At 36.1% G+C, this 72,089-nt stretch overlaps 1 pseudogene; it reads right to left on the bottom strand.

Annotated features, from left to right (window-relative positions):
* Window positions 1-43,176: 43,176 nt before the first annotated feature.
* On the bottom strand, window positions 43,177-65,486 carry LOC150094658 (splicing factor 3B subunit 3 pseudogene; annotated as a pseudogene).
* Between the last annotated feature and the right edge of the window lie 6,603 nt (window positions 65,487-72,089).

The raw sequence follows: 72,089 nt of genomic DNA, 5'->3' as shown, positions 1-72,089 counted from the left end.
AGACCCGTTAGCCAGTTTCATACGGTGATGACATGGACTTCTTCCTGGAAATGAGAATTTTCATCCTGCAAAGAGGAAACTTTGCCAGAAAAACACACACAATTAACAGAAACAATATGGCCTCGTAGCCTTAATTGCTTCGCCCATAATTCCAACCATCAAACCTGAAGGAAGATTTGAATTCTCTGGCATTGTGAGAGAAAGGATAATAGCTGCTAGTTCAGCGTTGCTAAGTGTTAAGTTTTGAAGAGATTACACGGTTTTTAATAAAATGATGGGATAGCACCGCGGGAAACTAATGAGACTAAAGAATAGGGTGAACAGCGGTTAGTAATCGTTAATAAAATTCAACATTGCTATAAACAGCATTAACAAAAACAAAAACTGCTTGTTACATCACTCAAAATTAAGTTAACAAAATATCTTGCACGATAGACATTCGAAACATAACTTTCTTTTGCATTCAATCCGAAATACATATTTCTGAATATAAAAATATATAGTCAACATAATTACCTCACATTGTGCATATGAAAGTGAAATACTCATTATTCCAAAAAAAAAAAAAAAAACACCAACAATTAAATTTTGGGATTAAAAAATAGATGTTGCTATCTGGAAATACGGCCGAAGCAACTAAGTCTATGAGTCCAGTGTATTATGTCACTTACGTTCGAATTCAGGAAAATTCCTTCTACTTCCGTATGAAACCGGTTAACTCCTCTCTAATTGAAAAGCTTATAAAAGAAGGGTTCTTCGAGTCTAACCCAAGTCTAACTGAGTTACTAAGATTCAATACAAATTTGGTCAAACAAAAAATAAATCACTAAATGTTGTCATCATTTTCTTTAGTATGAAGATTCATTTCAACTATAAAATCGTATGAAAAAAAAAAATCTTTACTGGCATGTGCTATCGCTAGCAGGGCAATGAAATTTTCTGTTGTTTTTATGCTTATTATCCATTTCTACTGTGTGAGACGTTTAACAGTTCTTTGCAGTATGATTATAATGCCTAATCACTAGCGTCTGCCTTTGTCTACATTTAGTTGTTTATAATCGTTTTGTAGTGAAAATCGAAGGCCAGTATCGAAGTTGTAGTCGTCTACTATACTAAGCTAATCCCAACTGAAGACAAACTGGGACAGGTTATCAGAGTATCTTGATCAAGATAGGAGATTCTGACAGAAAGTTAATAGGAAATAACATTGTAACCTTCATAGATATGGTGTTTATCCTGATGAAAGTTCACAATGAGAAGCCAGTGTACATGGATTCTGAAAAAAAAAAGGGGGGGGGTAACCTGTATTTTGTTTAGTTTTTTTTTTTTTTAAAGTTTGTGAGGTTTTTTTTGTTTTTTTGTTTTTTTTTTCTCTTTAAAATTAATTTTTTTTTATTAGTAAGATTTTGAGCTTTTTTTTTTTTAGACAAGTTTCTTTTTTTATTTTATGAGCACCGATACTATATCCATTTGAGGCTATTGTCATGCCATATATATACTCTTGACATACTGTCCATACTGGGAACGCCCAGTCTTCAAGCCATAACGTCACCTAGACATTCTTCCTCCGGTATACCACAACACTTCCATCTTCCAATGGTATTTCATTTGACAATGAAGGTAATTTCACTTTGTAGATCAATCTGGCATTTCCTTCAACTAGGAATGTATCGTTTGAGCTGGAACACTTGATGAAAAAAAACATCGGAATTCCTTTAGTGAAACGAGCATAGCTCGAGAAGGAATGGCTGACGTGACTTGACTGGGAAAAGTTGTGTCTTGCGATTTATAGGGCAATTAGCGTCCAGCATTATTATTATGGTTTATGTTTATGAAGGGAAACAGCAGTACCCAGCAGAAAACCAACCCTAAATTCCAGTCGTTGAGCGATATGCTTGCAAAAACTAATATGGCAACAACAACCGAAACACATGATTACTAATCCTCCTAAATTGTCAATCTAGATAATACTCCTAATAATATCAATTAACAATAACACCGTTAACAAGTAACTTACTAGTTAATTACTAATCTAATCATCACGAAAAAACAGGTATTAAAGTATTTACGGGACTAGTGGCATGAGGTGTGCTGGACATCCACAAGGTGATAGTTTTCATAATTTTAAATTAAAAATCTTTGGTCCATTCCATTCCATCTTCCTTATTCATGTTTTATTTTTGGATACTCAATGTAAGTATTTAAAATTATATAATTGAGCTTCATTCTCAACACCTTTCTCATATTGTATGTTTCGACTCATCAAGTTCGGTTCAAAATATCTTGACATCCCTGCTTTCTGAAATTGTGCTGCCGGGTATGTCTTTTAACTACCATTAATATAATTTAAATTTTATATCAAATGTAAATTTGCCTCTGGTAGGAAAGCGGGTCAGCTCCATCACACAATAAACTTTGCTATTTCCATTATTGTTAACTTTAATTAATTATACAAATATTTTGATTTAAGTTTCTTAAACTATTATCATTCTAACAAAACAGAATTGAGAAGTTTACACAACAATGATGTAGGCACATAGAATGGTGTATTTTTAGTGTGAAGTGGCTAACAAGCCAGATAAATATAATATTATTAGGATCCGAAATAGGTATATAAGTATTTGTATAACTATTGGAAAAAAAAATACTGATAGCAAATCTACAAATTTTGCGCACAAGTAATCTGTCACTGAGGTTGAGGCACGTTTAAAAAGGAGAGAAAATGAAAACACATTCAAATTCGTGGGGAAAAAATGTGCAATAATTTAGCATCATCCCAGAAGAATCTGTGGCTGTTATTAATAATTATCACACGATCAGCAAGGCCAGATTCACGATGGGTTTTTTCCTTGGGTTCAATAGGATTCTTTGAGTTCCTATTAACATCTGCATCACGAACAGTGTACAACATTTGTTACTACCTGGAGTCTATTCACTCCATATAATGGAATGAATAGACTTAATTTACTTCGGTCAAACAGACAAATCCATCACTAAACGCATTTCTGAACACCTTTCCTACTATACTGAATCAAAAAATGTCCTATCTTGAATATAATGCGTCAAAATATTGTTACTAATACTAGTTACGAGATCCTTTGGGATGATGGCAAATTATTACTCAGTTGCTCCCACCGATTTTAACGCCTTTTTAAAGAAAGTGTTGAGGTCATTCTACACCACCCAAACCTCAACCTCAGTGACGATTATTTGGGAAAAATGATTATTTGACGATTATTTGACGATTATGCCCAAAATTTGGGAAATTTTTATCAATATATTTTTAATACAGTTTTACATACACTCACACACTTATTTAAGATGCTAACAGGATTATATTTATCTGGCTTCTCCTTTGCATGTGCAGCAAGAGAGCCAGATAAATATAATTATACCATTCCTCTATACACCATGCGCTTACTTCGTTGTTCTTTGAATTTCCCAATGCCATTTTTGTTACACTGATAATGTTTTAAGAAACTTCAAGCGAAATATTTGTGTAATTAATTACAGTTACATAATGGAGATAATAAATATCCGTCATCTTTATTTTTTATATAGCCATGAAATTTGAAAAGTACTAGAGAATTTATGAGAATATAACCTTGGATGCAGGAGTTGCCCTTGGGTTGCACTACTTAAGAGACACTAACGCTGTCCAAGAGCCTGTATATTCGCTTTTCATTAGCACGTTGATTATGTTTCGCATATCTAACGGCTATTTCGAACTGTTGGTTATATTCTCATAAGCTATCTGGTAAAATTTCGTAACAATTCAAGTTTAATTTTATTTCGCTATATAAAAGAATGACGGATCTTTAATATACTCATTACGTATTATTTAATTTGTCAAAATGAGGTCTTTGTAGTTTTATATTTTAGAATTATAATTAATTACTTAATTAATCCCTATTTTTAAAAAATAGGGATTAATTAAGTAATTAATTATAATACTAAGATATAATCGTCATTCATACTAAACGTTACGAAAAGTAATTTTAGTTTCCGTTATTACTAATGGAAAATTTGCTACTAATAAACATGTGCAATACTGTTCAAACATTTTCCGCACATGTTAAATTCATAACAACTGCACCAAGAAAAAAAAAAAAAAATGCGAGGACATACTTTGTGCCAACTTAGAACTAGTGCTCTCCTCTAAGACTGTAAAATATTTGCTACCATATTACCCTTGAATATTTTCTACTCTATTGAATAAAAAGAGTAGAAACAGAAATTTAACTCAAAAACATTTCATATATCTTTGTAGGAGAGTCAGAAGCGATGATGCTGTTTATTAGAAAACGACACAGGTTCGAATCCTGTCTAGAACGCGACATTTATATTTGGATTTTAACTGAAGGTAAATAAACTATTCTTGTAGGGAGTGAGCAGTGTTTCCTTGGGAGGAGAGAGAGAGAGAGAGAGAGAGAGAGAAAGAGAGTGAAAACTGCAAAACAGGCAGAATGGCTTGAGAGCACACGGAGTCGAAAGGCATAGCCGTACCTAGCTATGGTTTTAACTGCTTTGATGTAATTAAAACAGCGAATTAATCGCACGTCAAAAATAAAAGATTGCACTCATTAGTGCAATTCTGCTTTATTATTATTTTCTTATTTTTCAAATTGCAGTGTTTTATGTTTACGTTATCTTTCGTTAAATAGTAAATCAGGTATCGTGAGATAAGCTTCAGAACTCCTATATTTTGTGCACAATTCTCAGAAATCTGCATCAGGAAAGTACGGGTGTTCATATTTAAACAGTAAATATAAAAGCGTGTTTCTCATATGAAAAATTCAATCATATCATTAACTGGAAAAGCATGAAAATTTGTGGAAAGAAACCAGTCTCTTGTATTTCTCTTTTCAAGTACTGATATTGCGTGCAGATCTGAAATGCACTTTTCAATGCAAGAACCGAATAAACACAGCTGTAGAGTTGCCCCGTTTTCATAAGGCAGGTGCATAGTTACGTGCTTTAAAGTAGCAAGCAGTATCAACTTTTTTTTTTTTTTTTTGAATTTAGTGGCACAGTGAATGTAGTCTGAAAAATTTTGGACAAACCAAAAGAGTAATTAAGTGGAACTAATATGGAACTAAGGAATATTATCCTAAACCAGAAGAAATTCTTCATGTTCATGTCGCAGAAGATCAAGACACAATACACTAAACATTAGTTAAACACTGGATGAGACCAAGTGCATTTGATATTGCTGAGTGCTTAAACATTACTTCACAATAATGTGTAAGGATCTCGTTTTCTTTCTGTATGTATTTCATAGAAAAGTTCTCTTTAATGATTTTGAAGTATTTTCCCAATTTAAAACCAAATTCGGTTTTAAATTGGGAAAATTGTGAGAATAAATAGCCAGTATGCAGCAATACTACACTGTTGCCCCGTTAAGTAGACCTGGATTTAATCCTGCTATTTTACTGGGGTAACTGGATTGTTAATCTCATTTAACCCAGTCAATTGGACTGTTACTCCAGTCCAGGTGACAGGATTAACAGAAACATGTGATTGCTCTGTGATTGTTACTAGAAACAGTCTGATAACAATCACAAGGTTTAAATAATCGTTGCGGTATGCATCCATGGTACTTGCGTTTCCTATCCAAGCTTAAATGAAAGCCGTACCAATTACTGCTTGTCCTTTGTAGATAAACATACCTGTGCGGTAGGTTAAAGGTTGAATGAATAAATAACAAGGTAATGAAATGCGATTTTTTTCAATTGCGAACTACAAGTTGGAAGCCACCCCTTTTACTAAAACTGTCCATTTTGGATGGTTTCTTATTATGATACGACTGTGAATACAGTATTTCTAAATACGATCTTTACACTTTCAAAAAATAAACATGGGCTCGACTCCTGTCGTGGTTATGGATGTTTGTGATTGTCTTTACGTGAGAGATGATACTCATCGTCCGGTGTGAGACCACATTCCGCTTTAAGTTCCATGTTTAGTTTCTAGAGCACGCTTTGTAAACAATCAATAAAAATGCAAAAAAAAAATCTAAAATTAATTTTTAAAAAGTATCCTTAGTTGGACTCACATAAAACAGATAAATGAAAAACGAAACGTTGAGAAAGCGGAACTTACACTATTATGGAAAATAACTCTCTCGATGTTTCTAATCCCTCCACTAGAAATGTTCTTCCGCAAACAGTCCGGAGAATTATACCATTCAGTAGCTTGAGAAACTCATTCGAATAATCTTGTTTAAAAGGCAAGAAGCCTGAAAAGCTAGTCAATTATATGGAGGCTAAGGTTATTCTCCAGTAAATTCTGTTTTACTCTAGAAAAGCAGAGTGAAATGTATGCAGGGCCGATCAGAGAGTATCTGATGTCCCTAGGCAAAGAAAATTTAGGCGCCCGTATATATTGTCTCTATTAAAGAGACAATGTATAAGGGCGCCTAAATTTTGAATGTCAGTTTGAGGGATATCCCGAAACTCCCCCACTCATTTTGGGACAGATGCCAGAAGGAGGAAAAGTTTCTGCACTTGAAGTTAAGTATACAAAGAACATGGGAGTGGAAGGAATAGAGAAAGGCGAAAATAATGTAGGATCATCAGCGAGCACCAGGACGGCTTGATTTTTATTATTAATCAAGGTTTTACTAATTTTTTTTCGAAGATTCTAATTTTTCCCCGAACTATATAGTAAAATTTGGCGTCCCTAGGCGATTGCCTAGGTTCGCCTAATGATAAAATCGGTCCTGGATGTACGCAGTTAACAAGTATAACAACTACTCCTCACAGCCTTCCTTGCTTTTAGCATAATCTTGATTAATATTAATGCAGCGTGAGTCGATGTAACTCCAAATTTAGTTACCACGTGCAAATGCTTACGTGTTAGTGTGATGGCGATTCAGCAAGAAAACATTATTTGGTGGTTTCATGAATATGTGACAGCCTATTGTTTTGATAGAGTTTCAAAGAAAATTTAATGTGAAACCATCTCTAGATATAAACAGTTCTTAATTAGTTTTGTTCGCGGGAAGCATTAGAAAACAAGTAATTTTTTGCGATCCAAATACCTTAGTAAGCGAAATTACCGAAATATAACATTCATATTATTTTTCGGCTAGTATTTCATTTCATTTTATTAAATATTACAAATTAATTACAGCCAACACTTTAGGCTACATTACGCTGTGAAATTATACATTTAACAAAAAAAATGGAACTCATTTTCTACTAGCCATCTTCATTACTTCCGTAATCCACCAATTACCCAAAATGACATTCACGCACACCAACAATAGTATTTTTCCTCCGTGAAAACTGCGTGTGTTCTCCTAGCCAATTCGCATCTAATGAGAGATGAAAAACTGAGTTTCCGAGAAGAAAAATCCATGCTGTTATTTTGAGGAACTGCTAAGTTAGTACTGCATGCACGATCAGATTTTTGATCGATCATATGATTACTGACTGGTTTACTAAAATCCGAACAAGCTTTATGAATGTCACAAGATAAAATAAAAAAATAAAAAACATGCAAGAAAGTAACGTGAAACCGTATTTAAATATGACTGAGTTTCTCGTGGTCTGTCAAAAATACTATGGCTAGAAATGGATTGCGGTCCGTCTTTCGAGGACCCAGGATATTTCATTTATTCCTGGTATACGCAGTTCAGAGAGAAAGACCACTTATGACAAGATAAACCGAACAGAAATCCGAAAAAAATATAAGCAACAGGCTGCTCTGAATTTTGCTGAGAATCTCCTAAAGATGGAGTTCCTCCCGGTTACTACTTGAGATCACGAACTTTTTCAATGAGAAGTTACCCAGAGTTACCCAGTCAGTGGACTGTCAGCAGACCGATGGAATATTTCGAGTATATATATATATATATATATATATATATACATACATACATTTATTATATATTTGGGGTTAGATACTACAAATTATTTTCTTAATTCCGCCCAGAAGACAACCAAGCTTGCTTTTTTTTTTTGTGGCTCTCACTCATGAAAGTAAATATAGTATACATAAGTACTATGTAATTATATATAATTAGATTTTAATTATTTTTTGGTATTTTTGTTAATTTTTATATCTGGAGACCAAACAGAACTGTTTCAAACCATTTCAAACCTCTCCCACCTCATGACATTAACAAACATCTATGCCTATAGCAGGATTCGAAACTGCAGCCTGCTGGAAGGAGAGCAGATACGCGAACTCAGTCAACCAGGCCACAGTGACTTAACATGGACAATTTGCGAACGACATTTGAAAGCCATTCATCTTAACCGCGTACGTTTCACAAATTTACGTATTGTATTGATGAAGGAGGAAATAAATCTGAATTTCCTGACAATTTAAGTTTCCAAGAAAATGTTTTCTTCCTTTCCTAAAATTACTTAGTCCTTGAAAAAAAAAAACATATAGATAATCCTGCTTCAGCTTGACTGAAAGAGACTACAGCAAGAATGCGTAAAACTACTGAACGTTGTGTGATGACTTTACTTGTAAAGTCATCACACAACGACATTAGCAAGGAAAAAGGATAATTAGGTATATAACATAACCTGTTTAATATGTTAATTGTGATCTTATCTGTGTGGATATTTTCTTATTTGTTATTATACATATGATTTCAATCCAGTTTAAATACTAGAAATGAAAAATCACAGAAACAACTTATTTGTGTGTTGATTAAAGATTATAACATTTGTGGAAGAAAAAAAAAAGCATTTAAAGGAATAGTTTATGGAATAGTATAAGTACCAGAGAGCTTCACATTTTTGCACGTCTAAGTGTAATCTGAAAAAAAAAAAAGCTTAGCATATACTGAAAGCGCAACATCAAGTCAACTGTAACATTTTTTTTTATTACAAATAATAACTGTTGCACAAGAGAGAGAGAGAGAGAGCTGTACAAGTGTTTCCCAATCGCATCTCTTCTTTGTAGATAAGTGTAACCATACGTCATGTGTCATGAGTGAATGAATCAATGACTATGGGTGACGAAATGCGAATCTTTCGCTTTCTTTTAAGAGGCACTTGCTTTCCAGAAGTGTATTTCTGATACTTGGGTTATGTTTCTCTTTCATTTTATGGGGCTATAGGGCACCTTACGAAGCTAATATTCTCGGATTTTAACTTTTCGAAGAAAAGAAGATAAAACTAAGATAATTCGTTTCCATTCCGATTAATAATGTAAAGTATCCGCAACTTAATTTCTCTTAGTTTCAAATGAATTTTGCGATGAGAAACTTTAATCAAAATAAATTAATATAGATTAAAATTTTCTCGACAAATCATTCTATTTAAAATCTTGCATATAATATTTTTACAGTAATGCCAAATAAAAAATAAACTTTAAGATAAAGAATGAAGAAAATATATAAAGGATAATTTCAAGTTTTGATCCAGTGACAAATTTCCAAGCTTTCTTTTGTCTCTCTCTCTCTCTCTCTCTCTCTCACACACACACACACACACAATCTATAGCTCTTTCACTTCTCTGATCATTAAAGTTCTTTTCACGTCCACTGTAGTCTCATTATCTTTTGAATTTTTTATTAAATCGTTCAAATATCACCTTGAAAGTTCAACAGCTACTGATTTGTCTGGAAAGAACATTACGTCATCAGTGTCGATGACGTAATCAAATTGGTAGCCTTTTAAAAAGAGTAGTTGCTTCGAAAAGATGAGTCGAGTTAAAAAATATGAGGAAGAGCGCTTGACACCAAAATGAACAAGCAAAACATGGGAGTAAAAAAGACACCCTTGTCCATAAAAAAATGAGAGTCGTCCTGCATTTCTTTTTTGTCAAAATAAATCCAGGACGAATGTAGAAAAACAGAACAGCAGCTTCCTAATTTTTTCCCCTTTTCTCTGTGTCCTTTCTCCCTAAACTTCGAAATAAATAAAGAAAGAAAAAGAAAATTACCCTATACCAATGCTTTCGCTAGATAAGCTATTGCAAGTGTAGTAATACTCTGTCACTATTTGTGTAAAAAATCATCAATACTGTAAAAAATATACAAAAACGGCCTTAAAATAATATTTGAAAAATTTTTCAAATATTAACTTTAATATTTGAAAAAGAATATGTGAACATTTTCAAATACGTTGTGTATTTTAAACTAAGCAAGTTACACACACACACACACACACACACACACACACACACACACACACACACACACACACACACACACACACACACACACACACACACACACACACACACACACACACACACACACACACACACACACAAAAAAAAAAAAGGTTGTGTGTACAGTGATACTGTGGATGGATCTCCACAACAAGCTTTCGATTATCCCTTGAACCACCTAATTTCCAATCGACGCCTAGGACGCAAGGGACTCTGATCAGAGTTTCAATCCAGAAGATGAAGTAGTCATTCTTGTACGAGATGGAAATCTCAAGTCATTCAACAACTCGTTGATAGCTTGTTCCGGTGTCCAAAAATCCCAATAAGAAGATTACTCTACACAATCTTGGTTTTCTATGTAACCTTATTGTCTTTTTATACGCAACCTATTTGAGAATGTTCATTATGGACATAAGGTTCAGTTAAGACTCATCTATAAGGCTAGTAAGTCTGTTTTAATGCGCGTGTTTCCGATTGGTTTATTACTCTGAACAGAAAACCATCTCTGTAATAACAAGAGGGTACTTCTATTGAAGTTGTTTACGATAAAGTGGTTTTCAAAAAGAAGAAAGAAACATGTAAGCGTACTTTCAAGGTCAGTCCATCGATTAAATACAGCTTACATGGCACAAAAGGAAACTGCTTCTGAGGGTACCTAATAAGATTGCCGATTATTTTTTTATTTTACTTTTTTTTTTTTTATGTGTGTGAGGGCGGGAGAAAGGATGGTCGCCACTATGCATTTTTGGGAACATTTCGTAAAATGCTAAAGAATAGCTCTTTTTTATTTACTTTGTAGCTTAATTATTATAACGTGGCTAAACGCATCCCTTCCTCTTTTGCTCAATCAACAAAATGAGCGCCTTGTTGGTATAATATGCAATTCTTCCATTTATATATGAAAAATGAGAAATACGATTACCGCTAACGTAATAGTTCTCACAGGTGAAGGTAGAAGGGAACTATCATCAAGTACATAATCTATGAAATGTATTTTGCGTTGTGAAATACAAAGGAAAAGAATGTAAATACTTTTTTCATTGTTCGAGATATAAGCTGCTTGATCGTGAAGAGATTTTAAGAGTAAACTTTTTTTACTTAGCTAGAGTAAACATGGATGGAAAAATAATATAATTTCGTGTCAAGTATCATATAATATATGCATTTTTTATGAATGTCTCAGATTAGATGCACACTTGATTTCTGCATGTACTGAAATACTTTCATTTGCTAAATTCAATATTACGCTTCAATGTTCACAAAGAATATTATGTATATCGTCTATATATGACGTTCTCCTATCGTCATCTATCGCCTATAGATGAAATTCTAGTTAAATAATTATCAACTTTGACGAAAATAATGACTGGACCTACCTACCTGTCCTCCTTCGCATCCAGTAGCATATAAGACTGAAATATATCTTCTCCAGTTATTCCCCACCATTTGAAACTAATTCTAGCTCTTTAAAGCTATTCATCGATCCATCTTTCTTTCTTTTTTTCTGTCATTCTTCGCCAACTTAGTTGAGGTCTTCCTCTTTTCTGCGCATGAATTTTCCTTCGATGCCATTGCTTCGAATGTCTCCTCTGTTCATTCTCAGTACGTGACCACACTAATCATCTGAGTCACTTTTTTTGCTTTGTTTATATAACTCGTCCAATGTTATATGCTGTGGCAAAAACTTATTAATATTTTTATGTAAATGCTTTGCTTGAAAACAATTTAATTTGCGTCTTGTTTCTTTTTCAGTTGAACCATATAATAACATTCCACATTGCTAGTGAATATCTTTATTTCATGTTATTATAATATTTAATGAGTTCCATATATCATTTAATGAAACAGGAAAACGTGCATATCCTGAGAAATATTGCATTTTTCTTGCTAAAGTCTGCACTCGAGGGTGTGATTGCTTCTTTTTTTGTTTTGTTTTGTTTCTCCTAGATTCATAAGAACTCTTTCGCTCGTTTCTGGCACAAGAGGATTCCTGTTTTAAATGTCGTAATGAATACTAGAGGAAGAAGAGGTTCTGCACAAGTAATAACTTTGTACCAAGTTGATTGGGCACTCACCAACAACAGGGTAAAGTGATAAGTTTTGCACAATCTCAGATGTGTGGTCCCAGCTAACCAAGATGGTTAGAGTGGTGAAGGACCATATTCTCCACGAGGTGTCCCTCACTTACAAAACGTCGCAGATCTAAACTGGGAGGTTGATAATTATCTCTGAAAGAAGTCAGCAGTAACCGTCAGTACTTCATATCAGCGGACTAGATGAGTGGAACGGTAGTAAAGATTATCATCAGAAGTGTCAGGATAAGGACAATTTTTGTAATGGTAGTGATGGAGAAAGCAACGGGAAACTACTGCATTATATTTCCCAAAATAAAAGTTGCAATGGAAACAATCGAAAGAAACTGACAAAAGCAGAGCTTCGATAAGAATGGGAAGGGAATGGAGATTTCTGGAATTAATAAGACATGAGGAAATAGAGAGTGAGCACTTTACATATAACGGGTATAATTATAGTTAAAATAACTGTAAGACAGCAGGCACTGTTATATCACAGATCTATATGCAACATCTGATACAGAAGAGGAAGAAGTTGACAGATTGTATGAGATAACAGAACTTAAGTGTGATGAAACAATGAGAACTTCATAATAAAGGTAGATTTTAACACAGTAGTGAGTGAGGAAAAAGATGACAAACCAGTTTGAAATTTTCGAATTGGTACATGAAATGAAAGAGGTGAAAAATTAGTAGAGTTTTGTAAATAAAGCATTAACCATTAGTAACACCTTCAGTCAAGTTCACAAAGAAGAAGAAAATATACAGAAATTCCGAGATCCTCCGTAGCTCAGTTGATATCGACAATGCCTTTTGGTTGAAAAGACCTAGCTTCGAATAGCCTTCTAGGACGAGAGGTACCTTTATGAAGGCTTTTCAAATTAATGCGAGTTAGTCGATTTCATATGAAAGCGGAGAGGTTTTTTTCCTTGCCTCGGGTTTTTCATCCTGCAAACAGGAAAACCGCAGATTTTATGAATTTAACAGACAATAACAGGAAAACCGCAGAAGGACAGAGACGAACACATTTTATGGATTTAACAGACAATGCAGATAGAATTAACCGACCTATCATAAGCATTAAGCGGGTTTCAGGAGATTTAAGAAGATAAAAATTGACAACAAAATAACAAATGAAAGATTCCGAAACCAAGTTAAATCTTGCAAAGAGCTTACCCAGGAGTAAATGCTTTTAGCTCGATCAAACTCTGATTTTAGCTCGAAGCTTAAATCAGAGTTTACACTAAGTGTAAACTCTGATTTAAGCATCGAGCTGTATTCCAAGAATATTCCAAGAGATTTCTAATCTCTTGGAAGATTTAATATTAAGGAAAGGAATATATAAGATTAAGCAATAAAATTACTTTAGAATACAGAAGGCTGAAGGAAAAGTGAATGCATGAAAGATTCCAAGAGATTAGAAATGGGATGAAAGAAGGAAAAATAGACATTGCATGCAGATAAATAGAAGAAATGCGATAATGTGAGAAAATCAGAAGTACCGTCATAGATTATCCAAATGATAAGATCTTAGCATCTCCGAAAGATATAAAAAAGATATGGAGATAGTATCTGGAGGAACTATACAATGGACGAGGATTTACATATAAATGTAGCAGTCCCTCCTTCTGCCCCCAATGGTTCAGGCAAAGACGACGGAACTGATATCAATGCTAAGAGAGAAATTTAAAAGCACACTTTGCCAGCTAAATAACTAAAAAGCACCAGGTCAAGATAGCAGAACTAATAAAGAAAGCAGATGATACAATAAAGCCTGAGTTTTGTAAACTTGTGAAGGAGAAACAGTAAACGACTTCAAACAAATCTCATGCTACACAATGCAAACATTATCGTATAATCAATCTCTTGACACATGTTTCAAAATTTCTTAAAATAATACAAAACTATATAAGAAATAAAATAAAAGAGAATCTAAGTGAAGACCAGTTTGTATTTAGGAAAAAATCTGGGAGAAGGGATCAATCCTTGTCCTAAGACAAATGATGCAAAAACGAGCAGAGGTGGGACACATATGTATATTACTTTTGTCGATTTAGAGATGGTATATGACCGTCAGACTGGGGAGAAATTTCAATAAGTATGAAAAGAGTTACTATGAACTGGAGAGATAGGAAGATAACATAAGATTTGTACTCAGAACAAACAGCTATTTTGGAAGAGATGACCATTCTGAAACTGATAAAATAAAATAAAATGGTCAGGCAGCGACGTTCCCTCTCCCCAAGTCTTCACGTATCCAATGAAGAAACTACTAATGAAATAAAAAATTATATAATAATACTAATTAGATAATTACATGAAAGTATCTAATATATTCATAAAGGCCATAGCGTACCATGGAATAGGTCTGCTGATGATATCGCGGTAATCGCTGATTCAGAAAAAGAAATGCAAAATGTTTTGGAAGTTAAGTAGAATTTTTTTTAAACAAAAATATTATTGTGAATATAAATATCAATAAAACCGAAGGCCTGGTTAAGAGTAAAAACTCACCACTCGATACTAAGTTCCCGTTCAAATGAAATACTTCAACTTTGATGTTTTAAATATCAAGGGAATGTAGAAACGAAAGAGACATAAGATCCAGAATTGCAATGGCCAAAGAAGTTTAACAAAGATGAGAAATTTATTTTGTTTCTCTCCCAAAATACATTTGGAAGTACACAAAAAATCTTAAAAGTGTATGTTTTGAATATTCATCTTATGCAATATGGGCTTTGTCAAAAATAAGACATTACTCAAAGATCATTTTTGAAGTTCATGTATAGATAAGAGACAACATGGAAGGTCAAGGCAAATGATTAAGAAATCACAATGCTACAGCTACACTTATGAAAAGAATGGCAATAGACAGAACCGAATGGCAACAGAAGCATTCTTTCTCAATGACTTCGGAGACAAAGAGGAGTCTTTTAATTATCCACACAATGAATACAACGCACTGTTTAGCTTTCGTGGCACAGTTAATCCACCACCTGCTTAGTAAAAGTCTCAAATGATTAGAAAAAGTTCCATGTTGTCCTAGATGTTCCCAGAAAATTAAAGCCTGTGAACATCCATGAAGCTACATGTAAAATAGGTTTACATATTTTACATATAGGTTTTCACACATATATACTGCTTGGAAGAAGTCAATGAACACGATAGTGCGAGGAACAAACAGCCATTGTACTCACATTATAAAGATGTAGAACCTCTTTTCGCTGTGATGACTGCAGCAACCCTATGGGACATACTTTCCACAAGCGTACGACAGCGATCAATGGGAATTCTTCCTGGACTGTATTGTGGGGAAGACGTCTCTTCACCTCACCCGACGCTCCAGTTCATCCCACAGGTGTTCAATAGGGTTTTCATCATGGCTCTGTGAATGCCAGTCAAGTGTGGTGACTTCATGTCCACAAACTACTCAGTTACAGCAGCAGCTTTATGACACCGTGCACTGTCTTGCTGAAAGAGACAAAATTAGTTCTGTAGAAATGCCACAAAGTAGGAAGCATTGCGTTACATTGTCCAGAATATTCAGATACCTCTCGGAGTTCGGTGTTTGTGATACCACAAACAGAAATCTAAGGCCACACCGGCGTCTCCAAATTTCATAGTTGAGGTTATACACTCTGATAAAAGACGTTCAACAGGCATTCGCCACACCGTCCATCTGCTCAGAAGAGGGTGTAGCGTGATTCGTCACTCCATGACAGTTTCTGTGGCGGCAGATGTCTCATAATCTCATCTCACCTTACTCATCCAACGCTCCAGTTCATCCCACCAGTGTTCAGTAGGGTTGTGATCAGGATTCTGTGAAGGCTACTCCAGTGCGGTGTGGTGACATTCATGTCAGAAAACCGCGGTTACAACAACAGCAGCAGCAGCAGCCTCATAATACGGCGCATTGTCTTGATGAAAGAACAATGATCAGTTCCGTAGAATCTCCACAAAGCAAAAAGCATTTCATTCTCTAGAAAGTTCAGATATCTCTCGGAGTTCAATGTTCATGACAGCACAAACAGAGGTCCGATACAACGTGTCGGCCGACAAATGACGTTTTTTACATATTATCCTTCCTAACACCCTATGGGTGTGCGTTCGGTGAGTGTGGTGAGTCGGCCACCGCGGACAGAACTTAAAGTTGACTTGTTGCGCATCCATCTGTACTCAGAACAAAGAAATAGCTCTATTTGTCAATAGGTTGCCGAAAAGACAGGCCTGCAAGATGGCATGGTATCACAATGCCTCTTTTAACCTCTGTCAGTCCTTTCTGGCAGCCATCTCCCCCCCCCCCCCCCCAACACAGTTGTACCGACTTGGAAGCATCATATTCCTGAAATTCATACCAGTTACAAACACATGACTGGTCCAAATACTTTGGTCAACACTGTGTGTGTGCGTGTGTGTGTGTGGGGGGGGGTGTAACATAAAGTATATATGCATATTTTTTCGATTTTTTGCACAGTCCGGAAACCCCTCTCAAGAGATCAAACATGGAACTTTTACAGGCTACTTCAAGCTTCCAATAAGTAGGACGGGTAGTTTCACACCGGGAGATGAAGTTCACTTCAACGATGTTGAAGTTTACCTGGCACGATGCACCGCTGGTGTCCAAAACCTAAAATCCTAATTGCCACAAGCTGATTTGTCGCAAATTCAGACAAATCAGCTTGTGGCAATTTGTATAACTGAAGATTTCGAGTTGAAAACGGGAACACATTCAAATTTTCTAATCGTTCACAAAGGGGTCACCTGGTAACATTTAAAAGGATAAAAGGAAAAAGGATGAGCTAATTGAAGTTGCAAACTTCAATATCTTTAATGTCTTAAGGACATCACCTAGAAGATTTCACGCTGGGAAGAATTATTGGAAAGCTAGAAGAATGCTGCGGAATTAACGATATTGCCAGATACTTTGGAAATCTGAAATAGCGTTGTATCCAGGCTCTGAGCAGTGTTTCGAACCAATGGAATGTGTTCCTGACGTTTGCTAAGAGGTCGCCTTCGCTCTGCTAAGAATCATGACAAATTTTTGGTTATAACAGTAAATGTAATCGAGCATTACGGCAGGTCAGCTTGTAAGCAAGCTCCATTCAAGCACAGATATCCGGATATGACGACAAACTGTGGTAAGATTTGTGACAAGTAGGCCTATACACCAAACGGTCTGTAGTCTGCGTCCTTTTTCCACAGCTCATCGTAGATCACGTTTTCAGTTTGTTTGTTTTTTCATAAAAATTGGAGAAGACACCAATGGGCTAATGCACACTTACAAGTAAGAATCGTTTGAGTCTTTCCTCCGATTCTAGACGACACTTGGTCTAGCGTCAAATAGGTACCGCTTACATCGCGAGAATGTTCTTGAAAGGGATATCGCAGTGCTGTGATATGACTGGTGAACGATATCACCGTCATATCACAGCACTGTCACATTCAACGTCATGTTCAATTGTTCCGTGGTACTGTAGGCTAAGAATTCATTTTTGTGATGAAAATGACACACCACATCGTATACAATTAGTGGAGATACTTCTGGAGACCAAGGATATTAATTGAATTGAGCGGCCAGCATGTTCCTCGGATCTCAATCCCATAGAACACATTTGAGATGCAATAGGAAATGCACCGTTCCTTGAAATTCATCTCCAGAAAACAAACAAGGTGTTATCCTTGTTCTGAAGGAAGAGTGGCCCGGTTTGTTTCAAGAAACTCCTGACTCACTTGGTGGTAAGCATTATATAACGTTGTGAGAGCTGCATCGCAGTTCGGGGTGGATATATTACATACGGAAATGTCTCTCCGCATAGTTTTCTCTAAGCACTGTACATTAATTCTTTAACTACGTCCTTAGGAAATTGGAAACTTTTGCCAAAAACGTATTGCAATTTAATTTGTACGAAATTTATAACTTTTTGTGTAATATAATTTATTACACAATGGAGGACCGACGAATTATGCTTCCAAATGTATCACTCTGATGGTCGTGTTTGGATCTGTTTGAACCGAGGAACGGTTTAGGCAGAGCTGCATCATTCCAACTGTCATGTTTGGTGGAAACTCGATAACTGTATGGAGGGGGGGATTTCAGTTGCATGCGGTTTAGTCCATTGGTGGACGTGCCCAAAACCACTACGTGTGATAGACCTGGGCATGCTGGACAACTTCATGCTTCCGACTCTGAGGAAGTACTTGGCAGTGACCTTGCATGTTTCAGCGTGACAATGGTCCACGCTATACTGCACTGTGTTTCCGAGACTTTTTCCACAAAACGATGTTTAAGTGTTGGACTTGCGTCTTAGGGTCCAGACTTCAACCCGATTAAACATATTTAAGATAAATTAGAAAACTGAATTCGCTCCATACCACAGCAGCCGTCATCACCATCAGAAATAGGGTATCTTAGCGATAGGAATGGAATATTCTTGCGACGTATATTATAAACTGGTTGAACGCATTCCCCGAAGGGTAGTTGCTATCATTTAGGCCAAAGGTTTTCTCACTAGGTACTAGAAATATAATTAAAACACATTTTTTAAGACAATTAGGTGTCCAAATACTTTTGTCAACACTGTGTGTGTGTGGGGGGGGGGGGGGGTAACATAAAGTATATATGCATATTTTTTCGATTTTTTACACAGTCCGGAAATCCCTCTCAAGAACCCAAACATGGAACTTTTACAGGCCACTTCAAGCTTCCAATAAGTAGGACGGTAGTTTCACACCGGGAGACGAAGTCACCTCATTCATGCTCAGGTCGTAAATCAGGGTTCAACGTATCGAGGTCTTGTAAAGAGGCAATGTTCAGATAACCGCAATGCTGATACAATGTTCTGTATTGCAACTCTCCTGTCAGTTGCATTCTTCGTTATGTGGTGACTCCAAACTTCAACTTCCTATCTACGGAAACCGCATGATCCCTAGCGTGAAGTACAGTTTCTTCTAGCATAATCCCACCAGTATAATACCTACAGACATTCTCTCACTGGATGAGCTATTCCCTTGGATATCTCATCATCCCAACTTTCATAGCTTTTCATTTATTAACAGTGAACTGATAACTTCACGTGCGCAATTCCACCTGATTCAAATCATTCTTGAAGTGCTTCATGTTAGTCGTCGCATTCCCGATAACCCAGCCTATCTATGCAACATCAGCAAACAGCAATATATCCTGTCAAATCTTTCCCAATATCATCATGTAAAGAATGAATAACAGTGGACCAAGTACTGATCCCTCGGGTACACGACTATCTACCTTAAATCTTACAGACTCACACTACTGCATGATCATTATCAGTATCTGATGGCAAGATAGTCATGTATTTAACTGAAATCCCATTTGTCCATTAAGTTTACCACACTCCGACTTCGAGTTCCTTCTGTCACATGCTGCTTGAGGAAGTTGCATAACAGATCAATAAATTCGGTTTCATTCTTCTTATGAGATTTCACCGCTATCCGATCAATATTCGGATAATTAAAGTAACCCATGGTGATTACTCGTTTAGCATCCCGATCCTCTAAGTCTGTAAGAACATCTCATCATGTATTTAATCTTTTTAGACTTCACCACACATCATATAGCTTCAAACTTGAAAAATTGTTATTACTAATATTGAAATCATGGCTTGCTACCCCAATTGGACTTAAATTCATATGAAATCATTAACAGCACACTCCCTCTGCTAATGTAATTGATACAATAATTTTGTACAGTTCATACTCGATGTCAGTTAGTAAACTACCTCCGAGATGTCGTAAATATTTTTGTTGCATTTTTATCTTATTTATCGAGCATATCGGGGCTTGCCAATCATTACAAATGCATTTCATTGATTATCACGAGTTTTATTCTAATGCAATTTGATCAAACAAACGGATATGATACGCACGCACTCTGAATTTTGTCTTAAGAGAACACATACTCAGCAACACCAAAATATGCTGAATTATATTATGATGATTTTCTTTCAATATTGATATTGCTTCCTCATGTTATTAGGTCAGTAACAAGATTATCATCATATTTTATCAATCTAATGAGCCTATTTATTTCTTATGCTCATGCATCATTGATTAAATGTAGACTTGTCACTTCATATCTCACAAGCTAATGAACAAACTCAAATATAAGTAGTTAACACGTTGCTTCAACACAGGCTGTCACACAGAGTAATAATTAACTATGAATTAACTATGACATTAACAGAAGTTTATAAATTCAACAGGTTCAGGATTACAAGCAACTACGATAATGAGGTGACTACTCACAGTGGCCAGTCATACAATTATCTCACAGGTCATATATATTGACACCTAACCAGTGAGACATTTCCCCGACTGGTGAGTTAGTGCAAAAATTTTTAGCCCTACATGTTATATGGGCTATTTTATTTTATAATATTACTCTATTTTTTAATATTACTTCAATATTACTCCCACGTATGAAAGGCAGAAGGGCCCCTATATCAAATAAATGCCATGAGTCAGCGGGGAAATATTCATTTCTCTAGTCAGCGATATTTACAACCTCCAATAGTCCTTTGGAAAGGCTTCGTGGGGAAGGATGTTTCACAGAATTGGGGTGGATGGAATGAAAGATGACTGGGAGTAGCAGGTTCGGTGAGTATGCAGTTCGATTGTGAAGGGATGTTGCATAGCTGTTGCTACAGTTCCTGTAGACCCGGAAAAAATGGAAGGCGTAATAGATGTTAGTTCTGCTGAAGGCGCCATGGAAAGATCAGTAACACAATGCAGAAACTGATCTTCTATGGGAAAGTGGCTGAAGAGAGAGTCTGTAAGAGATGCAATGTTAACAGCCAAACTGCCCTTTTCTGAACAGCATCAAGAATTTTTAGGGAGGGCATAGGTGCACTATTCTAAACATCACAGCAGTATTCTAAGTTTGTTAGGATTTGTAATGTAGAGTAACTTTTCAGAAGAGAAGTACCGTCTTGAGCAGAAGAGATGCCAAGTTTTTTGGAAGCTGATGATCCTAAAGAAGTTATATGATACCAGGAAAGGTTTGGATTAAGAATCAGTTCCGAGAGAGATTTAGTTTAACTGTTGCGCTGAGTATTATCAAAAGTAAGTGGGAAAGATACGACGTCTTTTATTATTATTATTATTTTTTTTTGAAAGAAAACAAGCAAAACTCTGTTTTGGAAGCACTGAAACTTACTAGGTTGTTTTCATCCTAAGCAAGGATTCTATGGAGATTAGTGTTCAGGGCACTTATTACAGATGATCTTGAAGCTTGAGATGTTTGAGTACTGCCGTTTGAGACTAAGTTATATTTAATAGTTAGCTTATTGATGTCGTTTTTAATAGTTAGCTTATTGATGTCGTTTTTAATAGTTAGCTTATTGGTGTACACTATTACACGTAGGGATTGATCTGAGAGAAAATTGGCAATCTAATTACACAAGGACGAAGACAGTCAATATGATGCTAATTTGTTAAGATTAGTGTTCAGGGCCCTTATTACAGATGATCTTGAAGCTTGAGATGTTTGAGTACTGCCGTATGAGTAGGAAGAGTGGAGAGTGCTGTCATTAGCAAAACTATGAACAGGGTTTGTAGTTAATGAGAGCAGACCATTTATAAAAATCAGGACGGAATGAGTGAAATAACAGAGCGCTGAGGGACATCGGTATTTACATGAAAATCTGAAGAGAGGACACCACCCACTATTACACATAGGGACTGATCTGAGAGAAAACTGGCAATCTAATTACACAAGGACGAAGACAGTCAATATGATGCTAATTTGTTGAGAAGTATTCGAATGCCAGACCCGATCAAAAGCCTTGGAAATGTCAAGTGCAAACACAGATTTCTCCAAACTTTTCCATGGAATGAATACTGAGGTGCGCCATGTAGATCAGGAGATCATCCGTATATCTAAATTGGCGACATCCACGCCGTTGGTCACCAATTAGATGGCAGTTCTCCAGTTCCTCAAAAAATGTGTTAGTTCGGGACATCTGTTGAATAGGATGGGAGGGATTTGGATTCCATCAGGACGGCTGCTTTTTGCTATCCAAGTTATTCAAGATTATTTTGATAGCTTTCTGGCGGAAGGTCACAGGAAGCATGAGATGTGATGTTCTAGGCAAAGAAGGAGATAATTTGCCATTGCATGGTCATCTATGGAGGCGTTATAAGAGAAGAATGAAGCCATGACGTCAACCCTGTCATTAGGTGATGACACAATGTTAGGGTGAGATATTGGGAGTAGAACAAATGGATATAAGTTGCGCTCAACAGTTTTGGTAAGAGACCGGAAGGCGCGACTGCCAACAGCACAAGCTGGGAGTTTTTTACATGTATCCTTATACTTCCAAAACAGAAGGGCAGTTGTTTTTCGATTTTCTAAATACTGCTTTTCATATTCTTCTACTTTTTCCATAATTTAACAGGGCCATTGAGACAGATGTCAGAAGACAGCCCTAGAAAAATCATCCAGTCATTTCTTGATCTACACTTTACTTTCAGCTTAGTCAATGAAGTGCCTGTCCATTTTTATATTATTTATCCATCGAGGCTTCACTACATCTCTTTAACCTTAACCAGCCTTTCTTCTGTCCTCTGTAATCCTTCAGTTAAACAGTCCTAAAATCTTAAATTCCGCTACAAAAAACAAACAAAATGCTAAAGAACGACATCAGTAAGATAACTATTAAATATAACTTAGTCTCCAGAAAAAAATTGTCAGGTGACACCCCCATGGGCCCACGAACAAAAAGATGGAGCAAACCTATAGTGCATGGTAAAAGTGGAAATGTCTTAATAGCGGCAATGAACAACAAATTTGACGTTACCACTACCCTATCTTGCTTCCGAACGTGGCCAACGTTTACTTCACTCAGCAGAAACAAAGTTATCGACTACACCAGCAACCGAAAAAAAATATAAAAAAAAACCTCCGAAGAAGTAGTCACGAAGCGTGGAACATTAACTATAAAATGCTAGCGCGGTAATTAAACGCTTCGAATAGCCAATGTGAAACCCAGAATACAAACACAACACAGGGAATGGACCTGCCCCATGCTTCAACAGCACACATCACATAGCCTTCCAAATCTGCTTCACAAATATATGTGATCTCAGTTCCAACCTCAGCATACTCATTTCTCAAGTCAGCGAAACCACATGAACTTTTCCTGACAAAATCTCAAATTTCAACCTCCTAAACTCATCTCGACTCTCCCCTTTATTCACTGTTTGGCTCCTTTCGTTTCAAAGATGGACTTTGTGCATATACTTTGCTGTAATATACCATGCTGGAGAGTATCCGACTTAGAAGAATTTTCTTATGTTGACCTTCTTTGTCTGAAAATCTCTCTGTCCCGTCCTACCATATTCATTTGCTGTTTCTATCTCTTTCTCTCCTAACGCCACCAATCATTTTGAGCTTTTTACTTCCTTTTCTTAAATATTGATTTTCTTTAGTTTATTCTAACAATGAATTTATCTTCCTCGGAGATTCCAATGCTCATAACTCCAGTTGTCCCTCCCCTATCTCCAGCTAAAAAGACCAAGCAGGAATATGCTGAGACATTTGTTATTGCTGGTGCCGAACTCCTCTCCAACGGGATAACACTCGCATACACCAGTAGTCTAGTACTATAAGAATGCCAAGTGCGGGAGAAAGGAGTGATCTCGTGACTTCTATCCATCATGCCGTTGGTTCGATTATTATTTTCATCCTTCCAACTCAAACTATGCACTTAATGTATTACTAAAGTCATTATTGCTAGTATGGAAACATTAGTTTTCTTATTCCTCTAAATTTCCGCCTAAGCATTATTTCTCTAAAATGTGTACCAAGGGTGTACAAGAGAAAAATCAGGCTTACTGTAATGGGCTTTGATCCCAATCTCCATCTTCCATCACTACTTATGCCAAGGACCGAAATAGCTGCAAGAAAACTACTTACATATTCATCACCCAATTTCGACAGAGCTAAGAGCTGGAAATTTGCATCATATCCAAATGCTAATCAGCTCTTCCAGTCTCTTGCCAAAGCAATCTTCCATAACTTTAGTCTAAAACTGCTCCCACACCAGTTGGTTTTATTGCATTATCACCCACTGAAAAAACAAATCTACTGTATTCATTATTACCATCAAATGCGTGCAGTTGATCTAGGTAAATGTCTCACATCCACCATAAAACATATCCCTTTTGCTCTAATACGATCAGAAAACTTTGATTAAAAAGATATCATAACATCTCCTGGTCTTGACGGCATTTCTTCAATTCCACCGAATGGAAAAAGCTGTTGACATTCTTACTCTACCTCGAATCGCGCAAACTAATAAAATCAACAGTATAGATTCCATCACTGTTGAGATCTGATTACCCATGTCACACATCTCTGGACAAGTACCGTGGAAAAGTTGCGAATTACAAGTGGTTGTCCTTAATATCTCCAAGGCTTTCTGACCTGTCACCTGACTTTTGCAGCTGAACCGCTAGACTGGACGATCAGCGCATGTGATGTGATGGCAGACAGTTCCCTATGCAACAAATGCTACAGTGCAACACAACAATGTTTTTTGATTTATCTTCCGTCTCCTATATATCAACGTCCTTCTTCAGCTGACTGCCAACCCAATACACAATTTTTGTCGATGATAGCATATTGCATTCCTCCTTTTCATTCTTCAAGCCTTGCACTATACAAACTGTCTCAACTTCCAGAACATCAAATTCTGCCAATCTAAATTCTTTCCTCCAAGCAATTCTTCAATGGGATCCAGCTAACTTTATTATTCTCAGTGTTAGCAAACACAGTCCTGCTTTAATTCTCACATAAAGAACCCTTCTCTTCAGCCTTACTTTAGACAACACGAGGGAAGATGAAATTTCTCTTCTTGGTATTAAGCTAATATAAAATCTCTCTTGGAATAAACACATAACCTTGAACCTCAACATCCAAAAATCTAGGATTTATCTTTCGTTCTTCCTTTATCTTCGAAATTTATACATATCACAAATCGCGTCAACACCATGAAATACTGCTTTCACATTTGGGATGTGTCCCTGAGAGCTCCCTAAAGGTACTTGATTCAGCGCAGAAAAGAGCAATTAGATTGCTCAGTGATCCATCTCTCACCAACTCACTCCACTCATTCACATGCGTCTTGTCTCTGCTGCCACGCTCTAAAAATCCTTCCCTGGTCGCTGATCATTTGAACTCGCATCAATAATCCCCCCCCCCCCTCTGTATTAAACCGTTCATACGGTGCAGATGTCATTCAACAGCCCTTCAGAGTTCCACTTAAAAGTCAACAAATTTCTATTCCTTTTCATTCATTTCTTCTACTGCTGTCCTCTGCTTCTCGTCTGATATGTTTCCCAAGGAATACAACATATAAGCCTTCAAATCAAATGTGAAACGAGTTTCTTCTTGTCCGCAGTACTAACGTACTAGAAATTGACTATTCAACCTCTCGTGTATGGAATCAACATAAAAAAAAAGTTCCTCGAGTTTCTGCATAAGAAGGCTCTTAGTTCTGATGATCTTACCAAGTTAAGCTAGATACGATGTTTCCTTCGAATCCTTATTATAACGTTATCCATTCAACCAGCAAAAGCATCTATTCTTTGCCTCACTCAAACGTCTCCCAGGACTGGTTGAGCCCTTCTAATGAGGGATTAAGTATTTTATGACTGCAGATTCGTGTGTGTGTGTGTGTGTGTGTGTGTGTGTGTTCACTGGACGATTGCCTGTTCTGAGAGACGAAAAACCTTAGTTTCCGGGTGAAAAACCCTCTACCTCCGTATGAGACCGGCTAACCCACCTTAGTCGAAAGAGACTAAACAGATAAAAGTTCCTTACGTCATAGACTGGAATCGAACCCAGGTCTTTCCGACCTAAGGGATTCGTCTATATAACGACTGAGCTACGGAAGTTCATCAGTATATGATCATACCACATCTGCTTTTCATGTGTGGGAGCAATATAAAAAATATATTTTGAAGGCCGTCCATAGCACCAGATTTAAAATGCAAGCATCGTTTTCATCTTCATTTAAAAGAGACCAAGTTACACTTCCGTAGAGGAATACTGAATTAATAAGTAGCAATAAGATGTACTTTTGTTGTAATTGTAATTATAACTGCGCTTTTGTTATATCTTCATAGGTACACATTACTATCGAATATTAATTTATATTTTTCAACAATAAATAATGCTTTATTTTTTCTCTGCCTATGCTTTTATTTTTGTTCACATTTGACCATGATCTCTTGTCTTCCCTCTAAATAGGAAAGAACAAACTGGGGCTGGCGAGGAGGGGAGGGGAATCAAACCATTCCTTGACTCTATGAATCTACATGAATAGTTTTACATAACGTTTTTTTAAGTATTTTGTCAAAAATTTGCAAAATGTTATTTTCATTCTATATATCTAGATTCTGGCGAAAAATGGTACAAATTATAATGAACTTATTTTTTTTTTATGAGCCCAATATTTTTATTCCCTTAAAGTGCCAAATTTCATGCCATTTTCCTGTAAGTGACACTAATTTTGATGTGATTGATGATGCATTCAACTAACTACAGAAAATTCTTATTCATTCAGTAACGATGAAAAATAATTTAATAACATAATAAAAAGCGAATTACTGTCAATAGCCCACTTAAGCTATTATCTAGGCAGCAGTGACGTAGATAAGTGGTATGACTAATCCATGACACACTACTTATAATAAAAGAAAATCTCTTAACTGTGAAGAGCACAAAGAAGCAAAAAAAAAACGTCTAGATTGAAATACGAATAGGAAAGAGGATGCTGATCATAGAAGAGAATAATTGTTGATGAAATTAAAGGCATAGTATACATGAATAAAATAAATTATACTTAAAACTTCGAATCAGTTTAGTACAAATTAGTTACTAGATGTTATTTTGAATAAATCTTCGTTTTATATTCAAAACCTACTGTTGCAAACGGTACATAAATTTAAATTTAAAATGTAAATCATATTCCGATGTCGCTGTTTGTATTTGAGCATGACTAAAATAAGAGATGATAAAATTAGTATTTCAAACTTATGAGCATCAGAATCTTTCATAATTACGAAGCATAAATGGAATCAAAATCCATTTTACGGTTTCTGCAGGAAGAAAGAAATATTTAGCTATCAAAGCGTATATTTAATTCAGTCGCTAGGATGATTTAACATCTGTCCGTCGGTTAAGAAGATCCTAGGTTCGAATTCTGTCTACAAGTTTTTTGTTTTTTTTTTACAAACTTTTTAACTGAAAGTTGAAAAGTGAAACCGTGAGTTACACAGTCTCATACAGACATGGCATCGTCCTACCAGAGGTTGAGGTTTTTAACCCCTCCCCCCCGCCCACAAAACAAACCCCAGAACACATAATACATACAGCTGAATAGACAATGTATTGTCCATCGCTATAGACAATAAACTTACTATAAACTATCAAAACACTGACATTTTTCGATATTTCATACTGAATTTAAATTCAGAATACGCTTTTCTCTATTTAATTCGTTATCTCATAGATATAACGAATTAAATCGAGAATGAATAAAACATATTCATTTAAACTGAAAGTATATACTAAAGTTACAAGTGACCGTCTCTGAGACAGTGGTTAGAGTGCGACAGGGAATTGTGTACCAAAAACCTCTTTAAATATTTTTGATGCTGGACAGCATCAAAAATATTTAAAGAGGTTTTTGGTACACAATTCCAAATGTGAGAGTAGTATTCCAGAATTGGATGAATTTCGAATTTTATATTGAGTTTCTAGCTGGATAGATGAAAAGTAACGTTTTGGACGAAAAAGGATGCCAAGAATTTTGGAACCGAGGATATTTTTTTTCTTTTTTGCAGAAAAAAGACGAATTGTGTTTTGGAAACCGTTAAAAATGACTAGGTTGTTATAGCCCATTGAAGGATAACATGGCGATCAATAATAAACATTTTCTACTACAAGTGCCTTAAAGACACTCGTAGTAGAAAATTATGAAACTTGAGATGTTTGTGTACAGCAAGGTTAGTCGTAGGACTAGGAGGAATGGAGAGTTTCTTCAGCAAAACTGCGAATAGGATTTGAGTTAATAGAAGAAAATCGTTATATACATATATGAGAAAGAGGTGGGGCAAAAAAAGCACTGAATTGATAGGAAAATAGGAAGAGAGAGAGAGAGAGAGAGAGAGCACCCTTTATCATTACATGCAGAGAACGACATGAAGGGAAACTGGCGATCGAATTACGGACAGTGAAAAGAAAATCACAAGAGTAATTTGCTGAGAGGACTTTGAGCAACAGTCCTGGAGATCATCCCACTTGTTCTTCTAATGCCAAAGAATAAAACATTGGGAATGACTCAGGGAGAACTTTCCATACAGATGAAATTTGTGTGAAATTATTATCTGAATTACCAACAGGTTAGGTCAGTTCAACAATCAACAACAATGGGTTCAACGCCAGTAAGTGGCTGATGCTATTTTGATACGATTCTTCCACTGCATTCTATTTTGTACAAGATGATTTAGTTTGTGTATAGAGTTTCCGCACCATTTGACAATATCATTGCCCCATTCTCTGTTTGGTCTTTCTCTTTTGTTCTTTCCTTCAATCATCTCAAACAGCAGCGTTTTTAATTTTCTCTCATCGTTCATTCTACATATATGGCCAAATAGACGTAGTTTCCTTTTGATTATTTTCTGGATCAGGTTTTCTTTTGGTTGTATTCGTTTATAGATTTCCTCATTATTCACTTTCTGAATCAAGCTTATTCTCAAGATCTTCCTCTCGAATGCTAATATCCTCCTTTCAGATTCTCTCAGGAGTACCCAGGCCTCATATCCATAGAGCATGCTGCTGAAGATACAGATTTCTATAATACGCAGTTTAGTATGTATCTTTATAGCTCGGCTCTTCCATATTTTGTCCATGGCGTTTAAGATAGTTGTTGCTCTGGCTATTCTAATTTTTACCTCTTTTTTTGGGTCCAAGTCATGCGTCATGTGGCATACAATATATGTGAAGTGTTCCACATTTTCCAGTTGAACCCATCTATGGTAACTTTGTTCAGTAACTCCTGTTGTCCGAATATCATTGTTTTAGTTTTTTCGAAATTGACATTTAGTCCATATCTTTTTCCTTCTGCGTATAGTGTTTGCAATGTCCGTTCCAGCCTTGGTGCGTCTTCTTCAATCAGGAAGATGTCATCTGGAAAGCAGAGGTAGTTTATTCTCATGTCATTTATTGAAATTCCTCCACCTTCTTCTTCAATCTTATCTAGTGTTCTTCCCAGATGTGTGATGAAGATGACTGGTGATATTCGGTCCCCTTGTCTTGTGCCTTAACTAGTGGCAAACCAATCTCCAGTCACGCCTGCCATCCTGACTGTTGCTTGTGCTTGGCCGGAAGGAGAGCTGATTAATAAAATGTCTACAGTACTGGATGAGTGGAGAGGATTGCCGCGTATGCTGGTTTGTAGATGAACAGTTGGCTTCAGGTCATAGCTTACAGCAAATACTTTACTTCTATTTCAATTTGCTTAGTGCAGTTAGAAAAAGGGATCCAGATGAAATTTTTGACATTAAAGTCACCACATTTATCAAAAGTAAGATTGCTGGAAATCAAGCTTCAAAATCAGAGCGACTTTCAGAACTGTGGGAGCGATAGCTACAGCGGAATGAATGACATATTTCAGATAGGAAATCTTAAGCCACAGTAGGTTAAAAAGAGGATATTTAAGATTAGGCATCCTCTGGCACGGAATTACAGATCACACAAAATCATATTCGCTGCCCTTGCGGAAGAAGGAGAATCATACAGAATAAAGTTTCCACAGTTAATGTGGGCGGTGTTTTTGTCACTGTAATTTTGCATTGCTTCAGAAAGACGATCAGATTTGGATGCTTATAATTGATGGTATGCGTAAGTCATATTCGTGTTTATGTCGGTAAAGAGGCGTGGAAGAGATTTTTGTAATTTGTTTTAATTTCTGCCCGAGTTTTTGAGCGAGGTTTGTTTTCTTTATTATGTCCTCAGTGACACCATATCTATTTTAGTCTACTGTCATAGTGATGATTCAGAGGTGAAATAAAGAACAGTGAGACCCTTGGTAAGTGGAGATAAAATCTTAGTTATGTTTCTCATTACAGAGAACATCCAGTTTCCATAGGGAACATAACTAAGATTTTATTTACGTGGAGATAAAATCTTAGTTATCTAAAATCTATACAGAGAACATCCAGTCCCCCTCCCTCACAATTAGTACTAATAGCTGCGGAATTATGCTCCAGTTGCCAGAAACAGCACTGTTGCTGATATTTATTCACGGAATTAATAAATTCATAGAATTCACGGAATAAAGTATTTTTGAAATTTATGAAAAACCAGTCGCTTTATTCAGTTTATAAAGCAGAACTACTGGCATTTTAAAGTGAAGGAAATGCTTCTTGAGAAAGGGATTGAGAAAAACTGAAAAGTGTAACAGGTGGCATTTAATTGTGCAAGTTAGCGCTCAATCATCCAATCCCTAGCCTAGATTTTTTTCTTTCTTTTTTTTCTATATATATTTTTTGCATGTCTCATGAAGAGAATCTGTGCTACATCATATCAGCAAGAGTCTCTGTAACTAGCTCAGTCGGTACGCAAGACCAAGGTTTGAATCACGTTCATTATCTGAAGAATGTGTATCATTTTTAAAACGAAGGCAAGTTAACCAGTCTCATACGAAAATGACAGATTTTTTTTTCCGGGATAGGGGGAGTGTGGAAACTTTTTTTTCACCTCACAAAGCAGGCAAGCAAGCTAGAGAATAATGAAGCACACACATAGAAGAGATAGGTGTGTGCGTGCGTGCGTGTGTGTGTGTGTGTGTGTGTGTGTGTGTGTGTGTGTGGCGGGGGGGGGTTATACCATGGATGGGGACCTCATCCATGGTATAACATTATTTAGGTTTGCATGAAGTCAAATTATTGAGTCATTACAAAAAGATTTTTTTAAGATCTGCAATAATTTTTCTTGAGTTATTGTTTGGTTTGAGATGTTAACAAAAATATAAATTACTGATATATTTCTGATATTTAAATCTTTGAAGTGACACTATAATTACTGAATAGAATATGGTATTTATGTACTATCCTTTGCTTTGAACGGAACGCTTATCTGTTTATTCTTTTCTCGGAAGAACATGGGAATTTGCAAAACGAGTGTAGCTGTCTTCAGCGACACAGAAAAATTTTTCTGTCTGGTTACTGCGAGCTTCAGAATCGTGCGTGTGTGTGTGTGTGTGTGGCGGGGGGGGGTTATACCATGGATGGGGACCTCATCCATGGTATAACATTATTTAGGTTTGCATGAAGTCAAATTATTGAGTCATTACAAAAAGATTTTTTTAAGATCTGCAATAATTTTTCTTGAGTTATTGTTTGGTTTGAGATGTTAACAAAAATATAAATTACTGATATATTTCTGATATTTAAATCTTTGAAGTGACACTATAATTACTGAATAGAATATGGTATTTATGTACTATCCTTTGCTTTGAACGGAACGCTTATCTGTTTATTCTTTTCTCGGAAGAACATGGGAATTTGCAAAACGAGTGTAGCTGTCTTCAGCGACACAGAAAAATTTTTCTGTCTGGTTACTGCGAGCTTCAGAATATTAAACTATCGCTTGTTTTCATGCACCTCGACCTCGTGAATGAATCAGACACAATCATATCAATATGGGGTGTTCAACTCTTTGATAAGTGTTAACAGCAGAATAACTGCCACGGTCAATGTTCAAGTGATCTGACTCATTCAGTAATGTCTTACTATATTCTACATCAGTTCTAAGTTATCTCTCACAGGAAATGATAAATGCAATAGTTGTGAATTGCTTTTCGTATTTACGCGATAATGCATCGCCCATGATAGTGAAGATTCTATCAGAGATGTGCTAATTTTTTACGCTACAAAACTAGTTAAGCAATCAAATAATTAAAATAGTGCAATTTAAAAGTAATAGAAAATATTACTTTTAAATTGCTTTATCTGTTTTTACCATTAATTCAGATAATCATGGCTAATAATATGCAGATATATGGAGTGGGATAAAGAAGTAATTTTCTTCTGAACATGTATATACTAGGAATATTTTCTACTTTTTGAAAGTCATGTAATCCCTCTAAATATCCTTGAAGTCACACGATTTCGATTATCGTGACTCATGTATAACTGATATTCATAAACAAAGATATCGATAAGATGACTCTTCTGAATCAACAGTTTTAATTTTTATTTTTATACTACAAGCATAGATTCGCTAACGGACACAATGAATGCTATTAAAAGTTAACCGAATTACGTGTTTGTACATAAAAACTGAAGTCAATGAAAATGAAAAAAAAGTAAAAAAAAATTAACAGAACTGAAAATAAATAAAATACATTAGTATACGAAACCAAAGGTGTTTAAAATGAACATCAAAAGGCAATGCAAGAAGAATTAGAAACATTCCAGGATGGTAAGGGTATTGCAGAACGCCGTTTGCCTTTAAAAAGAGTTCCACAAAGAGACTTTGGAGAGTGAGAAACTGCCGTTTGTTGATATTCCGCAATTGTTGAATGACAGAAACAGCGATGCCGAATCATAGCTGACGTTATTCAGCTGGGAAACAGTCAGTACTGTTTCAAATTTCTTTTGATGTGGTAAAGGTGATTATTATTATTAAAAATCGAATACCTGCATGATTGTTTTAGAATTAATGTTTACCTCTATCAGAAAAAAATACTGCATGCGTATCTTACTCTTTTTATTTTCTTCGTATCTCATGACACATAAGGTCAAGATTCGTTCTGCATCATTACCTTTGTTTTATCAAATAATTTTGCGGCGGCTGCTGCTCTCAGGCAGCCATTGTTCTTTCTTTTTCTGTCATTCTCTGCAGTTAGTTTAGGCTTTCCTTTTTCCTTCCGAGATTCATGTCAAAGTTACCATTGGAATCCCTCCCCTGTCCATTCTCATTTTCCCCTGTACATGTCCAATCCATTTCCAATCAGTCTTTTTTTTTATTATTTCACTGGTGATATACTTTTTTATTTTTATTTTTATTTTCGCTAAGTCCGTTTATAGTTTATATAATTCTCAATTTGTTATACGTAGGGACAAAATGTTTTTAATATTCTGAACCCCCCCCCCCCACACACATTTTTGTTTGAAAACTATTAACTTAGCTTCCTTTTTCTTCTTTCTTGATCAATTTCCATTCTCTGATCCATATAATAATACACCCTTAACAATGCTATTGAATATCTGGTTTTATTATACTATTTCGATGATTTCCGTATATTATTCTATCTTCTGAAAGTAGATAGAATAGTACAGCAATCCCTCGATTAATGCGTGCGTCTCCGATTAGTGCGTCATTTTTTTTTTTTTTTTTTGCTTTACACAAATTCGATTAGTGAGCCTATATACATCTTAAAAATAAATGTTACAAAGTTAAAAATTTTTCTGTCTATACATTTTTTATGGCTAACTATTTAAAAAAAATCACTCACCAGGGATGAATAATTTAGTTACCGATTTAAAACGTTTTACAAAGTTATTTTTTTAATAGCATCGTATGTTCCAAATCGCCAAAATTCATGTCGTCTGCTAATTACATAGCATTTTGCTGATAATATCTCGTGTTGGTCATATCTTCCTTGTATTTTTCATTTTAAAGTATTTTCCTAACCTTTCATCATGAGTAAAGGAATTAGTGAGCAAAAAAGTGGAAGTGTGAAAATGATTCGAAAAGTAATCTCATTGGAAAACAAACTTGTAATAATAAAGAAAATTGAACAAGGCGAATCCAGAGCAAAGATAATACAAGAACACAAAAATGGGTGAATCAACTATAAGAGCAATTTTAAGCAAAGCTGCTGAATACAAAGAGAAAGGTAATGCTGCTTCAAGCTCATCATGCATGCACTCGAAATCAAAGTATTATAATGATTGAATTAGAGAGACTTCTTTCTACATGGATCGAATATTGTAACCAAAAACGGATCCCGCTAAGCGCTGACCTTATTAAATCAAAAGCATTAAATCTCTTTACAACCTCGGAAGAAATGACTAACAGTGATGGAAAAGAAGAAGAATTCCATGCTAGTGCTGGTGGTTGGAGCGTTTCAAAAAGAGAAATAGCCTATATTGTTCTAATCACAGGCGAAGCTGCAAGTGCAGATAAGGAGGTGGCCGCAAATTATCCAGAGATTTGAAGAAAATTGTGGAAGAACGGGACTATTGTGACCAACAAATATTTAATGTCGATGAAATCGGTCTTTTTTGGAAGCGAATGCCTTCCGAGACTTTTCTGGCCAAATCAGAGAAATCTCAGCCTGGTTATAAAGCCGCAAAGTCGAATGAAATTACTGCTAGCAATATGCGAGCCGTTTGGAAGCACATTTTTCCATATTGTGCAATTGTGCAAATGACTTTAGAGGCTTTTCAAATGAATTTAAGTTAATTAAATCTCATTCTGAGAAATTGGATAATTCGGACCTGCTAAATTTAGATGCACAGCGGGAAGATCCTGAAGAATATAAAGAAGATTTAATCATTGATAGTCAGCACAAAGAGATTTCACACAAACAATTTTAAAATATTTTTCGTACAATCGAAGTTTTTAAGCAGCAATGCGTAGAGGCTGACCCTGATGAAGAGAGAAGCAGTAAAATTTGTAGAAGTAGTAGAAGAGGCAAATAGGGGTCATACCGTCAGTTGTATGAAAAGAAGAAACAGAATGCCCGCCAAATTCCTCAGCTCAATTCTTTGTTAAGAAGTAGAATAATAAATTTGTATTCTGAATATGTTTTATTGCCTTTAAGCTTCATGGTTTCCTTTAACTAGGCCCTGAGATATAGTCTAATTCAAAGATTCGATTAATGCGCTTATTTTAAAGAACGCATTAGGCGCACTAATCGAGGGATTGCTGTATTTTCTTTTGCCAATCTTTGTATTATATTCTTGCCAGTCCTCCTTCAGTATTAACATTAGTTCCCAAGTATGTAAAATTCTTAACTTCTACTGCATGTTGGTTTAAATTTCTTTCTAGCACTATTTAAGAATTTGTTTTATTCATATGTTGTTGGTTCAACATTTTTAGCACTTTTATACAAGGCTTCTTATTTGCTTGTATATCACTGTATTTTGATTATATTAAAACTCTCTCTCTCTCTCTCTCTCTCTCTCTCATTTTAATTTTAAAATTAAAAAGAATTTTAATTTCATGATATTCTTTTACGAGATTCTAGGTTTTTGTCGATAACCAATATTTGTTTACTTTTCTTCCTTTCTTAGTAAACAGTTTCTTGCTGACTCATTATACGCTATCCTAATTTTTCCTATTTCCTATGATCTGGATTTTCTTCTTTCTCGTTTCCTAGTTTCCCATTCTCCAAAATTTGAAATCGATTCTAAATCATAACAGTATATAATATAATCTGCCTGTTATAAAATCTAGAATGCGCACGATTCAAATAAAAAAAAAGGCTTTTATTTATTTTATTAGATATAAATCAGATCCTTTCTACCTGAATCTTGAGAATTTTAGATTTTATGACAGACAGATTATGAAAAACAACTACGAATATAACTCGTATGAAGCCGAGTTAGCCAGTGTCCAAAGAAGATGATATCTTCCACATCCTTAAAAACCGCAGTTTCTCCTCACAAAACAGACAAATCGGCAGATGAATATACCCAGTTGTAACATATTTATTATCGCCTAATGGCTTGAACTGAGCTGTTTGTTTAATTCTACATAACTGCAATCCAAGTGTAATCACTCTTCCTTTTTTATTCTAAAATAATTCCTGAGTAAACGAACGAAGTGGGAGCAAGAATTAAAAATTGAGTGCAGGCTCGGATACATTTTAGGTTGAGATGATTTAAAGGAGAATGCTGTCAAAAAATCAGCTTTATCTTTAGATGAAGCTACATAGCTACGCCAGCAAGAAGTGGAGAACAATGAGACTAGAGACAAGCACGATTATCGTTTAAACAGAAAAAAAACGATGATTATTCTGCGAGAGAAGTTTCATACCAGAATTACTCAAAAAGCGATGTAAAATAATATAGTACAAAGTCCAGTTTTTCAAAAGAATGTTTTCTATTTTTCTCACAGTGGATTACTCTTCCTTTTTTTCTTTTAAAATAATTCCTAAGTAGACGAATTAAGTGACAGCAAGAAGAAAAAAAAGCTAATTTCCGAAATGATTTTAAAAAATAAAAATAAAAAATAAGAGTTTTTGGCTGGACCTCTTCCCGATGGCTGACCAGCTTTTAAAAATGTCAAAAGGGGGAGCATCTTAACACCTTTCTGCTCCCTACGAGCAAGAAACAGAGATTAAGTGTATTTTTCTTTTGCTATATGTTTGTGATATGATATTTCAACTGTAGGTAACAGCAAGCTTTAACAAGACAGTTATCGATTACAATACGTTAATTATTTCGTTCTCTTCTGAAAAGGAAATTGTCGCCCACGTAGCTGGTCGAGTGGACAGTGTATCAGCCAAAAAAACAAGCTAGATTCCAAGCTCGCCGTGGATCTTTTGTGAGTTTTAGGAGAAAGGTGAATTTCATCATCCGAATCACGACCACCAGCCTGCTAATTAGAGGTGTATGAAGTGCATGAAAAAGTTCCATGTACAATTTTAGCCTAGAGAGCAAAATTTCAACAACAAAAAAAAAAATAACTATTAGCACCCAGATACTAATGTATTATATCATTTAAAAAAATCCAAATTTTCATTAAGCTACATTGAGCTGATCCCCACGGGTTTATTTTCCATTTTTCAGAATAAAGGGAATGAATTTAGTTTAAAATTCAAATATATAATATTATATATAGAAGCGTAACTTTGTTAATATACAGTGATCCACGAAATCATAGTACAGGTATCCCTTGATTAACACGATTAATTAATCCCTCGATGTTACCGCGTCTATCAAAATCACGTTAATCAAATATAATAATCAATGGTAAAAATTATAATTCGTCCATGATCGATTACTGTATTAATAATTTTTTTATGAGGTACTCCTTTAGGAAAGATAAAAAACGAATGCAAATTAAATGTTTCATAAATGCTTGTACCTACATTAGTTATTGCAATTTTTTATCATAAAAGTTATCAAGTGTCGTTTGAACAGTTTTAGTTTTTTCTTATCGGCATAAATTCTATGATAACAAGCAAAATGACTCGGCAAACAAGCATTCTTTGATTGAAATCTGAAGCCATATCCATTACTTGCTGCTTAAGCGATTCTAAACTGCGAAATATTCCATCCGGTTCTTCGATTGTTATCTCCTTTGGAACCTCACCTTCATATACCATTTTTTCGTTGTCTTCATATGCGAGTTGTTCAATTTCAAGAAGATCGTTGTCACTGAAATCTTTTGAGTTTGAATCCAATAATTCTTCAACATCTTCTGCATCAACACCATCAAAACCAAAGTCTTCACCAATTGCAACGATTTCTTCAACCACGTTGTTCACAGGATTTTGAAAAGTCATTATCACATTCTGGAAGAATGTTTTTCCAAAGAGATCTCATGCAGCTAAAAAAGACTTACTCCCACGACTCATGAATGTTTTCAATTGCATGTTTAATGTTAAAATTTTTGGAAAATTCTTATAGCGTAATTCGCATTTTCTCCAGTTGTTTCTGCTGCTTTGAGAATGTCTTTTTTAAGAAAGTAGGCTTTGAAAGTTGCAATGAAGCCTATGTCAATGGGTTGTAGCAATGATGTCATATTTGGTAGAAAAAATAAAATTTTCACATCACACAAATCATTAACAGAATTTGGATGACCAGGATTTGCGTTATCTAAACACAAAGTTCTGCTGTATATTTTAAATACACCCAAACAATTGATGCTTGTAATATACCCACTCTTATGCTTAATGGGAGGAATGATGTCATCTGCTTACGACTTTCCTTCTCTCGGCGAGGAAACACTCCTCGATGCTTGCATGTTTTTGCGTGCTAAATTTAAAGGCGCGTTAATCAAAATCTTGACACGTATATCAAGGGATTGTCGCAATTAATTTCGCTGCGTTAATCAAATCCCGCGTTAAGCAAAACCGCGTTAAGCAAGGGATACCTGTACAAGTAATGGGAGAGCGTCTCTTATTACATAAAAAAAAAAAAAAAAACAGAAATGGCGTACGTCTTGTTATGTCGAAAGCATGCAACTCCTCAAGTAATGGTCAATGATAAGCCTTTGAGTTATTCACACTAATTAACTTTCTTAGAAATTAAAAAAAAAAATGGTAATATATGACTAGTATCTGTCAATAGCTGCTTTTAATGCTATACTACCTCACTTCGATAGTGGACAAGGCCAGTTACTTCAGATCGATGTGTGAAGCAAACAAATCTAATATATAATTAATTATCAATATTAAGCAGAATGTAAAATTAGCTAGAACTAAATTATTTACTATTAGCTTCTAAATCTAAAACAAATCTCACGAAATGGCATTATGGATAAGGAACCAATTTATTTATAAAACACTGCTTAATCTAAGCAACTGATACTCTACGCCAAAATTATTTTCCTGCAAAGATTTTCAGTTTACCCTCGACATCTACAGGAAATCGATATAGATGTTGCTCAATCATATGATAGCGACTTCCTGTATTCCTAGATTTGCTACAGTGTTGTTATTGCCCGAGGCAGTTATTGAAGCAGACGTTGGCCTTCCCATGGCTAGCATTCTTACCTAACAATACAGGAAATCAGTCTATGTAGCAATTTACTGCCTATGTGTAAACGGATAATTAAGCTAGAGAATTTTAGCACACTATCCTACTTCCTTTTAAAACTGAATAGGATAATCAAAAGAAGAAGAATCACACAATTCATGAAAAAGCAGTTATTTTTTATGAATATCTAAGATTTCAGTAATGCTTTCTGCACTGTATATATTACCAACGATAAACTGCTATGCTTGATCTCAATATTGCTGATTAACCGAAAGCCTAGATTTAAAATTTTATTGTAATACTAGGGAGCACTCATATAACTTATTTTTGTTCATTATTGTTGAAATACTTTCTTATGTATTTCATTTATCTATATTTAATAAATTAAATCATTTTATCAGCAGGATTTATAAAGATCAGGTACTATACAAAAAGAACCCGTAAGTAGGGTTTACGTCTGGCAGTATGCTCCGGTATGCTGTATTGGTTCTTTATGAGTTGCTAAGTGCCATGAGGATTTTTCTAGTCAATGCAATTTAAGTGAAAACATTGTTTACATGAAACTGAGATTGTTGTTCAGTTTTTAATTCTACCGACAATGAACTTAATAAGCCTATTTACGTGGAAAGAAATTTCAAAAACATAGGTCTCCAGGTTTAAAAAAAATTTAAGTAAATTTTGTATGCTAAATAAATATTTGCTAATTTACTTTTGTTCTTCAAGTGTATTATTTTCCGAGAACTTTCAAACTATTTCTTACGATTTCCTAACTTCAGCAGCTTACTCAATAAATGTTTTCATTGATTGCGTAAAGAAAAAAGCACATATATCGTTATCGTATATTAGCACGAGAGGTTGCAAAACCTATAGCATATCAGTGCCGTGTGTGGGAAGAAGTATCACTAGTATACCGATCAAATATCTGTTAGTTATCTAAGTCAGTCAACAACCAAAATTCCACAACCTCCTCCTCTTACAGATAAGCCATTCTGCAAACAATGATAGGCACTTTATTTATTTAGTATTTCATACTATAATTAGCCGATCAACGTCCTTGTCTTATCATGAAACATGTGAATGTAAACTGAAGCCACAAAGTTCGAAATACAGTCAACTGTTGCAACTGTAGAAGCGAAGAAAAACAATTCATTCCCCGATTAAAAAAAAAAAAAAAAAATATATATATATATATATATATATATTTGTAGTATCCCTTGCTGAACGCGGTACTTATACAACGCGGTTTCGATATAAGACGGTCTACAAACTATAGACCTCTATCTTTTCATATATTTTTCAACGCGCGACTTAAAAATCAAATTTTATCGTTAAATTTGTGTCTACCCGTATCGCGCATGTAGATAACTAACTTGATACCAAGCTATTTTAAACCTGGTTTTATATATATATATACACAGGTAACCCACGTATAACGCGATATTTATACAACACGGTTTCGATATAACGCGGTCTACAAATTGTAGTATCCCTTGCTGAACGCGGTACTTATACAACGCGGTTTCGATATAAGACGGTCTACAAACTGTAGACCTCTATCTTTTCATATATTTTTCAACGCGCGACTTAAAAATCAAATTTTATCGTTAAATTTGTGTCTGCCCGTATCGCGCATGTAGTTATAAGTAGCGAATTTATATTAGGGGAAATACCCTTTAGCACACATGTACGTCAATTGTTTACCCTATAAAGTGCTTATTGTTGAAAATTGTCTTCGTTTTCTGCCGAAAAAGCGCGTTAAAAATCATAAGTGTGTTCATTTCAAGCTGAGCACTTTATTATTTGGTGAGTTACATACAATATGTAATGCACGCCTTAGAGAGCTTTTGCGATATGGTTGACAACGAAATTAGTGAATTAATTGATGGGGGGGAATAGATTTAAATGAGGAGGAACAATTAATAGATGACGTCGAAATGAGGAGTGTTCTGCCGAAGATTCTGATTGCGATGAATCCGTTAAAGAATTCAGTTTAAAGAAATTAGCAGAAGGATTGAACTTGGCAAGAAAGTTATTTTATGGATAATGATCACTCAATGGAGCGCTCCGGAAAATTCACGAGACAATTGGATATTTGTTTAGCTCCGTATTATGAACTTAATAAAAAACTGCAGCAGAGTGGGAAGCAAGGTCTTATTACTGACTTCTTGATAACTAAGCCAGCCGAAGTATGCAATGAGAATTATGCAAATGATGTTCAAGAGATTTCAAGTGATGATGATAAGGTCACTCGTAAATAAAGATCTACGAAATGTTAGTTTTGAAAACAGTGATGACGATTAAATTATGTACTTTATTTTATTTTGCCTAAAGCATTTTATGCATTATAAGCAATGAAGTTTACGTACAATTTACATTTTAATAAGTGTACACTATGTATTTTGTTTCATAGTTTATGTTTTCTTAACTTACATAAATTACCTGAATTAAATAAAAATATTTTTTTGTTGGATATGCCATTGTTTATATAATCTTTAAAAAAAAAACGATTTCGGAACCTAACCCTACTTTTTCTATGTGATCTGAGTCTCGCATAACGCGATTTATATAACGCAGCCTTTCTATGTAACCTAACATCCGCGTTATACGAGGGTTATCCCTGTGTGTGTGTGTGTGTGTGTGTGTTTAGAAAGATATTTAATGACTAAAAAACCGAGAATTAATTAAAAGCTTTAATGATAAAAAACACAACTAGTTTCGGCTTTTTACAGCCTTCATCAGGTATCTTTTTAGGAAGAGGACAATAATAAAAACTGAAGATTCTTAAAAACTGTGAAGCACAGATAAATTGCAGTACATAATTGAAATAAAAAAACGTTGTATTAACATTTAAGTTGTTCTATTTTACGTGCCATTGTTTGTTGTATGCGTGGTAGTGAATAACAGTACTGAATAACAGCAGGGATGGATTCCTCTATCTTTCTTTGAAATTCATCATGGCAGCGGAAAATGTTTTCGGATTTATCCCAGGAAATTGAGTGACCTTGAAAATCGTCATGAGGATTGTTAGAGAAGAGAATGTGGTTGGATAAGGCACTGGCATGTGATCTTTTATAGGAGATGTCTCTTTTATGTTCCTCCATACGAAGTTCAATAGACTTATTAGTTTGACCATAATTAGGAACATTACAGTCACACCATAGTTTATATAAGCCAGGATATTTCAGAATGTGATGCTTAGGCTTAGGATGGCTTATAAGAGATCGGATGTTTGGAAGTGTAGTGAATAACGTCCTGATGTTGTACTTCTTAAGGACTTTAGCCAATTTTTTGGAGACCGAACTGATGTATGGGATTGAGATACTACCTTTAAAATTGGCAGTTTCTGTATTGCGGTGCCTAAGAGGATCTATAAGAAATTTCTTAATGTTTTTTTTCTATAATATTCATTTTGTTCAAAGACATGTGAGAGGTGATTAATTTATTTTTGAAGTTCATCTGGATCGTTTAAAAGAGAGCGTGCTCTGTGTCCCAAGGTGGAAATAGTTCCGCATTTTTATGGTGGAAATGATGAGAAAGATTGTGAAGATATCTAATAGTATGCGTTGGTTTTCTGTACATAGAGATTCTAAATTTTCCAGAGCAGCGTGAAAGTTTTATATCCAGGAATGGTAGGGAGTTTTCATGTTCTAGTTCGGCTGTGAATTTTATTGGATGTTGGTTATTGAGATGATGAAGAAAATCCATGAGAGAGTTTTTGCCGTGACTCCATATAATAAAAATGTCATCTACATAACGCTTCCAAACTTTTGGTTTAAACGAAAAGGACGATATAGCTCTTGTTTCGAAGTCCTCAAGGTAAGTATTCGCCAGAATAGGGGATAAAGGGTTCCCCATCGCCAAGCCCTGGTTCTGTTTATGGATGGTGTCTTGATATCGGAAGTAGCCAGATTGAACGCAATGCTTTAATAAAGCAAACATTTTTTTGGATAATTTATCCTTTAGTAATATTAATACTTCTTCAGTTGGTACATTTGTAAATAATGAAATAATATCTAAACTGGCTATAATATCATTCTCGTTAATGGATATATCTTTTGTATGTGATACAAAGTCTATGGTGTTGTTGATGAACGATGAATACTTATTAGAGAAAGACTTGAGGTATTTTGCAAGATGTTTTGATAGCTTGTAGGTTGGAGAGTCAATACCTTCCACAATTGGACGAAGAAGAATGTTTTCTTTATGTATTTTCGGGACTCCATAAATACGTGGTATAAGTGGCTAGGGAGCGTAGAGAAAAACGTACATTGCGAGGAAGTTCACTTGTATATGCATTGTGATCTGTTTCAATCATTATAAGATGCCCAGTTTCAGGATGAATAATAAATTTACGAGGAGTATATTCTAGGGTTGTAGCAACTTGATTAAATACTGCGCCGAGTTTTTCTAAAGCCAAAATCCTCAGTGTGTTTGTAGAAATAGCTACAATCCCTTCAGGACACTGTTCTGATGAAAATCCAGAAGCATATTCTAATGTTTCATAAGACAGCGGTGTAAGATGAAATCTATTCTGATAATAGTAACTTAGCCAAGAGCGACTTGACATAGCAAGAACTGCATCATTACCCTGCATTCTAACTTTAAAAAGTTTAACAGGACGGGAATCTAAATATCTTGTTCGGGTATCTGACAAATCTCCAGTCACCTGATCTAGCACAGTTCGTAGCAATACACCATTCTGAAGTCCTATGTTAAGATAGAGAGTGTCTTGGCCTGTACTGTCTCTTCCAGTGCCTTCTCCACCTCCCATTTCAACAATGGATAATGACTCTGGAGTAGCAGGAAGAGCCTGCATACTTAGAGGTGATAAACAATCTGATGGATCTAGAGAAATTATCCTAACAGTATTATCCAGGAGACCAACAGCTAGAAATCGTGACCTCTGCTCACCACTGGGAACACTAGCTAATGCCATACATATAACATCTGAGGACATTTCCTTCCTGTCTGTATATTCGTTCAACTGCCCTGATGGATCCATTTCAAAATAAACAAGTTCTTCTCCTGTTAAGGCTATAACAACTTGTCTCTGATTTACAGCACACTTCACTATTGTTTTTTTTTTCCAGGAGTTCTCCATTCATTAACTCTTTTATCTGCTCGGATATGCCTGATACCATCAGGATATATCTGAACAAGCGCATCATCACCAATCTGAGCACAAGACAGTGTTGGAGTCGTTCCCAAAAATCCAGAGTCTGTAACTTCTTCCACAGTTTCCCCAATTGAAAGTACAAGAGTGGCATTTACGAAAGACACTATGATATACGCATCATATTCCTCATCAGATTTTCTTTTAACTGTCCATACAGCATTTGGATTACCAGGCAATTCTGATACTGATACTTATGAAGTTCACTTGTATTCTGTAGTAGATTGTTAGGAGGGTTTTGTAGTTGACGTGTTGGATCTTCCTGTAATATTGAATATGTGTCATTTTCAAGTAGTTGAAGCATCTTACTATGGTATTCTTCAGAAATGAGGATAACTGTGGCATTTCCTTTATCTGCCGGTAAAATTATTATATTTCTGTTCTTTTTTAGATTTCTAACAGCTGAAGAAATGTTATCTGTTGGAGGTTTTGCATTATTAATAATAAAATTGGATTCACTAAGAAGAAGTTTAGCCAAATGAGTAGGAAGAAGTGAAGTAGCTTTTTCTATTTTAGTAAGAAGAGATTCTTTGGGAATAAATCTTGGTGTATACATTATGTATTTTAACTTGGGTATATATTATGTATTCAAGATACCAAGTAATTTTATATGAACTTGGTTTTTAATCCTATTTCCCAAGAAGAAAACAGACAAGAAAGTAAAGTTTGCGCCTGCAAGTACTGCAAGTCTAAGGCAACTGATCCCTAAGGTAGTACCAGTCGAGGCAACTCGTGGTAAAAGCGGATAAAGCTCTGATCACTGTTATTATTTTTCTTCTAATGTGAAACACATCCCTTTGCGGAGATGTATAATGCTAAATATTAAAAGCAATGGTCACTACCCATACCGGAAAAATACTCAGAATAGTGATCACAGCTTTATCCAACTTTACCACGAGTTGCCTCGACTGGCACTACCTTAGGGATCAGTTGCCTTAGACTTGCAGTACTTGCAGGCGCAAACTTTACTTTCTTGTCTGTTTGCTCCTTGGGAAACAGGATTAAAAGCCAACTTCGTATAAAATTACTTGGTATCTTGAATACATAATATATACCCAAGTTAAAATTTTCTACATCTATCTCTCATCCTGAGATTTTATTTATAAGCTTAAAACACCTTTTGCCAACTTGTTTTGGTAATATACATAATGAGCTCTGCATTACTTCACTTTTAGCATGAAGTTGTCGAATGAATTGAAAAAACTTTATCAGGTGCATTCGATACAAAGGAGTGAATTTTGATTGAGATTCGCTCAGCGAAAGGTAAGGTTTCACTATTTTAATTGACCAACCCCCACCATAACTTATTAGACGTAATTATGACCGAAACAGACACCGACGCTATGATGGAAACACTAGACAAAGGTCTGGCGCTAAGCCTACTCAAAAAATTACTAAAAACATTTGAAGTGGAATGGCCAGGCTACTTGAACCGGTACTCCACAAACGAGGAACGATGAGGAAAGCGAGGATATTGCTAATACAGAGGAAAAACTGGATTTGGTGGTCTCCAACCCCCCCCCCCACCACCAGGAACAAGGAGAGACCCACCCGCGGAATAAACGCAAAACGACGGCAGAACCACCCACAGATGAAGGTAAGGAGGAAGACGGACACAACTCTGACCCTCCTGCCTCCACTAAAGAGAAATTGCCTCCAATTATCTTAAGAGAAAAGAACAGGTGGACGGAACTAAGAGCCACTATGACTAGTCTGCAGATAGCATACACAACAGCAAAGAATTTAGACGATGGCATCAAAATCCAGCCTGCCACTATAATGGACTACCGCAGACTCACAAAGGAGCTAGACAATAAAGGTGTACAATACCACACCTTCACCCTCGACTCCGAGAGGAGCCTGAAGGTGGTTCTCCGTGGAGTATCAGAGCACATACATACAGAAGACATAGCCGCCGATCTCTGCTACCAAGACCTACCACCCATCAAGGTCAGCAGAATGACCAGAGCAGACAAAAGTCCGATGCCACTCGTCTTAGTAGAGATCCACCAGGTATACAAAAACATATATGACCTAACATCACTTTTCGGCCTAAAAATCAGCCCAGAACCACTAAGAAAAAGGACCTCATCAGGACAGTGCCACAGGTGCCAAAAGTATGGTCATGCCCAGAGATTATGTAAAGCCGAATACAAGTGCTTAAAATGCGGTGAGAGCCATCCCACAAGCACCAAGCCAAAATCCACCCCGGCTAAATGTGCAAATTGCGGGGGCCCCCATCCAGCAAACTACAAAGGATGTATACAACACCCAAAAAAAACAGACGATCTGCTCCCTCTACTAATCTACAAAAACCAGTAACAGTAGCCCCAGCTCCTCAACCCACCAGAGGTCGACAAAACACGATACAGAACCAACTGCCGCAACTAGAAGCCCCGATCGAAGCAAACCTCAAACGGCAGACGAAGACCTACGCAGATGTAGTCCGCTCAACAAAGGTCACTCAGGAACAATACCACCCAAATTTAGCAGCCGTCATCACAAACTCCCTCGCAAATATGCTGCAAGACTTCAGTAAATCTAACCCCACATTGGACTCCAGAAAAAGATTTCTACAGGAAACTCAATCCATCCTAGCAGCTCTCATAAATGCATAAATACAAAAGCACCCCAGTTTCCCTGCAGATCATCGCTTGGAACGCGAACGGACTTAGAAACAAGATTCTGGAACTCCAAGAATTCGCAGTGAGATACAACCCAGATATCCTAATAAATGAATCTCACTTAAGACCAGCAGACAACCCTAAAGTTAGAGGATACCTCCTCCACAGAAACGACAGAATAAACTACAGAGGAGGTGGCACCGCCATTTTCATAAAAAGCCACATCGATCACACTCTGTAACCAGCGCCTCAACCAGAAATCTAGAGCTCACAGGAATAGTAGCCACTACCTCAGCTGTGAAACTAACTTTATGCAGCTTACAACCCTCCATCAAAGAATGTACTACATTCAAATCTGGATGCCGTCCTGGGCAATAAAGAACAAGTCATCATTGCCGATGACCCAAATACGAAACACCCTGCATGGAACAGCAAAACCACCAACAGAAACAGCTACACACTCTTCTGCTATTCCAGTTCAAACTATGCGGTGGTGGCAGGCCCCGCAGAACCAACACATCATAGTACGTATCGCACAGCCGACATACTTGACATTGGTATCCTACAAAATATTAAGCTGCAGTATAGCTTAGACTCTTTAAACGAGCTGACATCCGATCACAATCCAATCCTGTTCCAGCTGGGAAAGCAAGAACAACTGCTGCCTCCCCCCACTCCTTCATCTCATGGAAAAAACTACCAGAAGTACTGTCGGAACACACTGGACCTGTCCCTCACATCAGATCCATAAAAGAAATTGAAAATGCTGTCAAAAGCCTGACTCAGCAAATCAACACAGCCATAAAGGTTGTCACCTCTACCAAAACTACTCTTAAGCCAAACCGACTACCCGAAGACATCATGGATTTAATTAGGGACAAAAATAAAGCAAGGAAAAGGTACCACAACACCTGTGCACCTCATGATAAAAAGATCCTCAAGAAACTGAACATTGAAGTTAGAGAAGCACTTAAAGCTCACAGGAACGAAACATGGGAAGCCAAACTAGCCTCTATATCACCCGGCGAACACTCCATCTGGAACATATTAAGAAGCCTCGGAAACAAAAACAAATCTCTACCCCACTGAAGTCAGACAGGGGCCTAGTACACACGGACGCAGAAAAAGCTGAAGAGATAGCAAAGAACCTAGAAAAACAGTGTAGCCCTACATACGACAACTTAGACATCAAGCATCTCTATAAAATCCACCTCCATGTCAGACATGCATTAAAACTCACCGACACCTGCAAACACCTCACCAGCGGAAATCTATGAAGTTCTAAAGAAGCTAAAAAATAAAAAAGCCCCTGGCCCAGATGGCATAACAAATAGAATAATTAAACAGCTGCCCCGAAGAGCTGTCGTACATCTCACCACTCTAATCAACGCCATGTTCCGATTTAACTATTTCCCCAGTTATTGAAAAGTCGCAGATGTGGTCCCAGTGCATAAACCAGGTAAAGATCCACACCTGCCTGATAGCTATTGACCCATCAGCCTAATCTCAAACTTAGGAAAAATTGCAGAAAAAATCATCCTCTCCAAACTTCAAGCCTCAGTAAACGAGTTAAAAATCCTTCCAAAGTAACAATCTTTAGACAACATCACAGTACTACTCAACAAATTCATAGAATAATTGAGTACATCACCACCAGCTACAATTGGCACCAGCACACTGGAGCAGTGTGCTCCAGTGTGCTGGTGCCAATTGTACACACACTGGAGCAGTTTTCCTCGACATAGCGAGAGCTTTTGATAAGATATGGCACTTCGGATTACTACACAAACTCATCTCAGCAGGCATACCATCAAGAATCGTCCACCTAATTAAATCTTACCTCCAGGACAGACACATACAAGTCAAAATAAACGGTACAGTTTCCAGTCAGCGACGGATCTCTGCGGGAGTTCCCCAAGGTTCCCTACTAGCACCGATCTTATTCTTGATATATATGGCAGACATCCCACACAACCCAATGTCATCCATCTTAGCACTCTATGCGGATGACACAGCAGTACTTGCCAGATCTCTACAACCACATCTCGTCACTAAAAAACTGCAAGAAAACATACTAAAACTAGAACAATGGTTCTCCAAATGGAGATTACAAGTGAATCCCCAAAAGAGTATAGCGATACTTTTCACCAGAAGATTGGCAACTCCCAAGGGGACCTTTATCTATTCAACACAAAATCCCCTGGCAAACATAAACAAAATATCTTGGGGTAATTCTAGACAAAAGATTAACGTTCAACCCACACATCAAAGCCTAATGCGCGAAAGCATCTAAAACCATAGCACAACTTTACCCTCTAATAAATAGAAAAAGCAAGCTAAATACCAGAATCAAAGTACTCCTCTACCTGCTGACGATCCGTCCCATAGTGACATATGCATCTCCAGCCTGGAGCCACACACCCAACACCAACATCCTCAGGCTACAGAGAGTGCAAAATAAGTGTTTGCGCATAATCTTGGATGCACCGTGGTTTGTAAGGAACGTCCAACTGCATAGATACAAACATCCCTTACATCTACTCCTTCCTGCTAACTACAGCGGAAAAATTCTTCTCAAAGATCTCTACACAACCCAACTATCTAGTTAAACAGGCAGCAAACTATGACGAAACTGACCTCTTCAAATACAAGAGGCCAAAAGCCATCCTAAATACTAGCAACAATGACTAATCTCCGTGCCCCCTCCCCCAGGGCGAGCTCACAGCTCATAAATCTTTCCTTCAATTCAATTCGTTCTCTCTATCAGACAACGGGAATAAAAGCAGCTTGCTTCACCCTTCTGGCCAATGATGTTATGTTATGTCACTCTTAGCATTTTCTGGTGTGGCTCCCACTGACGAGACCTCAACAAAGGTTGAAACCGGTATGAGTAGTGACTATTGACTTTAATGTTTAGCATTATACATCTCCGCAAGGGGATGTGTTTTACATTAGAGGAAAAATAATAATAGTGATCAGAGCTTTACCACGAGTTGCCTCGACTGGTACTACCTTAGGGATCAGATGCCTTAGACCTGCAGTACTTACAGGCGCAAACTTCACTTTCTTGTCTGTTTGCTTCTTGGGAAATAGGATTAAAAACCAAGTTCATATAAAATTACTCGGTATCTTGAATACACACACACACACACATATATATATATATAATAATAAAAAAGGTTTAATGACTGTTACCGAGAGAAAAGATGACAAGATATATTTAAAAAAGATACTACTAGTTTACTAGTTTCGTTACATGAACATCCTCAGGTATCACAATCGAAGAAGTATATAAAAAATTACAGAGACTTAAAATTGTACTAACAGAACAAGTATAAAAAACAGTAGCGTGTTTGAAAAAAATGCAAGTATGAGTTCCAAACAAACGAATACTACGCGCTGTCGCGAGTGCGCCAGTACTGAACAGAAGCAACGAGTGCGTCAGAGAGATTGTAACTCAGGCTGTTGTTGATATGAGAGGAATCTAGAGAAATTTCCCTAGATTCAACAATCTTTCTTTCAAGTTCATCGTAGCACACATGGATGTTAGCAGTTTGAGTCCAGTTTACAATGTGCTGGCGGCCTTCGTCTGAGTTAGCTGAAAAGAGAACGTGGCTAGAGAGAGCGCTAGCTCTAGTCCTGTTATAGGAGATATCTCTACGGTGTTCATCCAAACGTAGAAGGATGGATTTAGCAGTCTGTCCATAGTATGGCTTTCCGCAATCACACAAAATCTTGTACACTCCTGGAAACCGAGTAGGAAGATGTTTCTGTTTATGTTTGCTAAGTAATGAACGAAGTTTTGGAAGCGTAGTGAAGCACGTTTTGAAGTTGAATTTCTTGAGAATCTTGGCCAGTTTGGTGAAAGAGAGCTGATGTAAGGCAAGGAGATGAAGGCTCTTGGGGAAGAGGGATCTTCAGAAGTAGTTGAGTGCCTGGGGGAAAGAAATTGTCAATTTTCTTTGGAGAGAAACCATTGTTAATAAACGTTTTTTTAAGAAAACGGAGTTCATTTTCAATTTCTGTTTCTTCTGTAAGTAATGATTTGGCTCGGTGGGCTAAAGTGGAAATAATACCACATTTTTGTGGGGGATAGTGATGGGACGAAGCATGAAGGTATCTGTCAATATGAGTAGGCTTTCTAAAAATTGAGATTTTAATGCTCTCAGCACATCTGGTAAGATTGAGGTCTAAAAAGGGAAGGCAGTCATCTGATTCCAGTTCGAAGGTGAAAGAGATTTTTTCATGGCACTTGTTTAGGTGGTCTAAAAATAAATAGAGGTTATTGACACCGTCTTCTCAGATGAGGAAAATATCATCAGTATAGCGGTACCAGACTTTTGGTTTAAAGTGAAAGCAGTTAATAGCTTTTTCTTCAAAATCGTTGAGAAGACCTGAGTTTTGTAAGTAGATCTTGTTATCATATTTGAAGTATCCTGACTTTATGCAATGGGAGAGAAGAGCAAAGAGTTTTTTGATAATTTGTTCTTGAGAAGATCGAGGACTTCTTGAGCAGGTATAAAAAAGAACAAGTATAAAAAACAATACTGTTTTTTATACTTGTTCCTTTAGTACAATTTTAAGTCTCTGTAATTTTTTATATACTTCTTTGATTGTGATACCTGAGGATGTTCATGTAACGAAACTAGTAAACTAGTAGTATCTTTTTAAAATATATCTTGTCATCTTTTCTCTCGGTAATAGTCATTAAACCTTTTTTTATAATATTCCAACCGAGGAAATAAGAATTTTGAAAATATCCACTTTCCTGATGACGAGGAATTAAATTCACTGGTCAAAGAATATCAGAAGAATCTCAGAGCGATTGGATTGTACATCAACAGACTTGTATTTCTAAAAAGATGTAAGTGTAATTCTATTATTCCACGCTTCCTTAATTTTAAAGAATCGATTAAAACCGCTAGAGCTGAAAGAATTTACAGGAGGGCAAAACTAGATCTTTTATCGGAACGCATTTGTGATACCAAACGTTGTCTTGCTGCTTATTTTTCTAAGAAGACATATAACGATACACGTTTTACTCATTCTCTAGACAGTTAATCTTGGAAACATTTAAAAGAAATTAGCACTCTTAAAGCTTCTAAAATACAGAATTTAAATAAAATAAAACTCATTCGAAAATATGATTCTCTTAAATATAATCAGGATAGCAAAACTTCTCATTTTGACTCTACCTATCTAAAAAAAGTTATCATCAATAAGTCTTCCCATCAATTATCTTTGGCAGAAGAAAGCATACTTGCTAAAGGTCTCGACTTTGTCACTGCTCCTACATCCATCCCTAAAAAACATCTCTTAACAAAGATGGAAAAGGCAGCTTCTTTATTACCAAACAAAGACGCTAACTTCCATCGTATGGAAACAATTTTCTCTATAAATAAAGCTAGACATCCACCTGACAACATTTCTTACTCTGAAAGGAAAGCTATCAAGTCCTTAAAAGATAATAGTAACATAGTTAGTAACAAAATTAATTCAGAAGATATTTTTGAGAACAGGGCTGGTTGTGGGAGGACTAGGGGACATCCATGGAAACTGGGCAAAAGTGTGGTTAGTAAAGGTGTTAGAGCTGGGTTCTTTACTTTTAGAGTAGTGAATGAGTGGAATGCGCTCCCTGAGTCTGTGGTGGATGCTGTGACAGTGAATGAGTTTAAGGCGAGGTATGATAGATACAGTATGAATGTCAAATAGTTGTGATGAATATGATTTGGGGCCTCCCTCGATGAGTCTAATGACTCCCTGGAGTTGCCCGTAATAATAGTAATAATAGTTATCCTTCCGGCAGACAAAGGGAATGCAACTGTCATCTTAAACAAGTCTGATTACCATAATTAAATCTTCGAACTTTTAAATAGTGATACCTACTCAGAAATTGCTAATGACCCTACGATGGAACTACACAATAGAACTAATAATTTATTAAAAACCACCTTAGAGTTACAAAGAAACATTCGGCTTTCTCTTAGGTCACTTCATCCCTTGATACCTCGACTGTATGGTCTCCCCAAGATTCACAAAAATAACTGCCCACTCAGACCTATAGTTGAGGGCATACACTCTCCCACTTATAATCTCTCCAAATATCTACCGAGTTTTCTAAGAAATCTTTCTGGAATTTCCTCTTCACATATTAAAAATTCTGCAGATTTTGTTTCTAAAATCAAGGACATCATACTTAAAAAAACAGATTTAATGGCCAGTTTTGATATTGTTTCTCTCTTTACAAATGTACCTGTTCAAGAAGTCCTCGATCTTCTCAAGAACAAATTATCAAAAAAACTCTTTGCTCTTCTCTCCCATTGCATAAAGTCAGGATACTTCAAATATGATAACAAGATCTACTTAGAAAACTCAGGTCTGGCTATGGGCAGCCCACTCTCTCCGATTCTTGCGGATATATTTCTCAACGATTTTGAAGAAAAAGCTATTAACTCCTTTCACTTTAAACCAAAAGTCTGGTACCGCTATATTGATGATATTTTCCTCATCTGGGAAGACAGTGTCAATAACCTCTATTTATTTTTAGACCACCTAAACAAGTGCCATGAAAAAATCTCTTTCACCTTCGAACTGGAATCAGATGATTGCCTTCCCTTTTTATACCTCAAACTTACGAGATGTGCTGAGAGGATTAAAATCTCAATTTTTAGAAAGCCTACTCATACTGACAGATACCTTCATGCTTCCTCCCATCACTATCCCCCACAAAAAATGTGGTATTATTTCCACTTTAGCCCACCGAGCCAAATCATTACTTACAGAAGAAACAGAAATTGAAAATGAACTCCGTTTTCTTAAAAAAACGTTTATTAACAATGGTTTCTCTCCAAAGAAAATTGACAAATTTCTTTCCCCCAGGCACTCAACTACTTCTGAAGATCCCTCTTCCCCAAGAGCCTTCATCTCCTTGCCTTATATCAGCTCTCTTTCACCAAAACTGGCCAAGATTCTCAAGAAATTCAACTTCAAAACGTGCTTCACTACGCTTCCAAAACTTCTTTCATTACTTAGCAAACATAAATAGAAACATCTTCCTACTCAGTTTCCAGGAGTGTACAAGATTTTGTGTGATTGCGGAAAGCCATACTATGGACAGACTGCTAAATCCATCCTTCTACGTTTGGATGAACACCGTAGAGATATCTCCTATAACAGGACTAGAGCTAGCGCTCTCTCTAGCCACGTTCTCTTTTCAGCTAACTCAGACGAAGGCCGCCAGCACATTGTAAACTGGACTCAAACTGCTAACATCCATGTGTGCTACGATGAACTCGAAAGAAAGATCGTTGAATCTAGGGAAATTTCTCTAGATTCCTCTCATATCAACAACAGCCTGAGTTACAATCTCTCTGACGCACACGTTGCTTCTGTACAGTACTGGCGCACTCGCGACAGCGCGTAGTATTCGTTTGTTTGGAACTCATACTTGCATTTTTTTCAAACACGCTACTGTTTTTTATACTTGTTCTGTTAGTACAATTTTAAGTCTCTGTAATTTTTTATATACTTCTTTGATTGTGATACCTGAGGATGTTCATGTAACGAAACTAGTATACTAGTAGTATCTTTTTTAAATATATCTTGTCATCTTTTCTCTCGGTAATAATCATTAAACCTTTTTTTTTATAATATTCCAACCGAGTAAAAATGAATTTTGAAAAAAAAAAAAAAAAATATATATATATATATATATATATATATATATACGTGTGTATATATATACAGGGTGTTCGGGATAAATTTGACATATTTATAATTAATTATATTTTTCCGTAAGTTACATGTATTAACACACACTTCTCTTCATTTAAAAGTTTGGACCCTTCTTCATTCATATACAAGATGTCAGAAAGGATGGATAGCTGGAACCCACCTGAATCATGGAAGAGAATAACTTGTATCATGATGATTCGTGCCCGCCATCAAAATAAGGATATTACGACTGCTGCCCAATGCTCCCTGAATACAGTAAAAACAATCAGGCATGAACTAGAGACTTGCAATGGTGACTACGAGGATGTAGCAAGAAGAAAGATCCCTAGCAGACGATCTGATTGCGTTCGTACAGCAGAATTCCTCGCAAATCTGCAGGAACAGGTGTTGAAGAACCCTGGCATTGGAATTCGGGCTTTGTTCGTGGAGTTGCTAACTGTAGTCAAGCCCTGGATAACAAGGGTAGCCAATGGTAGGCCGTATGTATGGCAGCAGGATTCGGCCCCTTGCCACACCTCTGGGAAAAGTCAAAAATGGTTGTCTGAAAATTTCTACGACTTCACCAGTCCAAATGTTTGGCCTCCAAACTCCCCAGACCTTAACCCCATGGATTATTTTGTATGGGGCGCAGTTGAAAAAGACACCAATCGCACTTCCAGTAATACAAAAGCCCAGTTAATGGATAAAATTAAAACAGTTTTTGCGGCCCTTCCCAGGGAGACTGTAGCATCAGCTTGTTCGAGGTTCCGAAGCAGAATTGAAGCTGTGATCGATGCTAATGGTGGTTATTTTGAGTAAATCTTGTTGATAGTATTGTAATTAACTCTGCCTGTAATGTTTTTTTGTCAATTCATTAAATTTAATAGATACAAAGAAGATTTTCTTTTTCCTTACGAAACTGTCAAATTTATCCCGAACACCCTGTATATATATATATATATATATATATATATATATATATATATATATATATATATATATATATATATATATATATATATATATATATATATATATATATATATTAACGTAACCCTACTTGTATATATATATATACACGTAACCCTACATATATATGTATACGTAGGGTTACGACATATATAAGGGTTACGACAATCGCTTTTATAAGAGGGCAATTTTAGCATAATTCGGAATATATGGGATGACATAAGATTTGGAATGGGCATCCCAACACAGTTCGACCCAGGATAACTGAGACTGATTATATATTTCTACAATAGCATTGACACACACCGAGACTTTCCAAGCATCGCATTAAGTATTTATTGCGACCAATATTTGCATTTATTGCACGATATGATCATTTTAATACAAGGCTTCTTCATTCAAATCAATACTCTTAATTATGAATATCTCAATTTGAATAGCTCATATTTTAAGAGTTGCATGAAATTGCAATTTGAAGATCTTCTTCTGTGGAACTAAGACATCTTGCACGATGGGCAAGGGTGGAGATGATGCCAAGTTTTTGAGGAGGGAAGTGATGTGAAGAGGCATGCAAATATCTATCAGTGCGGGTGTTTTTTTTTATATAAAGTTATGTGCGACTGTGGTCGACCGTATTTCGGCGAGACAGATAAATCTATTTCACTACGTCTTGAGGAACATAGACGTGACATCTCCTACAGTAGAACACGAGCGAGCGCCCTTTCCACTCATGTTCTTTTCTCCGCCAACTCTAACCTCGAAGAATATCAACACCAAGTTGATTGGGAGCGCACAACCAATTTATATATATGCAAGGATGAATTTGAAAGACAAATTATAGAATCCAAAGAAATAGTTCTGGATCCTTCACACATGAACAACAATCTGAGCTACAATTTGCCTTATTCCCATAGCACAGTAATCCAGTACTGGCGCTCTAAAATTAGCTGTCACACACATTCAACTCATGCTAACAATGGCATGCGGTCACCTATTCAAATATGACTGTTACTATTCTTCTTCTTTTTATTAAGCTGGAAAGTCCATGTTTTTTTACCTTGTTAGTTTTATAAGTTTTGTGTTATTCTTACTCACCTGAAGAAGTCGGGACACCGATGAAACTAGTTGTGATTTATTAAAGTTTTTTGTGTTATACTTTCTCGAGTTCTAGTCAGTTAAATATTAATTATATATATATATATATATATATATGTTACTGTGTATGTGTTTTTTCCGTTTAACGTGTTGAGGCGTGTGTGTGTGTGTGTGTGTGTGTGTGTGTGTGTGTGTGTGTGTGTGTGTGTGTGTGTGTGTGTGTGTGTGTGTGTGTGTGTGTGTGTGTGTGTGTGTGTGTGTGTGTGTGTGTGTGTGTTAAACAGATTAGGAGATAGAACAGCTCCTTGTGATACTCCACAAGTTACCGGTACCGCTTTGCTGTGTGCTAATCCTAAACCTGTGATGTGCTTTAGGTTTTTCATCTATGCTTTGAACCAGTTGAGTAGACGACCTTTGATTCCGATATGTGTTAGTTTGTTCAATAAGGTTTTGTGTGTTAGTGTGTCAAGAGCTTTTGTTAGGTCAATAAAAATGACTAATACTATTCTCTTTTATCTAATTGCAATGTTTATTAGGTCTGTGAAAGTTCCCAGGAGTGTTGCTGTTCCTTTATTTATTTATTTATTTTTTTGAAAGCCATATTGTGTTTTGGGAATGATCCGGAATTTTTTAATTATGTGGAGACTTTGCAATACACAATGCGCTCCATGATTTGGTTGATTACAGACAATTTATCCAGTGCTCAAACATTTTCGAATGTTTGAGCACTGGATAAATAATCAAACTTATATCTGGCTGGTGGAACTTTGCATATGAGGTTAGATTTCAAGGAGTATGGACTTCAGAGTTTGGGAAATGAGAGGAAGAGAGGAGATATGATAGAAGCATACAAGTTAGTAAAGGGGAATGGAGCTCATGGTATTTTCGATGTGATCAATCAATGTTTTCAAGAAGATGTATGATAGAACAAGGTCTTTAAGTGTCCTCTCTCTCAATAAGTCCCTGACCTTGTGGAGGTGCCTATTTAATAATAATAATAAGAAGAAGAAGAAGAATTTTATATAAACTGCTGGTGAAACCCCATCGAACGCCAAGTGCGCTAAAGTTAAAAATCCTTGCTGAGTTTAATATCTATCAGTAACATACCTGAATATATTGTCGAAGAATTTTTTTGTTGGAGATGTTATTTCATTTGAATTGTTTTAAGATTAAAGACGGATTCCAACTGTATCTTTTTTTCTAATCCAAACTGAACTTTTGCCTCCATTTTCATAATTAGAGAATTTAAATCACTTATAGCAGTATTATCGAGGCACAATCGAAGAAGATATTACATGAATTTCTTTTAAATGCACTGGTGATCAAAAACTAAGGACGAACACTATTTCTGAATATTACAACCGCAAATTTAGACGAATCAGCTTGTGGCAATTTGTATAAATTACGATTTCGAGTAGAAAGAGATTATATTCAAATTTTCGAATCGCACGCAAAGGGGAGGGGGAAGATCACGTGGTAGCACTAAAAGAATTAAAGGCAAAAGACTGCACTAAGCGAACTGTGTTTGAGGAAATCTCTTTTCGTGAAGGAATAAAGTTGAAAACTTCTATGTCTTGTAATGTCTCAAAGACGTCATCTGAATGATTTCACACGGAGAAGAATTATTCGAAACCTTGAAGAAGACTGTAGAATTACTGATATTGCCTGAGAGTTTGAATTCTCACATAGCGTTGTATCCAGACTCTGGTCAGCGTTTCAAAATAATGGAATGTGTTCCAGACGTTTGCAAAGAGGTCCCTCGCTCTGCCAACGAGAATGAAGACAAATTTTTTTGTTATAACAGCAAAATGTAATCGACGCACCAAGGCAGGCCAGTTTGAAAGTCGGCACCATTCAAGCACAGGTTCCGGAAATATCTCGACAAACTGTGGCAAAGCTGCGACAAGTAGGCCAATACGTCCGAAGACGTGTGGTCTGCATCCCTTTGTCAAAGAATTTTATCCATAACTAATCTTAGAGCACGTTTTCAGTGGTTTTGTATCCATAAAATTTGGACAAGATACCAATGGACTAGTGTACTCTTTACAGATGAGTTATTTTAGTCTTTCCTCCGATTCTAGACGACACTTGATCTAGTGTGAAAGTGATACTTCTTACCATTGCGAGAATGTTCTTGAAAGGGATTGATATGGCGGTGCTAGAGTCATGGTGTGGAGAGGTATTATGCTTAATGGACGCACCGAGCTACAAGTGCTGAAAAAAACGGCTATGACTGGTGAACGATAACACAACAAAGTTCTTCAACGTCATGTTCAATTGTTCCATGGCACTGTAGACTAAGAATTCATTTTTGTGGATAACAATGACACACTACATCGCACACGAGCAGTTAGTGGAGATACGTCTGGACACCGAGGATATTAATCAAATCGAGTAGCCAGTGCGCTTCCCAGATCTCAGCCCCCCCTGAACGCAATAGGGAGACTCAATTGCTCGAAATTCCCCTCCAAAATCAAACAAGGCCTTATCCTTGTCTGAAGGAGGAGTGGGCCAGTTTGCCTTAAGAACTTTTGAATCACATGGTGCTAAGCATGGTATGACGTTGTGAGAGCTGCATCGCAGTTCGGGGTAGACATATGTCATACGGAAATGTCTAGCTGCATAGTTTCTCTAAGCACTGTACATTAATTCCTTAACTACGTCCTTAGAAAATCTGCAACTTTTGCCAAAAACGTATAGTAATTTAATTTGTCCGAAATTTATAACGCATTTTTGTGTAATATAATTTATTAGTATACTGGCAATAAATTTATGTACACATTTGGCTGTATTCATGAACTTTTTTCATGTACAGGTAAAAATGTAGTTCGTCCTTTGCTTTTTTGGGCAGCAGTGTACTTTTTTAAACGCAGTGAAACGATCAACATAAAACTTCATGACATAACATGATCCAAACCGCCTCAAATTCGGTCAGTCATGTTCGGTTAGGTATTTTCGGCGTATCAGAATTTTAAGTACTACTGTACTTGCGTAAATTTAATAGTAGATACATAAAATCGTTCTACATGTATATTTATTTATTAATTAATTCAACTTGCTATGAACAAGAATTTCCTGTAAATTTTTTAAGTCCTACCAACAATTTCTACAAGCTATTCAAAATCCTCAAGTATATTACGTTCAGCATATATAGGAGTATTGCCTATTGAAGAAAGTTGACGCAGAAGCCCGGAAGAAGACTCAACAAAAAGTTGTGTAGATAGTGATAAGGAATACATATGTAGGAGAAAAAAAAGGAGCTGGTTTTAATTATATAATTCAAAAATGAAAAGTATGAAGTAAAATAAATGCTTGTTGTTTCAAATCAAGTTCGTACAGCAAGTGGTGTAAACACAATTTAAAAGATAATTTTTAAACTCCCTGTGTTAGGTTTTTGATCTAGAAATCACATTATTTTTACTGTTTTTAAAGCCAATGAACCTGAATAGAGGTTCGATAGCCTTAAAAATAGTTACTAAAGAATAATCATCAGACATTCATAAAATCAAAAGTAACTCAAAGAAGGAATGCGAAACAACGTCAAAGAGAGCAGGTGCACCATGTAGAATGCGGCTTCAACTAGTGCCAGATCACATTAAGCTAATAAATTATAAGCTATCACGGGTGCATATGGGAAGAAAGAAGATCATGTAGACTCCCGTTGGCTGATGAAATTGCATAGTGCATGCAAACAAGTAAACGGTTATAGCAAAAACACATCACATCACGTGAAGTCAGTGAGAAAGCTGTAAAACATTTTGAAGGTCAAACATATTTAGGATTTCAACACCTTGGATTCTAAATCTGAACGGTGTGTAAACACTTGAAAGTTATGAGACAACGTACTTTCTATAATCCCTGCGTACATACAATTATCTCATCAGTAAGATATTTCTTCTTGTTAATTCTAGTCTGTTACACTACCCCAAGTAAGATTTCTAATAATAATCTCGTTTGATATATTGAACAAGCCATTATCCAAGAAATGTAAATGCGCACATTATGAAAAATAAAATTACTTTTCTTAGCTATTTATGACAGTATCAGCTATTTAATTACAGCATAAAATATACAAATATGTACGAATTTGAAAACAAGAAACACAATACTGCAGCATTTCTTGTGCACTGGGCATTATGATCGAGTACCAAATAAGTTTTTCAAATGCATCTTCTAAGCGGATTCTTTCCTTCTAGAAATACAGAATTTTGGCTTCGAATACAGCGCAAATAGGCAATATAAGACAATTAATTACATGTGTGAACTAGAGAAAACACACACACACACACACACACACACACACACACACACACACACACACACACACACACACACACACACACACACACACACACACACACACACACACACACACACAAGCATTACTATGCAGTTTTCAAAGTGACACGTATTATGCCACAGCAGAATATATAAAATTATCAATATTTGAAAGAGATATAGAAATCCAGAAGTGATCAAATAAAATTAGTAAAAATTTAATAAATTTAATTTAACGAATTATTAAATTAAAAATAAATATTAGAAAGATATAAATTTAGTTAATAATTAATTATTAAAAATATTGTAAATATTTCGATGTATGGCTCGTATTGCATCTTCAAGGTAAAAATTGAACAGTAAGTAATATGCAGCATCACGTGTAACAAACAAATGCCATTTGTGTACTCTCAGAGCTAGATAACAGGATGATGTATGAGAATGTTTCAAAACTGAAGTGAAACGTTCTCATTCGAAGGGCTGAGATTTATTCCATGCATGAATATATGTATGAATGACACTCATGTGTCATTCATGCATATGTGTATCCAAGTCGACTTGGCTAACCAAGCCTTTCCCAAATAGTAGGCAAAGATGTTTATCCCACTGTCAGGTCAAATGTCCCTAACCAGGAAGCCACAGCGCGCAACACATCGATGTTGGCTGTAAATTGCTTAACAGTCAGGCGTTCCAGAGTTTAGTGGTCCAATGGATGCTAGTTCTGATGTCAGCAATATCTTGTGGTTGAAAAGACCTGAGTTCGAATCTCGTCTACGTCACTAAGAATTTACAAGAGCTTTTCACTAGAAAGTGAAATTTGGAATCCTACATAGGGATGAATATTTGTGAACGTATAGGTGGTAATGAATTTAGTCGTTCGGTTGAGTCCACAACCTTGCTTACTGGAGACCCAAAGAAGCTCGAAAAGTTTAATGTTTAGTCTCCAGGTCATGATTTCCAGATTATATAGTCCTTTGACCACTCACATTACTAATACTACTGTAGTACAGGCTAACAACTGTTTATATATCTATCTACACACACACGCACACGCGCACGCACGCACACACACACACACACACACACGCACACGCACACACACACACACACAGAGGGGTAGGGAAAGTTCTTATAAACACCTAGAACAAAAACTATATTAAAGCAACTGATATAACCAGAAGAAAGAACCTATCTTAAACCCCTTTAATCCCCATGTTTCATCAAAGTGTAATAATTTGTTCTTTTTCTTTTAGCATATATAAGAAGACATAAAAAATAATTTATTTTTGTTCAAGGTGTTTATCAGAACTTTCTAGCCACGCTCATATATATACATATATATATATATATATATATATATGAGCCCCATCCACACACAGATCTACAGACATAAATACTTGTCCTTAGGGGATTGCAGCAGAAGAGTGACGTGCCGGCTGCATTAATTCAGCGTGATCCCTAATTAGGGGATTCTACCCGTCCTAAAAGACGGATGGGGGGGGGGGGGAGAAGAAGAAGAGAAACAAGAAATAGTCACGAAATGGGACGAAAATATATGGATTAGAATAATTGCAAACCTAAAGGGAAAAAAGGTTATATAGGTATTACCAAGATTTTTAAAAAAGAAAGACAAAAGAATTCCTAATATTTTAAACTTAAAAACGAACTATCGAAGAGGAATGTAGCCTAAATGGACTACTGCAAACACTTCACAAAAGCGGATGATCCATGGCAGCAGTGTGTACAACGCCTTCTTGCAAAATGGAATGACTTAGGCTATGAACACGAGACTCTCCTCAGGGATTCCAGTTTTTATTTCGAAAACTAACAAATATGCATTATTACAATACAAAGACTGCCTCAACTTTTATGGAGTCAGCGATACTATTAGTTACATCATGTAAATGAACGAGATGTATGAATTCGCAAGAGAGTGAAAATTTTTATCTTTATTCTTTTAAAGCTAATAACAGCTGAAATTTGTACAAAAAAGTTTCCTTTCAAATGTGTTGCGTGTTATCTGTGAAAGTCACCTTCACCGCGGTGCAGCTGTTGATTTATGAAGAGGAGCAACCTAACGTTCTAGGAAAAGGAAGAACTGTCTGCTGCTTTACAGGAAATTCTTCGCAATCATCGAACCAATCTTAAATATTTATCCCACTGACTGCAGTCCGACAAGTGATGACAATAATGACTATTAATGATAATAATTTATTTGAAATTCACAAAGCTACGTTTATGTTTTTCTTTAGCATTAGCAATATTATCTCGATAGCACTTGCAATTTTAATTTTCAAAAAAAGCTTTGATTATCCTTTTTTCTTTTTTTAAATGAAGATAACCAAATATCTCTCGATTTGCCATTAAAATACTTTACAGGAATTTTACTGATAATTTCTGAATACGTTACTTAGTGGCGATGGAATATGACACCACCTTCTGATAAAGAAAAACAAACTATGAAAAAATAAAGGATTGGAAAAAACTAAGTCTAGCACGATAAACTTCGCACCCAAGTCTGGTAATTGATGTATATTCATAAACAATAAATATACCTATTCGTTAGGTCAGACCTAACGGATATTTCTGTGATGTACTTTTCAGATAAAGATATACAAATAAAATAAATAAATAAAAATAAAAGACTAAGATCTCTGCGTCACTATGTAACACTCCTGTTTTACAGTGTTCAAATAAAACATGGAGAAAGAAATTTTTTTTATCGTTTGCTGGTTTCAGTAAGAGTGGAATTTAGTCTCAAAGGGATAAAGAACTACAGGGATGCTGCAGTTTCTATGTACTAATTCCAGAAGTATCAAGAACAACAGGGAGGAGTTTTGGAGTTTTTTTGGCATTGGTCAGTGCAACCTCGCCAAAATTTATAGGCATCTAGTGAGACTTGGATAACAGCAGATGATGCAGTTATAGAGATTGAATGTAAAGGGTTTAGTATTTTCAGGGAAGTAGGATGGTGGGAGGAGTACCGCTGATAACAGGAGATGAATTGCTGCCAAAAAGAATAAGAGACAGGAGGGAGGGTGGCTGTTTATTTGAAACGATCTGGTGTGAGATTAAGACCAATAAGATAAAATACAGTCGACCCTTGAACAATGTGGGAGTTAGAACCCCTCGCTTGTTCGAAAATCCGTGTATAACTTTTGACTTCCCAAAAACTTAACTGCTAATAGCCTACTGTTGATCGTAAGCCTTAGTGATAACATAAACAGTCGATTAACAGATATTTTGTATGCTATACGTATTATATACTGCATTATTACAATAAAGTAAGCTAGAGAAAATAAACTTTATTATTAAGAAAATCATAAGGAAGAGAAAATACATTTACAGTACTGTACTGTATTTATCGATACGTAAGTTTACGTCGTCTGTTTAAATTGTTGTTCTTAAACTTTTTTTTTCTTTTTTTGTCTTTCGCCCCCTTTCAACTATTTGTATGGCCTCAATTTTACTCTAGGTTAATGAGTCAATAAGATAATTATAATATATTATTAGGCAAATCTAAATTACCATCAACATATTTGAACTGATAATTAATTAAAAATTAATGACTTTGATACAAATTAATTCTTACTCAAAAAAGACGTAAACTTGCTGTATTTAATAAGCCTATCATTAATGGCTACCCTGAGCCTGATGAGATCCTGCTAATTTTTCAATATCAGTTTCAATGTTCGACAAACGAAGTCTCAAATATCACTTATTTACAATCTATTTCGCTGCTTAGCTAACAATTGCAACACGGCGCTGAATCCTTCCTCGACCAAGTATGAAGAAGAAAAGCAATGAGCAGTAATTTTATTTGTTGCCAAAGCTGAGGATACTTGCATTGCAAGTTTTCCCAGAATCTTTCACATCCACGCTGTTGTACTTGAGCTTCAAAATCATTTTTTAAGTCAATAAATTCTTCACACAAATTTGGATGAACAGAAGTGACATTAGAAAGAAATGGATTTATGACCCAATCACTATTTTAAGCTCATCAAAGTCTTTGACTCTGATCATCAAGTTTTCTTTCAATGTCAGAAGATGAGAACAATGCAATCCAAATCTATATCTAATATTAAATTATTTCAGTCTGTTATTTGTAGACTTCGGAACTGCAGAAAATCTCGTATTGCAATGCTCTTGTAGAATATTAATTTGCTGATGAAAGCATTGTAATTCCCTTTGCTTTAATAAGATTCATGTTGCTTTCCTGCGATTTAATATTAACCTCATTTAATTTCGTGAAAATATCGAAAAGATATGCGATGTCAACGTTTTCCTTTTTTGGAACATTACACATGGTCTCATCACGTGAATTAAGAAATTCCAAAACAGTGTCGTAGAGATCATTAAAGGGTCTCAGACATTTGATAGCCATCTTACTTCCGTGTGTGAAGCAAACGACGTTGAAATTCTTCTTCATTTTCATGGCAAAGTTACAAAAAATTACGATATTCAACTGACTGGGCTTTTATTTTATTCACTGCTTTAATAACATCATCCAAAGTCTTATGTAGTCTATCTACCGCTAAGATGTTTTGCAGCTAAGTGCTGTCTATGAAAAATGCAGTGAATTGTAAAGATATTTGGAACTGCTTCTTCTAAATGTTCTATAAATCCACAGTGACGACCAATCATAGCTGGGTGCTCCATCAGTTGCACACGCAATAATATTTGTGAGAGGAATGTTTTTAGCATTAAATTTTCTAAAATTTACACAAAAGGTTCTACAATTTTCTAAAAAATTGTAGAACCTTTTGACTTGTCAGTTGTTCAGAAAATTTAGAAACGCTTCAATAATTTCTTCATTAGTATTTATATAACGCACGTAGGCTATTACGTGTCACCGATTTCGGTGACACGTAAAGTTGTCTCATCCAGTTGCAAAGAAAATTGTATGGTTTTTAAATCATCACAAAGTTTGTTTGTTTTTTCAATGTCCTTTGCCATTTTGTCAATTCTTTTTGATACTAAACTATTGCTGAGAAGAATTGACGACGTCATATTACTTTTACCTGTGCTAATCATCGTATCTAAAACTTCATTTATATCTAGGATGAGAGTTTCGCAAATAGTATGTGGCTTTTCACATCTGGCAATTAATTTTGAAAGTTTGTAAGACACAACAAGTCCAGGATTTTTAAATTTAGTCTCTAATTCGCGAAAGTACTTTACATCCTTTTTTGCTTTATTTGGATGCTTCGTTCTTAAATGCTCAATCATTCTTGAAGGCTTCATTCCTTCGTTTGAGAAAGTTTTTTCACGTATTAAGGATATTGGTAACTGCTCATTATTTATAGATGGAATAACTCCATATTTTAAATATTGACTTGAATATTGACGAAATTTTCTTTTTAGCGCTATACAATATCAACGAACTGCGACACGATACCACGGGCTAGATGTAAACTGCAAGCCAGGGTTGTCAGATAGGCGTTAGGAAAAGTAGCAGATAAAGCTTATACAAGAAGTGGATTCTGCTAAAAATAGTCCAAATTAATTATTTTCAGTGTAGAAAATTCAGACCAAAAAGTAGCCCAATCACTTAACTTTCAATATAAAAATTCTAAAAAATAAGTAGCGAACAAATTTGAACAGTACTACCAGACATACAATATTCTGAACAGTGTTGCCAAACACACAATATAAATAGGGATGCTAGATTAAATACGGATTTTTTTGCTTTTATTATATTAGTAATATATTAAACGCTTACCTCCCCCCCTCAGCTCCCCATAACGCTTACCCACCCTTTCAGCGTTCACAGCGCCCCCAAGGGGGGGGGGATGAATCGTCTGTCTGCCAGAACTTACATCGATATTGTTTTATATGATACAAAACACTGTAGATGTTATACGTTTTACTAACACTAGACATCAAAAATGAAAACATAATGTGAAAAAGATTAATATTTATTTACAGGTATAACGATTCATACATTGATAACGAAGAAGCAGCAAGGCTTTATGGTAGCCTAGTGTAATCGATATGATTGCTTTACGATAGCGTAGAGTATACAATAATGAATGAATCGTTATAAAATTTTTATTTTATGCTAAACAATTAAATAAATGTAACTAATTAATTAAATAATTTTATACAATTATGATTTAATACTGTATCTTTACATTTGTTTACATTTCTCTCGACTGCGAATGGCGCCATGCACGATTTGTAAGTGCTTGTGTGCTTAAGGTTTGATATATTTTGACTTTTTATAATAGATTTGTATATATTTTATGGTAGTAAATGATAAGATCGACTAGTACCTACATATATTTTACGCACTCATGACATACGTAACTTTTTCTTAATGTATATGCTATTTTTAGGCTACGCGGTTGTATTCGTGTTTTTTTTTTTTTTTTCAAATTGTCGTAATTCTCCAAAACATTTTCAATATATTCATTGAAAAAAATCCATGTAAAAGTGAACACGCGCAGATCAAACCCGCGTTGTTCAAGGATCAACTCTTTACGGTTAGTTGTTGCTATAGGCTATGGAGTTCCACAGATGATTTGGAATACATGCGTCGCCAAATCAGCACAATGGCACAATAATTACTTAAAGCAGCATGTGATGAAGGGGACTAGGGGTGGGAAGGTATTGGACCTGGTCATAGGATCAGAAGAGCTATCCATAACCAAGGTGACCACATTGCCTTGGATTGGTGAAAGTGACCATGAGGTCTTGATTTGGGAGATTGTGCAACACGAGGAATGTTCTGCCAAGAAGGGGGGTATGTAGAACTACAAGGGAAGTGATTATGACAAGCTTACGAAGAACCATAAATCTGTGCAGTGGCATAAAACACTGCAGGGTAAGGATGTTAGTGGTATATGGGATATAGTTAAGGGTCATCTAGAGGAAGCAATGTTAAATTGTATACCTTGAATAAGGAGAGTTAATCAGGTAGGAGTTAGATGGATGAAAGTTCTAGTTGTTGAAAGTTTGTCCACTTGGTTAAACTATAAAACCAAGAAATTATATACTTGGTTTAATCCTTTATCCAAGTGTAAGCAAACAAAGTTTGGGCCTGAAGTATTTTCAGGACAGGGGCAACTTGTGGTAAAGGTGGTATGACCTCACATCACTTGCCTTAGTATCCCATAATGCAAAGCACATCTCCTTGTGGACATGTAATGCTATGCATTAAGGAAAGGGTCACTACCCAATCCGGTTTCGACCTTTATTGAGGTCTCATCAGTGGGAGCCAGAACCCGTACAACAACTAGCTATCTCTAAACCAGAGTATTACAATAATATGTGACACCTTTGGCATCTCGTATATAAAAATATGACTTCTGTATTACTTCAACTTTGTTATCAGCTCTGGGTCTAGCTCCCACTGATGAGACCTCAATAAAGGTCGAAACCGGTCTGGGTAGTGACCCTTCCCTTAATGCATAGCATTATACATGTCAGCAAGGAGATGTGCTTTGCATTATGGGATGCTAAGGCATGTGAAGTCATACCCCTTAACAACGAGTGGCCCCATTCCTGAAAATACATCATGTGCAAACTTTGTTTTGCTTACACTTGGTTAATAAAGGATTAAACATGAAATAAGATTGATAAAGGATTAAAGCAAGTACAGTAGAACCCCCCGTATTAGCGGTTTCGGTATCCGTGGTTTCACTTATCCGCGGTTCTAAAAAACGGTCGAGCGCCGCGCCGGTTGAAGCATGCATATGCACAGGCTGAAAACTCGTCGAAACACGCTTGTTTTGCTAGGCGCGTGGACTTAAACGTGCGTGTTTGTTCATGTTTAGTTTTACTCGAATTGTCGAAGAAAGCAGTCAATTGTCTGTCATTGCAATTAAAAATTGCGTTTAAATTCAAGCAAATAAATTGTGAAAAATTTAAAAATGGCTTCAAAACCGAAGAGAACACTTAGAGTGCTCAGTATTAGTGAAAAATCAGAGATTATCAATATGACTGAAGTAGAAAAAAAAGTCAATTGCAATCGCTGCCAAGATCTATAATAAAAACGAATCTTCGATACGTGAAGTGTTGAAGAGCAAAGAAAAAATTTGTGCCAGTCTTTCCATTGCGCCCAAATCTGCAAAAGTTTCAGGTACAGTGCGCGATAAGGCGATACTCAAGGTAGAGAAAGCTTTGAATTTGTGGGTGGAAGACATGCCAAGGAAAAGGATTTCTATTGACGGTAACACGTTATGACAAAAAGAATTGATCCTATATGAAGACATGCTTCCGCAAGACGAAACAGAAGAGGAAGAAAAGTCATTTACAGCAGGCAAGGGCTGGTTGCGTAGATTCAAAACTAGGTTTAATCTAATAAATATAAACATTACGGGAGAATCTGCATCGGCTGATGAGAAAGCTGCTGCATTGTTCCCAAATTATTGCAGAGAAAGGTTATCATCCTAAGTAAGTTTGTAATTGTGATGAAACCGGCGCCTCGTTTGGAAGAAAATGCACCAACGGACCTACCACCATAAAACTGTGAAGCAAGCACCAAGCTTTAAAGCATTTAAGGGCAGATTGACGCTAGTACTTTGTGGCAACGCAGCTGGTCATATAATTAAACCCGGCCTTGTTTACCGAGCACCGCACAGAATCCATGTGCCCTTAAAAACAAAAGCAAAAGTTGTCTGTCTGTTTTTTGGCAATCAGATCCGAAAGAATGGGTCACGGCCATGTTATTTACGGAATGGTTCCATCGATGTTTTATTCCGGAGGTGAAAAAATACTTGGAGAGGGAAGGATTACCATTTAAAGTTTTATTGATAATAGACAATCTAGGGCAACCTGAGTCACTAGTCACCGAAGATGAAAATGTTCAAGCGGTTTTCTTCCCACCTAATACGACCTCATTGCTTCAGCCACTCGATCAAGATTAGATGCTTCAAAGCCTCATAGGCTCGGCAGGTTTTCGATATGATTCGTGCAATGGTTGAGGATTCTGTTGAGGATGCTGGAAATCATTCACAATTGCAGGTGCAATTGTATTCATCAAGGGAGCAATGGACGAATTGAAACCAGAAACGGTAACATGCTAGAAGAATTTGTGGAGTGATGCCGTTCATAATTCCCAAGACGTCCCTGATATTAACTCACAGATAACAACGATAATTAACACGGAAAATAGGTGGAGGGGGATTTGACGATATGTCAGAAGAAGAATTGAATGATTACATAGATGGACATGGTGCGGTGCTCACTAACGAGGAGTTGAAAGATCTTGCCAAATCTTCTACAGAAGAAGATGACGATCAGGATGAAAGTGAACAAGAACCACCAGCGTGGACACTCGAAAAATTTGCCACGATATTTCGAACGGCTGAAACATTAAAGAAATGGATAATGGATTATAATTCAATGATGGAGAGCAGCATAAAAATTACCCGCACAATAACAGAAGCTTTGGAACCTTTGCAGAACTGGCTTACTGAATTGAAGAGACAAAAACGGCAGCTTCCAATAACAATATTTTTTTTAAAAAAGTCGACAAAGCTTCTACTATCGATGACCCTCAGCCGTCCACATCATTTGCTCAATAGACAAGCAAGCAGTCGACTGCCAAAGATTCGAAAGATGAATAAATATGTAGCTGAACACAACGAGGTGTTCTGATCTCAGTTGATTCCTCCTAATAAGAATAAAAATGTTAAGATTTTGTGAACAATTACATTTTCATTAGCATATTTTCTCATTTCGTTCTACATAATGATTATGTGGGTTAAATTTTATTTGTCTAAAGACGAAGTTTTATTGAATGAGGCAATTTTTTTGGTTTGCCACTTCACCCATACTATTCAGGGGTGCTTTCTACCCCATTTGGGCACACATTCCATTGCTCTTCGTAGATTCTAAAGACGTAAAAATTGTTTCATGATAATTTTAAATAAATATGTAAATATTATTATCGAGGAAGAATGGAATGTGTGCCCAAAAGCATCCCTGGATTGTACGGGTGATGTGGTAGTCTAGAAATTACCTCATTTAATAAAAAAATAACTCTTTTCATTATATTTATTTAGCCATACAATTTAGTGTATACATTATATATTAACTATATAGCATATTCATTAAAGAACCCTACAGTCCTAGAGCGTGAGACAAAGTCAATTTACTAATAAATCTCAATTTTGCCTCAATTTTGTTATGTATGTGGGTCTCATTAGTGGTTCGCTACTATCCGGGAAGACGATGGAACCAAACCCCGCGGATACAGGGGGCCTACTGTATATAATTTCTTATATATCTTTAATTTATGAATAATAGCATTAAGCACGACCTGTAGAAGAAGAAATGCTATGGAGAGTATATAAAGAGTAAGATGACCAGCAAACTCATGAACAGTACAAAGCTCAGGCAAGAAAGGCGACCAGCACGGTAAGGAAGGCAAAATCAGATTATGAGAAGAATCTAGACAAGCAGGCCAAAGGAAATCCTAAAAAGAGTTCTTTCGTTAGGTGGCAAGTAAGAGGAAGAATGACTATGATGAGATCATGGACATGAGAAGATAGAAGAAGATAAAACAGTTGAATTACTGAGTGACCACTTTGCAAGGTATATCATTCAAGTGAGGTTACTGCTTTAACCTATGTGACAGACACTACTGTGGAAACAGAGGAGGGTGAACTGGAGGTTCTTAGGATATGCAGAATCTAAATGAAAATACAGCTGTGGGATTAGATGGAATATCAGCTGGGATTTTGCGAGAATGTTCAAGGGAACTGGAAATGCCTTTGACTAGGCTCTTTAATTTAAGTCTCAATTTTTCCCTCTTTCCACTCCCTTTCCAAGAGAATGGAAAGAGGGCAAAAGACAGCAGTAGCAAATTATAGGCAAATCAGTATATCTCAGGAATGGTCGTAAAAGTACTAGAAAAATTAGTGGAAAAGAGAATTCAAGAATGGGTAGATAAAAATATGATACTGTGTGAGGGTCAACATAGCTTTTTGAAGGGCAGGTCACGGCTTAGTAATTTACTAATTTTTTATAATAGAGTAACAGCTGATTTCGATAAAGGAAATAGCTACACGATGATTTTGCAAAGGCATTTGACAGAATACTGCATGGACTGTTACGCGAACTCGTATGACACGGGTTAAGTAGATAAGAGGGTGGCTGCTAGACAGCTATCAAAAAGTGATATATAGAATGGCAGAATCGAGGTCAAAACAGGTGACTAGCGGTGTGCCGCAAGGTTCAGTGCCGGGATCGTTGCTGTTTAATTTGTACATAAATGATATAGGAAATAGCCTGAAAGGAAATATTCGGTTGTTT

The sequence above is a fragment of the Typopeltis vanoorti genome, chromosome 21, assembly GCF_054136105.1.
Source record: "Typopeltis vanoorti isolate ZY-2024b chromosome 21, IOZ_Tvanoo_1.0, whole genome shotgun sequence".
NCBI classification, from domain to species: Eukaryota; Metazoa; Arthropoda; class Arachnida; order Uropygi; family Thelyphonidae; genus Typopeltis; species Typopeltis vanoorti.
This window is presented reverse-complemented; position numbering and strand designations above follow the sequence as displayed.